General features: G+C 43.5%; 3 protein-coding genes across 3 annotated transcripts in view; 1 reads left to right on the top strand and 2 right to left on the bottom strand.

The window, feature by feature from the left end:
• LOC310856988 (NT-3 growth factor receptor-like) overlaps positions 1 to 540 on the top strand; it is a gene marked incomplete at its 3' end in the record, with an annotated part of 231,729 nt that extends 231,189 nt beyond the window's left edge. The window contains exon 18 of the mRNA XM_083762577.1: positions 355 to 540. Coding sequence (XP_083618703.1) covers positions 355 to 540 — 186 coding nt within the window. The remainder of the gene's footprint in view (positions 1 to 354) is intronic.
• Positions 541 to 47,206: 46,666 nt separating this feature from the next.
• On the bottom strand, positions 47,207 to 48,628 carry LOC310857554 (aminoacyl tRNA synthase complex-interacting multifunctional protein 1-like; the record flags this gene model as incomplete). The annotated part of the gene is made up of 2 exons (XM_083763268.1): positions 47,207 to 47,799; positions 48,319 to 48,628. The coding sequence occupies 2 exons, from the start codon at positions 48,626 to 48,628 to the stop codon at positions 47,207 to 47,209; spliced, it is 903 nt and encodes a 300-aa protein (XP_083619394.1).
• A 16,457-nt stretch (positions 48,629 to 65,085) lies between these two features.
• On the bottom strand, positions 65,086 to 67,473 carry LOC310857178 (protein EFR3 homolog B-like; the record flags this gene model as incomplete). The annotated part of the gene is made up of 1 exon (XM_083762789.1): positions 65,086 to 67,473. The coding sequence occupies exon 1, from the start codon at positions 67,402 to 67,404 to the stop codon at positions 65,086 to 65,088; it is 2,319 nt and encodes a 772-aa protein (XP_083618915.1). The 5' UTR covers positions 67,405 to 67,473.
• Positions 67,474 to 72,089: the final 4,616 nt, after the last annotated feature.

Below are 72,089 nucleotides of genomic sequence, written 5' to 3'. Positions count from 1 at the left end.
TGTATGCGTGTGCGTGTGCGTGCACGTGTGTGTGTGTGTGTGTGTGTGTGTGCACGCGTGCATGGTTGTTAGAGGGTTCCAACAACTAGGGATGCCCAAAGGAGCCAAAAAGGCTGGCAAAGTATTGCGCCGTCATGATTTTGCAGATGTAACTCTAATGCACCTATAATATGTGTGTCCTTGTATGCATATCCTTTGTGTGGACATAAATAAATGGTTAAAATGTGTGTGTGTGTGTGTGTGTGTGTGTGTGTGTGTGTGTGTGTGTGTGTGTGTGTGTGTGTGTGTGTGTGTGTGTGTGTGTGTGTGCGCGTGTGCGTGTGCGTGTGCGTGTGTCTGCGTGTGCGTGCGTAGGTCATAGAGTGTATCACCCAGGGCAGGGTGCTGGAGCGTCCCCGGGTCTGTCCCAAGGAGGTGTACGACATGATGCTGGGCTGCTGGCAGAGGGAGCCGCAGCAGCGTCTCAACATCAAGGACATTCAGAAGATGGTGTTTGCCCTGATGAAAGCCACGCCCGTATACCTGGACATACTGGGATAGACACGGAGACGAGTGGAGAGAGGAGCGTGATGTGAGTGAGACGGCTGTTAGACTGGACTAGATCCGGACGGGACTGGGACTGGGACGGAGATGGACCAGAATGGAACCGGACGGAGTAGATGATCTTCACTAGAGTTCAAAAAAAGATTGCATTGCAGTATAATAGACTCAATTGGACCTCGTTAAACTTCAGTGATCTGGTCTAGGCTGACCGTGACCCTGGTTCTCATCTCCCATTCATTTGAAAACTGGACATCAGTAGACTTTGAATGGACTGTGTATTGGATTGAGTCAAACGTGGAGATTCTGTTTATCTGGCCTGGTTTTGGTCTGGATGGCTTTATTTTGTTGCCCTGGTCATTGTACCAGCCTTAACATCTATAGCCTGTGTTCTATCAAAACCTGGATGTAATTTGACCTGATTTGAAGAGACAGATCTATTTCTGTATACCACTCTGGATGTATCCTGGGCTGGACCAGTACAGCTTGGTTTGAACCAGAGCCATCATCATTCAAATATCCCTCCCTGGATTATATTAATTTCACCTGGCCCAGAAATGACCCGGCTCTTATTTATCTAGCTTTCGACAGCCTTGGCAAGTCTGACGAATCTTGACATAGCCGTGTGACCGTGTCTAAAGATTTGTGTCACCAATCGTTTTTCCTGGATTATATTTGTTTAACTTGCTTACGGGCCTTACGGCCTTAGTTACTTGGCCCGGAATTGGCTGGTCTGTTCCAGGATGATCACTGGAAACATGTGTTGGCCAACAGAAACACTGGAAAATCCTCTTAGACTCCCACTGTGTGTAAATGAGCGATGGTTGTTGGGAAGCTCAGCATGAAACGTGTTATAAGTTACATTGACAAGAAACCACTCTGTGTGTGTTCCGGATGGTAAGACTACTACAGTATATAACATAGTTACTTAGTGGCTAAAATCTTATCCAAGCGACTGTTTGTCCAAGAGTTTAAGACATCTGCACGGCTTGTCAATTCTAGAGCCATCGACGGCGACTTGGCCAGGTCGTGCTACAAGGACGCCATGCTGCTGCTCCTTCTCTAGAACTGAACGCTGATTTATACTTAGTTGTGCGTCGGTGTCATGATGGCGAAACTGACCATCTGCTACTTTTGACGCGTGGCACCGACGCTATAACAGTATAACTGAAGCTTAAGACCTGTTGACTGGAAACATAAACCAACACTCTCCATAGTGTCATCACGGTGAGACAATATTCTAGATATGACAGAACAGGAACACATTACTTGCCATCCGACCTGAAGGCTGTATCTGCAACATTCAAATTCTATTCTATTTCCTGATCGTTTGCAGTATCTACTGGTCTGGTATCTACTCGTCGGGTCTGATCCATTTCTGGACAATCCTATTATCTTTTTGATGTTCCAAAACAAGTCTGGGATCTTACAAAGTTACTGTGTTACCACTTTCTTCGGACAAACTACCGTGTTGTACCATAGTGATGGCTTAACGCTTAACCATATGGACGGGCCTTACTGGAACCAGGAGGTTCAGGAGCAGGACTGGACAGCTGTTTGTCATCTGCACGTATAGGCAACTGGGGTGTCCATGGGACTCACATTGAAGATGTCCGTTTTGGCTGGTTGTTTTAATGCAAGCACAGAAGGAACCAAATCCAAACTGAAATATTGTGGAAATGTTGTCGTCGTAGCCTTGGACCAAGACTGTATTTCTGTATTTCTGTCATTCTTCGACACGAACCCCAGATAGACACTGGCAGTCCATGTTTAATGTTTAATAGCCATAGCTGTTACCCAATCGTACAGTCCGTTTGAGTTATGTATTATGTATGAAGAAGTATCTATACTTCTCCATACATAATACATAACATAAATACAGAATTCCAGTTATAGTGTCCAAGACTGACAGAGATAGATGCATGTCAGAATTGATGATAATAATAAAACTAAGACTAAATAAAGAAACAACATCTCTTTCTGTTTTGGTGCAAGGCTATGTCATCGTTACAATTAGGGCATTTGTATCTTTATATGGCAGCAAAGTCACAGTCACAGCATGAGAACAGGAACAGCGTCTCTGTGTCAACTACTGCAATCAGAAGAGCTGACATCTTTGGAACCATGTGCAAAAACAAAACGGTGTGTGATCCATTACAACTGCTGTGCCCCATAGTGCTGGTCCTGTGTCTAATTCTTACTTCTGTCAAACATACTTAACCGTTCTGTATGGAAACACCTGTCTTTGTTGATGGTCCCACGTTTGCCCGCTTAGTTGTCACGTGTGCAAGGACCTTGACCTTGACCTGACCTTCCAATCCTTGAGCCTAGAAGTGTGGCCTGACTCACTGTCTGTCGCCATAGAGATGGACCCAAGTGCCTCCTACTTCTTTCTAAACACTGGAAACAAAAGCAGTCTTTCAAAAATAAGAAAAAAAAGCACTTTTACATTTTGTTTACCTGCTAAAAATGTACATTTGCTGTAAACGTGTCTCTTTTTTCCTACAAACTACTTTCAGTATTGCAAAAAAATTATGAAAAACAAAAAACAAGGATAAAAGGAAAATAATATAGAAAAATGAAGAGGAACTGAAAACCCTGGACGAACAGTTTGCTTTTTTCGTAACCTTTGCAGCTCGACAAGATCAAACTACCCAAGGTGACACTTTCAGTTCTCTTTTTATAAATATATATTCTATATATTTTTTAATTTATTTTTATTTTGAATCAAAGTGTGGATGTCTGCCATGCTCCAAAGCCATTGGAACATTCTGTCGCCGGGGCAGAAATAAACTGATCACCACTTCGAAGAAATGCGATTGGCTGGGACGAGCCCTTGACATGATTGCTTGAAGGAAGCCTTAGTGCACTGGAATCTACTGGGATCTACTCTCTGACTAGAGATTATAAAAGGATTGGCAGTAACAGCTTTAGGAACTGAGATTTCTCAAGTCCAAGGACACAAAAGGAGAAATTACCAGTCAATGAACAAAAACGTGTTAATTTAAAATGGCTGTATATAATGTAAATTCCTATGTCTCAAGATATGTTAAATTATTTCATTTTTTCTCGTTTAGATTTTTTTTGCTTCTCAGTGTGTTGTTAAATAGTTAAGTAAAAGCCAATAGATATTTTGATAATGTTTTATTTTCATTTGCTATTACTGTTATTATTTACTTTGTCTGATCATAGAGTGTGTGTCAGTCGCCACTTTATCAAAATAATCTACCAATCATACGTTTTTCAATTCATGGTAATTTTTTTTGATGAGGTGCAGAAAGGGTAAGAGTCAGTAAGTGAAAAATGTGAAATATTATTATTAGAGAGACAGTATTTTATCAAGCTACTTGGAGTAAAAGTCCTGCTTCAGGATCAGTCATTTTAACCACCTATTTAACACTTTCAACATTTGGTTTTCTTTGCATAATGTTGTTTTGTTTGTCTCACCTCCTTTTTGTCATTTAATTATCTTATTTGTTCATGCTGTACATAGAAAATTGGGCATACATTTTGTTTCCCCTAACGCATCTTTGCTGCCTGACTTGATAAAACAACATCCAGGTTAAAAATGTACTTGTCATGCAAACTTTTCTGTTTATGTGCCTCCGCATACCAGGATTGGCCTCTAGAAAGCCTCTTAAAACAACTGACTACCTATCAACGTAACACCCTGATACCCTTTTGGCTACAGTCATGACAACATTAGTTATTATTAGTATTATTTATCATTTGAGGGTATGCACCACAACATCCGGAGTGTTAATTTAATATGAGCGTGTAAAAGGTCAGTCTGTTTACATTAAGACTCATGATCTTGTGGTGTAGCACTAGCATAGCAAGCATGGATAAACATATAAGCTACACTATTCATCATGACTTCGAAGGCACACCCGCTCTGAGAGGCATGATACAAAAAAAACAATCATGTTGCTGTATGCTCTGCCAGACTGAGTAAAATGCCTAATGTACAAAGTGATGATTATTATGTGATATCATAATGATGACCCCCACTCATGTAGTCGTCGTCCCCCCCCCCCACCCCACCCCATCCTCAACTCACCCTGCCTGTCCCCCAGTCATATCTACTTCTCTAATTGTACTACCATTACAGCTGCTTTTCCACTAAAAGGCACCAATTACAGAACTGGAAAAAGCATATACATAATTATTTATGTTTATTATTTATGCTGCAGCCTAAGTGATGATGCCGTCATTGTTGTTTAACCACTTGAACCTGAGCATCCCTTTTCTGGGATTGGGATCTTAACCTGGCCAAAATAGTTAAACCATTCGGGAAAGCACATTAAACTGTGCCTAATTTGATGGAAAAAGTCAACAAACCTTTGCTAACTAAATGCTAAAAGCATGGACCAGATGACCTACAGTAGCAATCTGTCATAATATGGTATCATTATGGCAAACATCTGTTTGCATCAATGCTTGTAATCTGGCGTAGGCCTACATGTTTAGAGGACACGCCGCAGTAGTGTTGCATCGTTTATAACGCTTTGGACAGTACCAAACTAACCAAAACATCCACACGTGTAACTGCAACCTACTGTACCTTAACGCTGAGCTTATCACTCATCAGCCACACTGCCGGTGTATGTTATATTATATTACTGCACTTCAACCTGTGTCCTAGCACTTGTGGCTCTGTGGTTATACTTTTCTGGTCCTGTGATTTTTCAAGCGTTTTATGAGGTATGCTTCCTCTGAACAAAGGCACAGCACTCAGAGTGCCGCAGCCCCATTACAGTGCGTGAAGGAACCATTCGTTATGAAAACAGAGCCACTCTATCTCAACAATAAAGGATCACATAACAATAGATGGCATTTTTACTTTAGATGAGAATATGCTTCTTGTTGCATTTTCTTCTTAACACATAACTGAAGCTTTGACCTGAGTTGTCTGTTGGAGTGGCTCATTATAAAGGCTGATTTATATCTTCAACACGTGTCGTTCGACAAAGATCATGTTTGTTCAGCTGGAAAATACACTTTTCCCTCAATTGAAAATTACATTTTTGAGTAAAATTGTTTTATAATGATGTATGTAGAGAACATCCAGACAAGGTTACCTTCAAAAATCTAACGCATGCACGCGCGCGCACACACACACACACACACACACACACACACACACACACACACACACACACACACACACACACACACACACACACACACACACACACACACACACACACACGAAGATTTTTGTTTCTCTACAATGTATGTATTATTGCTACTGCATCACACATTTTCTCTCCCTTCATCTGCCATTGTCCACCTTTATTTTGCTCTTTTCAGGGCTCTCATTCTTTCCCGCCTGTTTATTCCTCTCCCATCCTCCATCGCCCCATCCATCCATCCTGCCTGTGTTTGGCTGTGTCATGTTTTCCATACAAAGTATTTAAGCTCAATAACAGGTCAGTGTTAAATGTTAAAACTGTCATTACTCGATCTGCATAAAATCTCTCTCTCTCTCTCTCTCTCTCTTCCGGGTAATGTGAGAAACTGTCGTATAACCACCTCCATGCTATCGTTTATAACTCTATGTATTAGAATAATTTGACAACTTATACAATGTCTTTTTAAAAAGCTGAGATGTGGACTTTTAAGAGGTCTCTGTCTAGGATTCTGATACTTCAAATTAAAAGTTGCTTCATCTTTGAACGTCTTTATTTGTTTCTTCATTTTCAACAAGCTTCTGTTGAAATAAAGGACAAAATGTACTGCATTTCTTCTTACAGGCTGTTGAATATCCATTTTACTCACATCATTTATATACAGTGCAACATTACATAATGTGACTACAAATAAGATGTGTAGAGGACATAGTGTCAGCAAAGCATTAAGTACAACATCCATTGGAATCTAAGCAAACATACAGTAGGAGTCCAAAATGGTCTCCCAAAATGGCTGTACTTAGGAGCCATGATTAGATAGATACCTTTATTAATCCCGCAGGGGAATTTCAGTCGCCCAGAGGCAGCATAGCAGAGTTACAGGTACAGAGAACTACACTACAGCATACAATAGTGCATACTACCTATACTTGTAACTATCCTGCACTATGCAGGAAAACAACACAAGGTTACAGTGTCATTCGAAATGAAAGCCTGGGTATCGAGGCTACAGTGTCATTACCGTATGCATATCTATCTCATTGCCAACACAAAACAAAGTGTCCATTTCAATCAGTGCAATGCGAAAGCAAAGTACGTGTTTATCATTTCAATACGCGGAGGTTCTCAAACTTTTTTAATTTCAAGGACCACCACAACTCTGAGAGTATCTGAATGAAACCATTTGTGACACATTTGAGATGATATGAAGGTGATGATTTGCATATTTGCATATTTGCATATTTTATCTGACTGATGGTTTACATATTTAGGATTTAGGATTTTACTCTGTAACATCTGATTTGCTTACAAACAAATTAAATTATCCACATCATCCACGAGAATTGAATATGATACATAATAAATATGCTTAAATTTAATGAAGGATGAACCGATGAAGGTGTACTCTCGGAATCGCTACTGGGGTTTAATTTGGTCCTTTAGCGGGAACCCCTTTTGGTGTTTTAAACATTGTTATAATTTAGCTATTGAAAAATAGCAGATCTACAAGCTCATAGCGCGCCGTGCTACGAGCTTGTAGGTCTGCTATTTTTGAAAAATCGTGAAAATAATTTAAAATTTCGAGGTCAGGCCTAAATGGATTAAAGGACTGAATGAAACTAATTCCTGCGTACGTGCTGGCTGAGCTTTTCAGCCATTTTCCGTGCGCAACACAGCGTGCAACCAAGTTTGCGTCCCCCTTAATCCATGCATGCGTGAATGTATGCGCCTGCTTTCAGTGCAGTTTATATTCTTACAAAATCACATCTCTTTCCTCACTATTTTGTCCGTTAACGGTGCAGTTTCTGAGCACTGTTAAGTTGCCTGTGCAATTGTGCACGCTTTACTTCAAAATTGGCTTCTCTTCATGCCCGCCCTTTTCAAGTCACGCACGAACGCATTCCATCCGAGCGATCAGCGGCAGCTCCCCGTCTGCCGCAGGTTCTGTGTCACATTGCATTATGAAAGACGCCTTGACAGTGGTGGGAAAAGTACTCACATTTTGTACACATTACTTGAGTAAAAGTCATGACAGTATAGAAATACTGTAAGTAACAAGGTGGAAAGTACTCATGCAGAATGTCTCAAGAAATGTATACAAATATTCTTTTGAAAAATAGCAGATTTGAGCTTGTAGAGGCAATGTTCACATAGCCGGAATGTTTGTTCAGCTGAGAGTGTACAAAATACTTCTAGAGTTTAATTAACATTGAGGGATCACACAGCTGCACTTTGTGCCAAACAAAAACCACCATTGCAAACGGTTAGGAAAAACAGAGAGATGTGTTGTGTGAGTGGTTACCATTGCAGCGTGACATGTTGTAGTTTTCGGTGGTCACCTCTTCAGCGAAAACTGGACTATGCATAGGCCTTAAGGGGGGGGGGGGACATCCTAAAGTCGGCTCTTCGGTGCTACTGAAAATTTCTGACGAGCCAAAATCATTTCGGCACTACAGAGCCGAAACAGTGGTAAAATAGGAGTATGAATCGGCCCTAACGCAGACCAGGCTTTCCTCCGAGGTGGAAAGCCTGGTGACGCCGACGAAAGGTTAAGTTCCCCTCACCCTTCCTCGTGAAAGGACTGCCCATTGCTCTGCCCAGTTGTTTATGTCGTATAATTCCTTATAAATGAACCAATATTATTATCACTAAGTAAGTAAAATGTCTTGACTCATCATATGGAACTACTGTAAATATAGTCTGTAGGGTCTCTCACTCCTCAGAGGCAGAAAATGATTACATTTCACATATTTATTGTTCTAAAAACCTTTGAGGCTGCTCGGAGGTGTGAATGAAACCAGATCCTATTGTTTGCCACAAGAACATGTGTTCGCATAGTCCTGCGACCAAAATGAGTGGGGTTTTTACTCTGGATTAGATTGAAACTGTTCCACATTTTCTAAGAATGACTTTTACAATCGGTCACTATAGAAAGATATAGACGCTATAGCCTAACTGTTAATAGTGAGTGCAACTTGTACTGATTTAGAATGTGCTATATGATTATAGTGTTTGCTCCATTGGGTTAAACCGTGTTAATTCACTTCTTAAAATAGAATGTTCAGTTCTATTTGTAGTTCCGTTAAACATTGCCTAACTATAAGTCTGTTTCCGTTTCATATACTTTTAGTTATGATTAACTATGTTCATAAGAGTCTGTTCAGTTTACATTTAAGTCTTGTTAAGTTTTAACTATGTATTCATTATATCTGTTTATAGTCTAAAAATTAGGACTCCAGTTAAAACAGGATCAGGTTATTTTGTCCTCTCTGCTAGCAATGACTAGGTCCCGCCTCTCTCCAACCGGAAAGAGCTATCTCATTGGTCAAAAGTCAGGAAACGCCTGCCGTATGTCCGGGAGAGGAGGGACCTATAGTTACAATATAAGGACAGGGTGGAGGGTTGATCTAGGTTGCTCATGGAAATCCGGTGCTCATTTTCGGCTAAACGAAGTACTGTGTGTTTTGATCCAGAGACCCAGAGGACTGTTTTTCCTTTGTGCCTTTGTTCTGATTGTGGACTGTTATTTTGGCTGCAAATAAAGACGGCTGCTTTAAACTCACTTCATCTGTACCTGACCCGGTTTTTTCCTACATCTGCTGCACGCTGGTTTTTGTTCTTCAGAAAAGAAAAGACACCTCATTTACTTAATGGTCTAGCTCTGACGTAGCCCTGTAAACATGACCCTCGTATTCATACGAGGGTCATGACGTAACTTCACCCTGGTCTTTGCAGACGCTACATTTACAAATAATTAAAATATATAAACATTCAGATTTCAAATATAAAGTACTCACAAAGTGTCCCACGGGTGTTAGTTAGTAGCAGCGCCAGCGATTAGAATTTCTGCATCCCGCGTTGTTTAATAAAAAGCATTTTTATCCGAGGTGTTAGTTTTCCATTGGCTTTCAACTACGCGCCCCTATCGGTCGGGAGGAGGGTGGCACTCGGTGTGTTCGATATAGGTACGCTGACCGCCCTGCCAATACAGACTAATAGGCTAGTGCGCTCCCGGTGTGCAACTGTGGATTTCCCAAACGAACCCCGTTTGAAAAAAGTAGCCGGAGAGCTCGGACAAAAATGCTTTTTATTAAAGAACGCGGGACGCAGCAATTCTAATCGCTCGCGCTGCTACTAACTAACACCCGTGGGAAACTTTGTGAGTACTTTATATTTGAAATCTGAATGTTTAAATATACGGAAATCTTGTAAATGCAGCGGCTGCAAAAAACAGGGCAAAGTTACTGCATGACTGTCATGATAATTATCATGGCAGTCATGTTCCAGGGCTAGCTCTGACGCAATCAAAACTTTTCAGATTGTTTGATATGGAACTGCACTCAATCTACAACAGCAAAGCTTGATAATAGATAATATGCCTACAACATAATAGTTATTGGATTACATTTGTACATAGTTACAGATATGTAGGTTATGTAAGGGTACATTTGGTTCAATAATTTTGCTCTGTGTTGCACAAATGCATTAATTAATTAATTAACTTATTGAGAATGGATTCACCTCTGTGAAGTTTTTCCCCATATGATGAAAACATGAATACAAATGGTGTCATTGTACAAATTTCATAATTTGTACTGTTCTACTTTAGTTTATTCTTTGCCAACTGCAAATAGAGAAAGGAACTTGCCAGTATGAACTCCATAATAAAACCTAGATTGAGTAACTATGCTCTATTCGGATACTATTCAGTGAGTCTTATTTTGAAGAGCCATTACAGGAAGTGCGATAGTTTCTTCTTAGTTGTTGGTGCTAGGGAAATCAAAGCTGTGCTGAATGAATGGAACGTTTAGGATTATTTATTGTTTACGTTGGTTAACACCACGCAATATGGAAACTACTATCTTTCTTTCAAACATCTATTGCAGTAGTGGTGAGTCTCATGGATTGTTTGCTTCTCTCTCTCTCTCGCTTACTTTCCCTCACAATCTTCCCCCTCTCCCTCTGTTGCTAACTTGCTACGTTGCTACACTGCGCCTGCCTGGGTAGCCAAGCTCACACCTGTTGTGGTTTGATAATGAGTGGGAGGATATGATTTTGTAACGTCACTTTATGTTTGACTTTATGGCCGTTTTTAGCCCAAGGAGTGATTTTTGTGCAAAAGTTGCTTGGAATGGATTCAGAACGATGAAAAACCCCTAGTTTGACACGTCACATGATACTTAAAGCATTCTGAAATTTAGAAAATATTGCTTTATAATAGGTTGCCAATGGTGGCATCTTGGATTAAGGCAAATTTAGGGTATTAGTAGCCCTACAAGCAGAACCCAATGCTACTGAAGTTTCTGACATTTTTGAGACCCAGATAGCATGGGGTCCTATTCCACCTCCACCCTGCCACCTGGTATGCGGACATAAATAAAACATAAATACCTTCGGATACGTCCTTCTGCGCTCTTTGAGGGCTTTTGTTCGTTTGAGGGCTTCTGAATGTGTGAACTATAAGAACCTATAAATACCGCTGCGAATATCTCCTGTGGCGCGGAAGCCGTTAAGTATTTGTTTGACTGATTTGGTCGCTTTGATTATTCTCTTCCTTCCTTATTTATTGACACCTCATTGTACCGCCTATCTGGCTAGCTAGTGGCTATAGCTATGACAGAGCAGATCAGAGGCAGGAACGTAGCCATGCACAAGCCAACCGCACATCGGGAGGCGGTACAATAAACGGTAAATAAACAAGAATTAAAGCGACCAAATCGGTCAAACAAAGTTTAAAAATACTTAACGGCTTCCGCGGCACAGGAGAATTCGCAGCGGTATGTATAGGTACTTATAGTTGACACATTCAGAATAACTCAAACGAAAAGAAGCCGTCAAACGACGCAGACACGACGTATCCGACGATATTTATGTCCGCATTCTATCATTTCAATACGAAAACACAGATACGCACAGGGATCCTACATAAAGTGACATCCAAATTTCAGAAAAGCTTTACGGAGGGTTCCGAGAGGGGCTAGGGTATTAGCAGTGAGCAGATTACGGTAGATTGTTTATCCTGGATGGTAGACCTAATGTCCTATCAAAATCAGGTGAGAAACAAAAAAAATCCAAAATGTCCAACCTCTGCCATTTAATTATTGGACTGCACACCAGGTGGTCTAATTAAGTGTTATATGTATAGACACATGAAAACAGAAAACATACAAAAATCCTCTTTAAAATACATTACAATAAAAAACATGACAGTAATATTAGAATACATTAGAATTTAGAATAAATTATAACATTTTACTCACCACATTAAGTGTCATGACTAGCCCCCTTATATACCAGCCCACAGTCTGAGATCCTCCAATAAAGCACTCCTAGCCTTATCAAAGGGGCCCCTGAACTCAACAGGTCGCATAGCCTTTGCCTTTAGGGCCCCACCCAAGGGGCCAGTGAGGCACTCCAACGTTGAAGTGCTGGGCCCTAGTGGTAAGAGGAAGGACTGCAGGCGGACCCGTGGATTCATGACGAGGAAACCCCGTGCAGCTGGGCTTTAACATTGAGCGCTCGGTTGCACTTCCGCATTGGACCACCAAAATTTGGTGGTCCAATGCGGAAATGCGCCCAAAAAGGCGGAAATAGACTCGGTGCTCGGGTGCTTCAAAACGCCACTGAGCAACTTACACTGACATGAATAGCGGAGGGGGCGGAGCTTCGCGCCAGATCAGTCTCTATCCTTTTAACCCTTGGCCTACAATTCACGGAAAAAACGGAATTAATCGAAAAATCTAAACCTCCCGTTAACGGAAAAAACGGAATGACAATCAATATCAGTTATCGCGGGGTCAAAAGAGCAAAAATTAATATGTTTTCGCTAATATCACTAATGTTGGATGTAATTTACCAAAATCCGCGTGATCGTGCGCTATCGTGCACGCGCGCCGTCTCTATGTGCGTCGCTGTAAAAAAAATTATATTTTGCGATCTTTTGGGGTTGATTTGAGGTTAATTTGACTTAGTTATGAAAAATATAGCATTAGCTTAGCAATCCGGACCAGCCAAGCTATTGACTAGGGTCAAACTACTACAGGATGTTGTTGATCGTTCAACCGGAAGTGACTTAGGAAGATCCGTCTATTTTAGCCAAAATCAGCATAATGGTGCTTTCCCGCCATCTGGTGGCGAATCGAGAGAATACATTTGCAATGAATGAAGAAAACATCTCTTCAATCCACCAGATCTTTCTTGTATGTTAAAACGATGAATTAAAAATATGCCAATTTGTTACCCAAACAAAAAAATTGGGACTGGCATTCCAAGGGTTAATACTCTATGGCCCCACCCTCTGGAATGCATTGCCCCAGGAAATCAGGCTTGCTGAGTCGGTTCCACCACGTTTTAAATCGCTACTTAAAACTCTCTTTTATAGACTATCTTTTAATCCTAATTTCTCCTGATTGTGTTTACTGATTGTTCCTCTGCCTTAAGATTCTTACTATTGTCTACCAAATTGTTTGTTTGTTTGTATTTTAATTACTCTTTTGCATTGTTTTAAAATGTCCTGTTTTGTGTGATGTTTTACTGTTATTGTTTATTTTGTGAAGCACTTTGTAACGCTGTTTTAAAAGGTGCTATATAAAGCTTTATTATTATTATATACAGTAGATTCACAAAAAAGCGCTCTACTATCTTTCCCCAGACTAATGACACTCTGGGGGAACCTTTTCTAATATAACTTTTGTCTGCTACTTAAAAGACATCAGATTGATCGTCAGTTTGACACTGGTTTCGAGGCAGTTCCACTGGCTCCTATGTACAGTCATTGCAACTTCATTTTTTTAAAAGCAGGATGGCGAGATTTGCTACACTGGCTCTCGTGAAAAACTGTGTACCGTACTTATATCGGGACCTCGCCATATCTGATCTTGTGAACCAATCCAGCCATGGTGACCCTGGATTCTACTGGGAGCCAATTTAGCTCTCTAAACTGGTTGCTACCTATAGTAGGCCTATGACCCTTGATCCGTCCATTCTGACCTGACTTTATCTTTGAGGGATTTGATTAGGCCCTCAAACCATGTACGTATGCAAAATCAAAACATTTAGTTTCTAAGTAGGCTACCTTAATGTCCATGCCAAAAACTTTCAGAGTCCAGAGACCTTGCTGTACTTTACTGCAGGTATATTGCTTTGGCAATGTAAGCAAATGTTTTCTCATGCCAATTTGGATTGAATTGAAGTGCATTATGTAAGTAAGTAAATTAATAAAGTAAAGTAAATTTTTAGCACCTTTTGAATTTTTTAATCAATGTTACAAGATGCTGTACAATTTACACAATATAAACAATCAAGTTAAATGGAAATAACATAACAGTGTAAGCCCTCCACCCTGGCGTGTGTGTGTGTGTGTGTGTGTGTGTGTGTGTGTGTGTGTGTGTGTGTGTCTGCTGCTTAAAAAACTGCAGTTCTGGTGACTGTATTGCAGGTGTAGTGACTGCGCCTGCATGTACTGCAGGTATAGTGACTGTCACTTCACCAGAAGGCTTGTGAATATTAACAGCAGGCTGTGGACCTGATGTGTCCAAGGTGGAGCCTTATCTATTTAATTTCCTGTCTTGGCATAGTCTACCAGGTCTGGAAGATTAAGCTCTCAATCCATCAATCGCCTTCTTGTGTGTGTGTGTGTGTGTGTGTGTGTGTGTGTGTGTGTGTGTGTGTGTGTGTGTGTGTGTGTGTGTGTGTGTGTGTGTGTGTGTGTGTGTGTGTGTGTGTGTGTGTGTGTGTGTGTGTGTGTGTGTGTGTGTGTGTGTGTGTGTGTGTGTGTGTGTGTGTGTGTGCGCGTGTGCGTGCACACACGCATGCCCTTGCTCCCTATCCCCTCATTCCCATTTTTGCTCCATTCCTCTCTCCTCAAATTCCTTGCTCACTTCTTCGCTCCCTATTCCTTGCTGCCTTATCTCTCATTCTCTTCTCCATTCCATTCCCTTGCTTTGTTCCCATCATGCCTTGCTTCATCCCCATTCCTTGCTCTTCTGTTGCATGACTGAACAAATCCAACTATCAATATAATGTAGTAGTAGCATCATACTGTAAAGAGTTAGTTCACGGATTCTCTCTCTCTCTCTCTCTCTCTCTCTCTCTCTCTCTCTCTCTCTCGATCTCAAACGTGCATTTCTTGCTAATTCAGTAGAGCATCCTCAACTGTGTGGATGAAAATAGAATTGTGCACATCACTGTCAGGAGTCTTATGGCTCTGGGATATACCGGTTCGAGATCCCATGCTCTGGTACCATTTGCCACATGGCACCAAAGTGAACGGTCCATTACCAGGGTGACTAGGATCTTTGATGATCATCCGTGCTTTTAGCCTGCTCCTCTGGGAGTACTGTAGTGTAGTTGGTCCTACATGGCTAACAGCTCACCTCTTCTAGTGATTTGTAACACAAGGCAGCAGCCTTGTGTTAGCCTCCCCCTGTGAAGCCCTGCGGTCGTACAGTATACTGAGCATAGTTCTATAGCATACCAAGCAGCTAGACAGACATGCTCGCTATGGTGGAAATTGTGTGCGTTCTCGTGTAAAGGGTCAATAAAAAATAAGAACGCAACAGGACTTTGCCGTTTTATCTGGAGAAGGTCGCCGTCTAAAAGAGGCCTCAAATCCATGGCAAACAACCTCTTCAGTCTGAGGAAAAAAGATGAGCCATTGTCTCAGTGTCGTGATGACTGTGGCCACATGATGTCCTGACTGATGTCAACCCCATGCAGGCACTTGACTGAAGCTGATGTGATTGCTCGCTGTGTGTGTCTGCAGCTCTCTGCACTCCACTTTTGTGTTTGTGTGTGTGTGTGTGTGTGTGTGTGTGTGTGTGTGTGTGTGAGTGTGTGTGAGTGTGTGAGAGTGAGTGAATTGTATGAAAAGAAAAGACGAATAAACAATCCAAAAATGCATCTCAAGGATCAAACTATTCATTCATACAGGTTGATGCTATTATTTGGGACCTTGTTTAAAAAATAAAAATAATCATGGCATCTCTTATCACCACACAACATTCAGGTTCTCTGTGTGGATGCACTCACGGCACAAACAGCATCTTGAATTCATGCACTTTAATTGCACAAAATAAATCAGAATCGTACTAGTCCTTTCAAGAATTCATGCATATTGACAGAAGGAAAAGCAAGAAAATAATATTTCCTTCGTTTCTTTCCTTCCTTCATTCATTCATTAATTATGTCTTTTGTCAGTGTGCGTGCTCTACCATGTATGCATTTATGTACAGTATTTATTTCCTCAATCTCTTTCTGTATTTTAATCACTGTCTCTAATGCAAATCATCCGAATCAGAAGGCTTGATATGTTGTCGCATCAGAAAGTAGAGTAAACTGGGGGCACAGTTGGTAGCGCTGTCACCTCACAGCTAGAAGGTCCCGGGTTCGATTCCCGCCGTGGACGCTGTGGGCGCTGCGGGTGTGTTCTCTCCTCTGCGTCATCAGTGGCCATACCCTAGGGATTGGTGAAAGGGCCTTTCTTAAAATGTAATGTTTTTATCCCACAATTATCTAATGTGATCCCAGGCTCTACACACCCTCCGCTAACCTGGGGAGAGCAACGGACTTGAACTCATTCTTCCTTCATGCATGAGTGTCCAAGTCGCTTCTTTACACCTGACAGGGGGGAGTTTCCCTGATTTGACATAGCACGTGGAATGAACACATTATTCCAACCAGTTCCTTTTCCCTACATTAGGCGCCCGGCTGGCCAGGGGGAGGCAGTTTAGAGACCAGGATTACTGCATGTTCTTTGTGAGGGTACCTACCCTAGGGGACACGGGGAGAACATGCAAACTCCACACAGAAAGGCTCTTTCGCCAACCCCGCCTTCAGGTATGGGCACTGATGGAGGAGAGGACACGCCACCAGTGCCCACAGCGTCCCGAGCGGGAATCAAACCCACCTTCTAGCTGTGAGGCGACAGCACTACCGACTGTGCCACCGTGGAAAGAGCCTTTGTGTGTGGAGTTTCCATGTTCTCCCCAGGGTAGGTACCCTCACAAAAAACATACAGTAAACCTGGTCTCTATACTGCCTCCCCCTGGTCACTTGGGGCGCCTGATGGAGGGGAAAGGAACTGGTTGGAAGAACATGTAACTTCAACACGCAACGTCCAATCGGAGAAACTCTCACTGGCAGGTGATGAGAAGCGACCTGCTCATTCCTCATGCATTGAAGGAAGCATGAGCTCAGTTCAGGGCTCTCCCCTGGTTGGCAGAGGGAGGGTAGCACCCAGGATTACAATTTAGACATTTGGCAACGGTTGAAAAATGGGTTACAAAATCGTGTGATAAAAAAGAAAGTACAGTAAACTGTCGTGTTTGTGTATATATGTATGCTTGTGTGCCTGCGTGCACGACTGTGCGTGTGTGAGTGCGTGCATGCGGATAGGATTGGGATGGGGTCTGTGGAAGTGCAGAGCAATCGCCGTGCTGTCAGCAAGTGGTGACAACTAGATTAACCTCGCACACACACACAGACACACAGACACACAAACACACACACACACACACACACACACACACAATTTCTGGTCATGACGACGACTCACTGGAATGCAGAAGACTGGATACTATTTGTACAGCAAATCAAAACAGTCAGTTGATCTCATTTCACACAGCACTGGAATGCTGCACATTCCTGCACGAACAGAAACTTTCACTTGCTTTAATCCAAATGCTTTGGATTAAAGCAAAATAAAATATCGCAACTGAAAAGTCCCAGTCTGTGAATTGTGAAAATAACTTAAGGCATGAAAGGAGATATATCATATATATCCTCTTTTTCCTAAACAATTGGTAAAATATGGTAAATGGTGCATTTATATAGTGCCTTTATCCAAGGCGCTTTACATAGTTTGTGCATTACATTCACCCATTCACACACCGATGCCAGAGGAAACCATGCAAGGGACCAACCTGCACATCGGGAGCAATTACGGGTTCACAGTCTTACTCAAGGACACTTCGACACTAACTCTGGGGGAGCCCGGGTTCAAACTGGGAACCTTGCGGTTTCCATCCCGTCACTCTACCCCTGAGCCACTGCATAACATAAAACATAAAATTATGTTTTGTTAATATTGTCCCTACTGTTTTACATACAGCCTGAGCCAACCAATACTTAATGAAAGCAAAGGTTAAAGCCTCAATATGTTATTTCTTCACATAATGCCTGAGGCTTTGACCTTGCTTTCATTAATTATCCAAAACTAATAGGGTGTTATGGAAGATATGTTTCTGAACTATGTTATGTTGGTTAGTTTGACCAATATACAGTAAGCACTCTCCTATTCCATTACTAGTTTGACATCTTCAAACACTATTTCGTCTTAAAATATCTTATAACCGGATATAGCCGAGTTCCCACCGCGTACCGCTGCAATGCTTTATGAGCTTGTAGATTGTCTATTGTCGGTACACAACATGCTTCCATTGAAAACAGTCATGGTGAATGAGAAGTGTAATCCAGGGGTTCTCAAAGTGGGGTCCATGCACCGTCAGAGTTCCCCAGGGGGTTCCAAATGGACACTTGCAGGTCTGTAACTCTGAGAGTGTACAAATGTTTTGAGGACCACTCGTCAAATCTAATCAAATCTAATCTAATACTTGAAAATGTCTGAGAACTGGGCATTGACCCACATGGAGTCATGCCCTTGCACTATTCCACAATCTCTGAATGCTATATAGGGCTGTATTTTGTGTGTAAGTACCAGGTCTTATTCCCTAACTTGAGTAAACTAAAGACCTGGAGGCGTGATCAATGCTCTTTGGCCACTCAGAATTAGCCTGGTTAATAAACCAGACCGAATCAGCCGTTGGCAAAAAAAATTGCCTACCGGCGGATTTCGGTCTGGAGAGGCTCAATTTTACGCCCATTTCCTACACACGAGAATGTGTGCGCCCAATAGGGACACGGTATGCAATATGGGCGGGCTTTGGTACAGTGACGTTCAATGCTTGAGACCTTTGACTGACAGTAGCTCTGACCAATTGCGTCAAAGAGAAAATGTTTCCCTGGAAATGAAATCCAAGCTGAGCCTCCCCAGACTAATATCCCGCGGATCCGTGCGATATTAGTCTGGTTTATTAACCAGGCTAACTCAGAATAGCCAAATGGCATTGATCACGCCTCCAGGTCTTTAGTTTACTCAAGTTAGGGAATAAGACCTGGTACTTAAGACACGCAAAATACAGCCCACAGAGTCTGGAACTACACATCCCGAAATCCGATTAAGGAAGCTGCCATTTCCTTTCACGAAAATATATATATATATATTTCCATTTCTACTAGGCAACAAGCTATATATGCTTGGATGATTTCTATTTATATTAGGATAAATTGGACTGTAAAGACGAAACTGTAGTGGGGAGAAGGCTCCACTTCCGCTTTATCGCTTACTCCAGACTATATGACGGAAGCATTTGAAAATTGCGAAAGGCAACAGTCTGGCAATGTGAGACTGCCTTGTACATGACACGAGCCTGCAGTGTCAGTCCTCTGACCCAGCCTGCTTATCCTATGGCAACTGCGTCACCTCTGCGTCGCTCAGCTGCATGGCCTAGCCAATCGGATTATGATGGCCGCTTGAGAAAGACATCATAATCTCGGGGCGCCGCGTTGGATGTGTTGTCTGACACGACAAGAATGATCAATATTTCCACTTGATCTCTTCCTCAGTACAGCAGCCATCAAATAGGAAATTAAATTAAGGTATAGCAGCATTCAGATATTCTGAATTATGTCTGAATAATATTTCTGAATAGAATTCACATAATTCAGGATGACTGAAGCGCCCTACATCGTGATTCGTGAGTCCACTAATTAGCAGTGTTGGAAGTATTCATATTTCATATATATTCATAAAGGGTAAAATAAAATTAGTTGTGGAGTTTAAATATTTAAAAGTTAAGTTAAATGAATGTACCTCAAAATTGTACTTAGGTAACAGTCCTTGAGTATGTACTTGGTTACTTTCCACCATTGCTAATTAGGACGTTCAAGCAGAGTAGGAGGTGCTAATTAGTGGAAACACCTGGTGTTGTGTTGGGCTGTCGGCTCCCACCCTGCTCCCCATGGTACCTGCATGCTCACCTCGGTGCCCTGCAACTTCTGTGCTTGTTAAATGCTACTGGTGTTGGTGGTGAGTGCCCTCAGAATGTTATATCATGATTCAGAAGAGCTTTAGTAGTTCTGTGCCAGAGCCAGACCGATATATCACTAGATTTCTCGACCCTCCCATTTGTATAACTCTGGGAACTCCGATTACAGATAAATATTGTGAAAATAGCCGAACTATGAGCTCACAACAATGCAAGCTTGTAGATCGGCTATTTTCACTCTGTTGTCTCTTTCTCACTTAATATTTGACCATTTGGTCAATTTGGTATGAAAAAGGTCTTAAAAGTCATTCAATTGTCACTTTGGAAATGTGCATATGCTGGTTTGTTTACTGATGAGTGATAAAACAATGTTCCACATTAAGCTATAAATCATCTGGGGACCCCTCAAAATAATTTGGGGTCTAAGACGCTCCGGAATCGGGATCGGCATCAGACCCAGAAATCTGGCATGCATTGAGCTAATGACTGTAGTAAAACTGCAGTACAGAAGGGATTCTGTACTGCAGTTTTACTACAGTCATTTAACCTGCAGTGTAAACTAAAAATGGACAAACGTTGCACTGATCCCCTACTGTACACCTGCCTCTCTTGCCGCTGTATCTCTCTCATCACCTGTCACTGTGCCAACCACTCTTTCTTGGCCTCAATCAGCGATCTCTCCCTTTCTGTCTCCAACAGTGTGTCTTTCAGCCAGGCAGACAGACTGACACTGTTCACTTTTGTCTCATTTACAATCTGACCGGGCACTCACCAGTGGTGTCACGTCAAAACCCTTCCCACAGGGAATGAGTGGTGTCGCGTCAAAACCTTTCCCACCGTGTCTCACTTCTTAATTACTGACAGGGCAGATAGCAGTGGAGATCAGAATGCTGATTAGGCAGATCTATTACTCTGTGTGTGCGTGTGTGCGCGTGCGTGCGTGCGAGACCAAGCACTAATTATAGAGATCTATTACAGTGACTGAGTGAGTGTACGCATGCATGTGTTCTCTCTCTCTCTCTCTCTGTATGAGAATAGAGTGCACATACTGTGTGTTTGTGAATGTGTGAGTGAGAGTGCCTGTATACATAATATTGAACCTCCATGTCAAACATACTGCATCTTCCTCCTATTGCTGCTTTCATTATCTTCATTCCCTTCTCCCTGCCATTCATGGAATTAGACTACTAATGTTCGCAATGTGCCGCAAGACAACAGAGGTTGGGAAAGCTTACATGTCAATATACTGTTTAGAAAAACCTTTTGCACACCTTGAATACAAACTTTTAAGAGCAGGTGTGTAGGCAAACTGCACGGTACAGAGATTTATTCAAAGAAGAAGCAATGTTTCGTTCATGTGTTTACTGTGTAGTCAAAGCAGAATCCTACTACCTGAATCAGAATTTAGGGTTGATGTGGTGTCTGGTTGCTATAGGGCTGAGCTTACCAGCACTCCACTTGCCTCCACACTTACACACAGACTAGTACTCTGCCAAGCTTCTAGGCTTATTATCCCTAGTTACACTTATACACACACCAGTTTAATCTAGTGCATCAGATCTCAAAGTGTGGTCTCCCCGGGGACCTTTGCAGGTCTGTAACTGGAACCAAATGGAATTATTTAGCCAGAGATTCTCAAACATTTACATTTCAAGGACCCCAACATTAATATGTATTTGTCCATGGAACATATCTGAAAATATTTTGTGCCATACAAGATTTGTGTTGTTAACTCAATCACTAGTCTATTAGTCCGGCAGCCGGGCTTATGGGGTGGGACATTTGGTATATATAGTCATATATACATACATTCATGAATCCACTTGCTGACCGGCTGTCGATATTGAGCAATTTGTTTTATAGGGGTTTATATGTGATCCTACCATCATCCTATATGAGGCAAAAATGTCAACATTTTATTATGCTTTAAGTAGCATAATAAATCTGAATCCATTCCAAACATTAGTTTTGCACAAAAAACACTCATCACAAATGTGATGAAATGTGATGAGGTCAGCGCATTTTAGGCACATTTGGGCAAGTGGCTATGGCCGTTTTTAGCCAAGGAGTTTTTTACCTCCTACCTTTATATGTCTATGAGAGAGAGACACTGGGGAAAATATGAATTTATCTACAGGTGTACTGTAGCAGCAGTGTTGCCATGTCCGCTTATTTTAAGCGGCTTTGGGCTTGTTTTTCCAGGAAAGTCCCTTGTAAATATTGGTAGTTGTGGGTTGTGGTTTTTTGGGGTTGTTTCTAAAGTGCAGTTGCTTACCTGGTGCTGTGTCATTGTTCCGATGGCGTATAATTCCGGTGCATTGGTCCGACTCGCCGCTAAACCTTATCCCAACCCGCACGCAAAGTTCGTTAGTTTTCATCTATCTGGTTGCTTATTTCTCTCTGGCAACACTAAGCTGTTTTTACTTGACATCTGGCGGTGTTGCTGTCTTCTTTTATTTGGAATGGGGACCGATGACTAATACATTAATAAATTATAAAGTATAAAATGCAAGCATCTTCACAGGGGAGAGAAATGTTCAGTCAATGTTTTGTACAGTGATTCGAGCTTTGTTAAAGCACTGAACAGTCTTCCGGAGAGCTGATTCTGTATTCCATTTTAAGGCCCTTTTTAGTGTCTAGCTTTAAATTGAAAAAACGTTTTCTTATTGTTTTTTAATCGCTGCTGGTATAACACCCCCCCCCCCCCCCCCAACACTCACTTTTTAATTCCTTTGTTCTAAATTGTCATGTCACTTTGGGATGCTTAATTTATGTAAGAACATTGATTTTAGCATTATGAATTATGCAGCTGCAATTTTTTTATTTGACGAAGACATTTCTAAACTGGTGTTTTCTTATTGTCGGTCATTAAAACTCAGTTAAATGACTTGTGTACAAAATACACAACATCCACGACTCACTTATACACGTATTGTATGAGTTCAGTAACGTTTTAATGATTTTGGAGAAAATATAAGCATGTGTGAACTGTGAAGTCTAAAAAGAAACATATTTTTTTCTTATTATGTGAATGGGAGCATAAGTACATATATCTTCCCTCAGCCCTATGTTTTCCTCAAACAAACCCCATCCCAACGACCCTAAAGCTACCCTAAAACTGACCCCCAAGCCTAATCTTGTCCCCAACCTTGTCCTTGAAGAAGATCTCCCCAAAAACGACTTATTTTCTATCAATGTCACACCCCATGAATGATGATGAAGCCTTACATTCATGGAGATTTTTCAGTTTTTGTCGCAATCTTGAACTAATAATTTGATGGAATGTGACAAAAACTAATTACATTCAAGGCTTCATGGAGTGTGTACTGTAATTAGGGATGTACCGATCACATATTCTTTGCTCCCGATCCGATTCCGATCATTTAATTTTGAGACATATCGATTTTTCCCGATCCGACATCACATTTAGGCCTGACGTCGAAATAAATAAAAAAGTCTTCTGAAAGAATATACATTCAAAGATTTGTGCCACATTTTCACGATCTTTCAAAAATAGCAGACCTACAAGCTCATAGCGCACCACTCGGTGACGCACTATGAGCTTGTAGATCTGCTATTTTTCAATAGCTAAAGTAGAACATAATACTTAGTTAAAACACCAAAAGGGGTTCCCGCCCAGAATGGGTTAAACAAGACTTATGCCATGTGATAAATGTATGTCACTCTAGTCCAGTCTGTTGCCTTTCAATTATTCAAGACAAAAATATGTGACTACTTTTATTAGAACTATAAAAGGACTGTTACTGTTATTGTGGATTTTTTATGTTTTCATGTCATATGAAAGCAGGTAATCATATAAATAATGATGTATTGGTTAATTGAGTGAATCTTGCAACTACAGCTTATGGAACTGAAGTCAAAGTTAAAACTCTTGTAGAGAAAACACCATTTGCATGGCTTTGGCTATCAGATAGTAGGCCTACTAGTACAGGACATTATCATATCATGCATAGTGGGGTTTTCATTCCTTTGTTTTCATCATTGGTCTTTGTTGCACTGCTGGAACTAGTACACCAGGAGGACAAACATCAAGCATAAACATGACAGTTTTCACAAAATATGTTTATACATCTTTCTTTGAGATTTACATCAGACACAAGCCTATTTAGACATACTATTTTATTTAAATAAAAAAAGAAAATCAGATCCCGATCATTTGAAAATGACATCATCGACTCCGATTTCCGATCACCCGATCCGACCCTAACTGTAATTGATAGAAGATATGTCTTTTTTTAGGTGAACAACTCCTTTAATGCCACTCCCAACCCCAATGCTAAACCAAGGGAACATATAGCTGACCCCCTGTGAATAGACATACAGGTATCCAGTATGCTCCATTAAGGTGCTTTAAAAGTTTAATACATTCAGTGCATTTAAAGACATATAGTTATTTTGTTATTAAATGTTAAGAGCATAGGTGACATAAAGAGACATTGCATTGTAGCCTTGTAGCCACACAAATGTGCGCGCTTTTGTGTGTGCGTGTCTGTCTCTCTGTCCATGGTTGGGCTATAGACTCAGTTTGTGTTTGCGTGCAAATGTTTGTGTGTTGAAAGAGTGAGTCAATGACACTTTCTAGGTACTCTGTGTGCTGTCTGGCTAGATTGTCTGATCGATACACGCACGCACACATACACACAAAGCCCTATGTAACTCAGAATTCATCCAGGAATTGTATAGATATAATTTTTTTCTATGAAATATTATCCCCCTTTTTAGGGGGTGGTTCCTAGCAGTAGGTCATGGATGGAGTGGGGGATGTGGTGGAGTGGAACTGCTGTGAAATTCATGGATTCAATGTCCAGCTCGAAAGCTCGAAACATGGTGCGAATCGACTTTTGCTGTTTTTGAATTTGAATTTGAGTGATTGTTTTTTGTTAAATGGTTAAAGCTCTATATTCTGATAGTAATCCTTACTATAATAATAGTGTTTGTTGGGTAACAGCAGTCTCATTGTCTCTCTAGTTCTTTCATGAACAGAACATTTTCAGGTAGTTTCAGCTAGGAAAGAGTACAGGAAAGAGTTATCAGTTTAACCAGCTTATTCCAAGTCAGCTCTATCTTGGAAATTATTGGTATCCTGACCAGATACTGCATTTTCTGTTTAATACAGACCTGGAGAGACATGGAGACTCCTGTTACTGAACAAACAGTAATATTTAGCAATTAATCAGAATACCGAATATTTAACACGTCATTGTTATCAAAGACAAGCACTTACCCAGGGGCACCACTGACTATTTGGTTGCCTCAAGCATTATATGTTTGTGCTTCCCCCCCGACGAGAATGCCACGTTTCCTCATGCAGAACAGGTACTTTCACCACTAGATAACTTTGATTGGTCCATGATGTTAGTGCTAAATAACACTTAAACTCACTGCTAGACCAGGCAGGGAAGAGGGGCTGCTTCAGTGATCCAGCTCTCAGCAGATCCACGCATGCAACTCGACGCAGGGGCAAACGCAGGGGGCGCTCGTTATTAAGCGGTGGAGCAGCGTAGAAAATTATTATGAGGATCGGCTTGGCGCCTTTTGTTGCTCCCCTCGGCGCTTTTCTCCGCACAGTGCGTACACCTTTAATCACTTGCCGTATGAAAATGGCGTCAATATTAGGGATGAGCCGATCCGATACTCGTATCGGAGATCGGCGCCGATCCAGGCTAAAATTCTAGATTGGGAATCGGTGGCAATGGGCCGATCCATTATCCGATCCAGTCAGATGCCGCTCCGTTCTCCCGTTGGAACGTGAGACATGCTCCTTCCCGTGCGCACACACAGTCAAACAGCCCCCTCGCTCCCTCAGCCCTCTCCCTCCTGATCCTCGAGGGAGAGGAGGGGCTCGGGCTGCGCTCAGTCACTGTGCACTACACTAGTCTGTCTCGTTCTGTCACCGGGTGTCCCCCCGCTGTGTTCTTAACTTTTTTAGCAGGTCGCTCGTATTTCTTTATGTAAGATAAAGAATCCGAAGAACACGGAGAGCCAAAGAGGACAGTTGCCAAAGCCCCCATTCAATTACATCCTACTTGTTGTTGCTGTTCCTCATGTTAGCGATAGCTGCTAAAGCTATCAACAGTAGCCTACCTACACAACATTGCTAGGCTAGCAAGCTAACGTTGCAGCAAAGGGATCGTTGGTGTGTGTGTGTGTGTGTGTGTGTGTGTGTGTGTGCGCGTGCGTGCGTGCGGGGATTCCGAATATTAAAATAATAATAGTAGTTTGAGTATGCTGGCCCACAGTAGCTACAGAATGTGCATATGGAGAGGGAACATATGGGGCTAATGCTGGCAATGATGCATTGAATAATATCTGAATAGAACATTAACTAGAGTTATAAAAGGAATAGAAACCAAAATGATGTGGTTGACTATCGTCAGAAATAAATTAAATTGTGGTTGTGCTTTACAACTTTCCTTTTATGTGTAGGCCTAGCTGGTTTATAATCCATAGTTACTATGTATAATAATAATAATAATATTATACATAGTAACTATGGATTATAAACCTAAAATAATAATTATTATAATAATTATAGGCATAATATTATTATGCATAGTAACTATGGATTATAAACCAAAAATAATAATTATAGGCATAATAATAATAAAACCCCCTAGTGGCCAAAGACGTAATCTGCGTATTAAATCAATAAAAACTATGAAAGTGCATAATACTGCACAGCTTTTATTTGTACTTAGAATGTTAAACCCTCAGAAATCGCCGTGGTTGACCAATATTATTAATCCACGTGTTAATAATATATTATATTATTATATATAATATAATATATATAATAATGTATTAAATACATTACATTATACATTAGACATAGGGTATCGGATCGGTACTCTGTATCGGCAGATACTGGACCCCCATGTATCGAAATCGGTATCGAATGCCAAAAAGCCGGATCGGTGCATCCCTAGTAAGGTTGGGCGATATGCCAAATTTTTTCAACCGCCCATCGTCTGACAAATATTCGCCGATTAACGATGTATTCGTGTCATAAAAGTAAAGTGAGAACAGCTCACTGCAGGTCGCAAAAAAGACAGATCTACAAGCTCTCAAGGCGCCGCGTCCTGCCTGTTTTTGCAGCTCCGTTCGCTAGGCGTTGAGAGCTTGTAGATCAGTCTGTTTCTGCAGACTGCAGCGCAGCCAGGGTAACTTGCTCCCTTGCCTCCCCGCACCGGCGGTCCGTCGGAGGCTCGGAGCGGAGCAGCGGAGCCCACAAGCTGCTGCGGCCGGGCTGCTGCTGATCTACAAGCTCTCAAGGCTCTCTTTTTGCAGCGCTGGTGTCGGCGTTCGTTCACGTTGTCAATAAAAATAACTTAGATTACAGGCGGATATGAAGTTCAATCAGTGGGTTGCAGCACAAGTAGGGGCTACACGCTAAGCTAACGCTAAGCTAACGAACGATCCCCGAGCCTATACACTAACACTAGTAGACAGTTTTTTTATTTCCCCCCCCCCCCCGACTTCACGGGTGAGGCATTGGGATTGTGATGAGACACGAGACAGCAGTGTGCATTCTGTTGTGACTGTATATTATATTAAACTGCATGGGTCTGGACTCCGGAGCTTAAACAACATGTAGGCTACAGCCTCCCTCAGCTCCCAGGCTGAGGGCTCCCAGCCTTTACTCTGGCTGGCGGCTGCCGTAAGTGCCGTGCCCCGGTGCCCGATGCTGCTGAGTGCGGGGACTGTGGGAGCATACATTATAACGGGAGGAGGTGATTTCCACCCGGCCGCTGTTACTACTTTGCCTGGGCCAAATTGATTCACATGTTGCTCACACTTTACAGGTTAATTGGGCTAAATCGTCCCGAGAAATCGCCTAATAAAAATATTCGGCGATTGGATTCGTATATTCGCGATTGACGATGTATTCGTATCGTCACCCAACCCTAATCCCTAGTCAATATCCAATCTACAAGACCATACATCACGTCACATACAGCGTAGATCTGCAATTCGTTTTTTTTTATATTGAGCATTTAGAATATGTTAGACCATTTTCCCAGATTGTTTGAGTATTTTTGCCTATCATGCCCACACTGGGGACACCTGGTTGAAAGAGATGAATAATTTAGTAGAGTAATACACATGAATTGCCGTGAAAGTGGATTCAGTGTCTAGACTGTTCCATATATTCAGTGAATTTAGTGATGTGTGTGCGTGCGTGCGTGCGTGCGTGCGTGCATGCGTGCTCTACATCCTCCCGGTGGGCACTCCTCACTGCTAGCAACACACCACAACGGAAATGTGTCTGGGGAGGAATTCATTGGCATGACGACTAAACTGGGGGGGGAACAAATCACACTTGTGTCAAGTAAAGGGCACCAGTGTGGCGCCACATGACGTCACCGGGGGAGCATGTTGATTTTTGCGAGAAAAAAAATAATCCACAAAGTCTCCATGCGGGGGTGAGTATTCAATAGAAAAAAACCCATTTTGGACTATGCCTTTAGTGTGTGTGTGTGTGTGTGTGTGTGTGTGTGTGTGTGCGTGTGTGCACACTATAGCTAAAAGCTTTGTCTGTCTGTCATCTAGAATTCCAGGAATGGAATGGGTGTACACATAAAACACGTGGAACATACACCGCGCGCCTGAGCACCTCTGAGGCAGGAACAAAAGCCTGTGGGTACTGTGAATAATGACAAATTGCCTGATATGACTATATGCCTTCTAAACAGTACAGTTTAAGTTACTTCTGAGAGATACAAATGCACAGTCCCTTTGACGTGGCTGCTCTGGACATCACATCTAGAGATACAATTAGTGCATAAGAGGAAGAAAAGTAACTCAAAGGCTGGGACAAACGGACAGGTCTTGGTTGTGTTTTAAAATAAATAAGAGTGGCAGTTTTCTGGGAGTTTGTTCCAGGTGGTGCATAGAAAAACGACATTCTGCTTCCCCGCGTTTATTTTCAGGGACAGAAAGCAGACCTTTCCCAATAATCACGCGGCACACCCCTTTACTTTCAGGACGTGAGCCACACCTAGACCCCTTCCCGCACGCATACTGTAGATCAGCTAACACACACAGATCGTTTGTCCCTCCTTTCTATGTCACCCGGCCTGGGCAATGCTTCAAGCATCCTAGACCCTTCTCCCTCCCAGCTCCAATGCTGTAGAACACTGGTTCTCAGGTAGTGGTCCGGGAACCACTATAGTGGTCCTTGAGGGGGGTTCCAGGTGGTCCCCAGCTAAATCATGGAGAGTTGACAACCAAATGGGCACCCTTATAAATTGTTAACTCTTCCATTATGATTTCATTTGATGTTCTCAAGAGTTAATTCATTGATAAACATCTGCATTACTTAATTTACAAAATGTCTACACAATTAGAGAATGTAGAAGAATTACTATGGTGTTTTTTTGATTAACTTTTGCCTGTCATGGAATTGTGGACAAAATCTTATCGATGATAAAGATAACCAAATAATATGAAAAGGTTGAAAACCACTGCAGACTCACTCCATTCTTTTCAGTCTGAAATCTGAATGTGATACATGCATAGTGTATACACTATACACTGATACACTATACACTATGCATGTGCAGTATTTTGTAAGATACTTGTTAACCTATGCTGTGTCATTTAGATTTGATGTTTTCCTGGTTCATTGGTATCCTAGTTACTTTGTAGCACGTGCATTGTTTTGTTCTATTTACCTTGTTGTTTGTTGACTAGGAGGGTTCCGATCTTGTACTTTGTAAATCATTCTGGATAAGAGTGTCTGCAAAACAATTTAATTGCCACTTAACACTTCAATTCACTTTCATTTTAATTTCAACTTTTGGATGCCTCTGTTAATATACATCAATGTGTTGTCGCAGCACAGGTTGCTACAATAAAATACTATCTTCATTTCCATCTCGACATATTATGGTGTGTACGGTTAAATAATCAAAACATCAAGCTAGACTGCGTCGCAATTAACATTTCATAATTCATATCATTTGAAATAGCAAGCCGTGTCTATAGCTTTGTTCAGCGCTTTCAGTGCTTGAAGCCAGTGGTGACCGTGTGAGAGGCTGATAAATGTTCTTCCAGGCAAAACATATCCAGTAGTCCTGATATTAAAGAGCCACTCCCTGGCTCCACTCACAACAAACTCTCTATGGTAGGCTATGTTCTGAATGTTTGATGAGTATGAGTCGGGTTTCAGCTTGCTGTCATGATGTCATTACAGTATGTCATATATAGCCAGCCATTCCTGAGCCACCACCAGATCTCACAAGAGATCGCCTGATAAATCTGGCAGTCACCACTCATACTACAGTATACTGTATGTATGCAGTCAAATATTGTAAATTGTAAATATGGGTAGTTGCGGCTTGTATTTTTTGGGCTTGTTTCTAGTGTAGTTGCTAATTCATGACGAGGACACCCAAATTAAAATGTATTTGTCCACGGACCCCAATAGAAACATATTTAGTCCAGGGGCAGGGGGTCCCAGTAACATATTTGTGTTGTTGAAAATGGCAGATCTACAAGCTAATTGAGCTTATATAGGTTGGCTTCTTTTGGGCTTGTTTTTATAGACCTGGTTGCTAATTTCTCTCACAGAATCTGGAAACACTGACTATAATATATTCAATCATATGATCATGATGTGATCACATATCTTGCTGAAAATGACCAAGTCACTTCCTTATATAGGGCAGTGTTGCCAAGTTGCATGTAAATATTGGTAGTTGCGGTGGTTTTCCCCCTAAAATGTAAGGTGCTTATTTGGGCTTCCTTCCTTAGATTTTTAAACCATGCAGTTCTCAAACTTTTTCACCATTCTTAGGACCCTCACATTGATATGTAATTTGTCCACAGACCCCAATATCTGTAAATAGTTTGCGGCAGAGACCCTCATAGGCCTACACGATTTGTGTTTTTTTTTTCCCCTCCACATTTTCTTTCTTTCAAGATTTATTTTGTAAATTGCAGATCTACATCTGTGTATGTTTGTTTCACAGTTTGTTGTATCCTATTTGAACCCATGAATGCTGGGAAAGCCTGTGTCATTTTAGCACTTTGGGCAGCTTTGGGCTGGACATTGTAAATGTGCTATAGAAATAAAGTTTAATTTGATTTGATTTTAGATTTTTAAACAATTTAACCATTATTTTATACTTTGGATATTCAAAAATAGCAAATTATACAAAATTGTGCATCACTTCATGCTGCGCAGCTTGTAGCTTCCTTTTTTGATTGAGAATTTCTGCAAATGCTTGAATGTATAATTTTTTAACCAAACCTTTTTAACTCAAATCTTTGCTTCTGGGGGTCTTGACGTGAAAGAGTTTGAGAACCACTGATAACATAAGTTTATTCTGAAAATGAGATTAAAGGGCCTTGCAAACGGGGAGCGATAAAACGCGCCTATAGTTCATTTTCAACGAGACCTGCATTTTTGCTCTGAGAAGTTGCGGTGCGACAACGCAAGTGTATTTACGTGAGCGCTAACCCGTGAATTTGTTGCGCGCGTGCTCGTTTCGTGCACATGCTCGCGTCTCACCAGACCTAGATTCGGTTTAGCTTTTTTTTTTACGCTTGCGTTGTCGCACCCCTCTTGAGCAGACCTGTAGCAGACCTGTCGTCATCCAGGCAACGACGTGTGCGTTCCTCGCCCCCCGTTTGCAAGGCCCTGTAAAGACATTTTTCAGAATCGACTACTGGTCCAGACTACTGGTCCAGACTACTGGACTAATACAGATGGCAAAGACAGACATGGGTAATTGGGAGCACAGCCATGACTTTAATTAAAATGAGTGGAGTATTCCCCTATTCGGGGCGGGCACATGCAGGCAAGCTGGTAGACGGTTGATTTAACCATCCAATAAGCTGTTGAATATTGGCTACCCAGTAATACTGTACAACATTGGTCAGGGTGCCGCCACCTAATTTCTAGTAAACTACACACTACACCATTATACACTTGTCTGTGGAGCAACTTTACAGCCACCACAATTACACAATATTTGTTTTAACCAAAACCAGATTAGACATCGTATTAGCTCACATTAGTGATGGGAATTGGGAACTATCGTTCATTTCTGTGAACAGGATCATTGTTCGGTCGTAAAAAGACCCGTTCATTTCGTTCATTTCGGTTGTTCTTTCGGTACTCCCGGAAGCTATAGGATATCCTCCTCCCGCACAGACCCAGTCAGCAGTCACTCGGTCAGTCGTTCAATCGCTCACGTTCCATACTAAACAGCGGAACACCACGTGACGTCCCTTGAATGAAATCTATTGGCCTATCAGGCTATGGGATTGTCCCTGGGAGGGATGGGATTGTCGATCTCTATTTGTAGGCTAGCACAGTTAGTTTCAGATATTTGTGCCTGTAATGGCTAAATACGGCATAAAAAAAAGTTAGTTACAATGAAACTGAGTTGATGTTTCTTTTAAGGGTAACTGTTGCATTGTGGCAGAGTAAGACGTCACGACACGCAATGTCCCCCAGTCATCGAGCCCCCTAGTGTCCCATGATGTCTTCCACACCCACATCAACACCACCATCCGATCCGCCTACTTCCACCTCAGAAACATCAACCGCCTCCGCCTCTCCCTAACTCCCCACAGTGCCGCAATACTGGTTCACTCTCTTGTCACTTCTCGCCTGGACTACTGTAATTCCCTTCTCTTTGGTCTCCCCCACAAACTCCTCCATAAATTCCAACTAGTCCAGAACACTGCTGCCCGTATCGTCACCAGAACCCCTGTCATCAGTCACATCACCCCTGTTTTACACCAACTCCACTGGCTCCCCATCAAATACCGTATTGACTTCAAGATCCTTCTCCACACATTCAAGGCCATTCATAACCTCGCCCCCCATACCTGTCTGACCTTGTCCATGTCAACATCCCCACCCGGTCTCTCAGGTCTGCCTCCTCCCTCACCCTGAAAGTCCTTCCAGCCCGTCTCTCCACCATGGGCTCAAGAGCCTTCAGCCGCTCTGCCCCTCACCTCTGGAACTCCCTCCCCCCTGACCCGAACCTTGAGACCCCCAAAGACGCCCCCAGGGGGGCGACACGATTCAAATGAGCCCACCCCCGTCCAAAACGGTAGAGAAATGACAGTTACCATTTGGGGGTCCCTGGGGGTCCCCGAACCTTGAGACCCCCAAATACGCCCCCAGGGGGGCGACACGATTCAAATGAGCCCACCCCCGTCCAAAACGGTAGAGAAATGACAGAGTTACCATTTGGGCGTCCCGGGGGGTCCCCAGGGGTCCCCGAACCTTGAGACCCCCAAAGAAACCTCCAGGGGGGCGACACGATTCCAAAGAGCCCACCCCCGTCCAAAACGGTTGAGAAATGACAGAGTTACCATTTGGGGGTCCCCGAACCTTGAGACCCCCAAAGACGCCCCCAGGGGGGCGACACGATTCAAATGAGACCACCCACGTTCAAAACGGTACAGAAATTACAGAGTTACCGGCCAGCCGACGCAGCTACGGACCGGCCGACGTAAACACGGACCGGAACTGGACCAGTTCTGCAAAACATGGCGCCTAATACCGAGCCCAGCAAAAACTGTTTCATCTCCACAACGCTAAAGCTGCCAGAGAACTAGACATCTACCTGAGCGCACTCAAACTGAAGCATGCACCCTATCCAACCTACCTTGGTGTGACCCTCGACAGAACTCTGTCCTTCAAGGAACACCTAAAAGGGACGGCAGCTAAGGTGAAGTCCAGAAACAATCTGCTCTGCAAACTTGCTGATGCAAAATGGGGGGCGGCAGCCTCCACACTGCACACCTCAGCACTGGCCCTGTCATACTCTGCAGCAGAATATTGTGCCCCTGTCTGGTCTATCTGTCTGGTCAATCTTCCGCCGTAGCCTGAAAACCCACCTTTTCAGACTCCATCATGGCCCATAGCACTTACCCTAACCCCTTAGATAGCATTTCTGTTGGCTTAGATAGCATTTGACACAGACTTATAGCATGTTATGTAGACAGCACTATAATTGTATTGTATATAGTCATAGCACGCCATAGTACATATGTATAGCATAGTAGTAAATATGTATAGTTTATATGTATAGTGTATGTATAGTTTCACTATATAGATATTCCACTGTTACTTTCTTAGCTTACGCATGTTTCATGATAAATGCTTTTATGTGATGTATTCCCATGCTTTTGTTCTTGCTTAATTGTAAGTCGCTCTGGATTAAGAGCGTCTGCTAAATGCCTAAATTGTAAATTGTAAATTGTCTAGGTCATCACACACACACCAAGTGGACACCCAGCTCAATACCACCATGAGAACCATAACCGGGACTATTCGCTCCACACCACTCCCCTGGCTCACAGTATTATCAAACATAGCACCCCCACACATCCGGCGAGCAGCAGTCTCTCAAAGGATGCTTCAAAAGGTCAAAGACTCTCCCCATCTACCAATCCATGCAGACATTTTCAACCCACCCACTGCTCGACTCCCATCGAGACGACCAATTTGGAGGAACCCCCCATCAGCTGACTTCACCATCAAATCAGCTTGGAAAAGGGAATGGGAGTCCAATGAGGTCCCAAACAAACACCTGGTGTCAGACCCCAACCAACAGGTCCCTGGTACCACCCTCCCAAGGAGACGCTCAATAGATTCAGGACTGGACATGGCCCCTGCTTGCCCAGCCTCCACAAATGGGGCAGTAGTCCAAGCCCACTGTGTGCGTGTGGTGAGGAGCAAACTATGAAGCACATCATAGAAGTTTGTCCTCTCCAAAGACTGGAAGGAGGATTAATTACCCTCCACACAGCAGACCAGGAGGCAACCGTTTGGCTTAAGGACTTTGCATTCGCTAAATAAAAACTCCCCAAAATTAATATTGTGACTTCTTGGGACAAATGTGATCAAACATTTGACTCACCTCCACTCACCTCCTTTCCTCTGCTCCTGTCATCTCCTCATCTCTTCTCTCCTCCTCCCTGCCTTGTCTATCTCCCCCTCCTCTCTCCTGTTCTCATCATCCTCCCTTCTCCTCTCCTCCCCTCCCTTCCCCACACCTCCTGTCACACTTACATGCTGTCTGCTCTCCTCTCCCAACCTTCTCATCACCCCCCCCCCACACACACACACACACACACACACACCCACTACTTTCTTGAACAAATTTACCAAACTGTCCTGACAGAGGCTCATTTTCCAGAGGTCATCTGGCTATAGAGCATGCACACACACGCACAGACATGCACTGCGCGCGCGCGTGCGCATGCATGCATGCATGCACACACACACACACACACACACACACACACACACACACACACACACACACACACACACACACACACACACACACACACACACACACACACACACACACATTTTAATCATTTATTTATGTCCACATAAGAGATACAATACAAGGACACAAATATTTACAAGGTGCTGTACAGAGTGCAATCAGCAAATCCCGGACAAATACCCACACACCCTTCAGGCTGCTTTTTTGGCATCCCAAGTTGTTGGAAGCCTTTTACAACCAAACTGTGTACATGTCCTAGGCTGCCGAAGATAAACACAAGTAGATTGCACCTGTAGCCTAGCTCTATGATGGTCTGGAGGAGCGGCTGGTACTTAATGACTTTGGTCATAAAGGCTTCCTCTGAGCTAGAATCAAAGGTGCAGGCCACTTCAAGAATGAAAACTGATCTGTTCTCTGCATTGCTCACAACAACATCTGGTGTGTTAGCAGATTTCAGTATTTTCAGTACAGAGTTGAAACATGGAAGTTTTGACACAGGAATGTTTGTACATTGTCACAGACAGTGCAAAATATTTAGATATGTCCTTTGTTATGAGATCAACTATTCTGTCGTGGCGTGCTATGTAAATCCCGTTATAGACATAACAGCCATTCAGAATGTGTGACATGGTTTCTGTAACGAGCCCTGTGATGTGATGCAAGCAGTGAGGTGCATGGGTGGAGGGAAACCAGAGGGAAAGGTTGAGTTTGTTGGGAAGGATCTGTAACCTGGCTTTTACTGTAAAGGTGATAATGTCCTCATTGAGAGCAGTGTTCCTTAAAAATGAATGGGAAACAGAGTGGTCAGCATGGGGAAGGCAAGCCAGTTTCCCCTGGAGTTTGAGTCCAGTCCAGTGTTGTTGTTGCCGATGTTGGAACATATCCAACAGGGTCCACCGGGCACACACACACACACACACACACACACACACACACACACACACACACACACACACACACACACACACACACACACACACACACACCCCATCTTAGCTGTCCATCGTGTACGATGATGACACTTGCTTCAGGGAAGGGGAAGGGTTTCAGCGTTGTTGCCGCTGGTGCCACTTGGTGTGGCTGTCGAGGCCGATGCGTGAGCTGTGGATCTTTTCACAGGCGGGGCAGGGGATCCCGTCCGTTGGAGGAATGCCGGCTTCCCTCTGATGTCGCTGGGCACGTCTCTCGAACCTTCTTTGCTGGTTGCTGTCGTGTATTTGTGTTACTGCCCTGGCACAGGTGACCCGCCAGGCTGAGCGGTCAAGTGCCAGGGTTTCAAGCTGCGTGGGGTTGATGGCAGTGCGCTTTAGAGCGTCTTTAATATAGTCCTTGTAAAGCCTCTTTTGTCCGCCGGCGGCACGCTTTGAGTTGTGCAGTTGGCCGTAGAGGACTTGGTGGGGCAGGCGGTGGTCAGGCATGCGGATGGTGTGTCCTATCCACCGTAGGTGTGTTTTGGCCATGGCTGCTTCCTTACAGATGCAATTCTTGGGCATTCTGAACCGTAAGCCTAAAGCCGGAAAACTCCAATGCATTTCCGGCTATTTTTCTGTGCGTGACCCCAGCACAAAACAAAGTATAATCAAGCATGCCTCTAACCGGAACCCCTTTTAACCTAACCTCTGAATATCTAATCCTAATCCTGACCTCAATCTTTTTATTGTCTGTAGAGTGGCTGCTTGGGAATGTTCCCAGTCCGATGCCTGGCTGCCCCTGGGTTAGTGTTGGAAGTGTTCTTGAGTAAGACACTGAACCTGTAACTGCTCCTGATGAGCACGTTTGGGCCTACAGTGCCTTGTATGGTTTCCTCCACCGTCTGTGTGAATGGGCGAATGTAATGCCATAGGCGTTAAGATGAGATTGTCCTTACGTTGTCCCCGGTGTCAGAGCCGTAAAGGCGAGGTTTGTTGGCGTTCCCACCAGATACGATTTTTGAGATATAATCCCTCCATCTCATCCTTGGACTTCCCCGGGGTCTCCTTCCAGCAGGACGTGCGTCGAGGACCTCCCTAGGGAGACGCTCGAGAGGCATCCTTACCAAATGCCTCTCTCACGTGACTGAATTTGTCACTGTTACTAAGGGAGATGCCAGCAACCTGTCTGAGAAAACTCAGATTGGCCGCTTGTATCCGCAACCTTGAACTTGGAAAAAAAAATCCACGTTTAAATATTGTGGAAAATAGTTGATCTACAAGCTCACAACGCCACACTTTGCGAGGCGTTGTGAGCTGCACTATTAAAAAAAATGTTGACTCTTTCTTATACTATTTGACAATTTGGCCAATGTTTGATCTATGACATAACTTCAGTATGTCTAAGTTTCAGCCCGGTGAGAGCACTATTGACTTTCATTATTAAATGAAAGTTAAATAATATTTCAAAACAAATAAAACGTAAAAACGGTACATGGAATGTGGCACTGATGAAAAACATATTTGTGAATAAAGCTGGCAAGCTTAAATGTCGTTTATTGACTTTAACAACAGGTCTATACGTAGGACTCACTTAATCCAAAGAAAATATTGAAAACACTCGATTTAATTTGAGGTGCAAACAAAGAAAGGGCCATCATTTCACACAATGTATTCTTCACTGTGCGTCAAATCATCTGACTTCAGTTCAATATCACAGACAGGACAATACAGTTGGAGAAAACAAACACGCATTTATTCAATAGGTTATTGTGTTGATGTTCTTCGTTTTCTTCATTCATAACTTGGTTATCCCATTTTGGGCGGGAAGCCGGGAACCCCTTTTGGTGTTAGCATTATGTTATGCTTTAGCTATTGAAAAATAGCAGATCTACAAGCTCATAGCGCGCCACCGAGTGGCGCGCTACGAGCTTGTAGGTCTGCTATTTTTGAAAAATCAAAGAACGACTGGCATAATAATAATAATAATAATAAAACTTTATTTGTATAGCACCTTTCATGACATGAGATGCAGCTCAAAGTGCTTTACAGAACAATGGAGAATAAAAGAAAAGCAAGGCAACGACATTAAAAAACAAGCAGTAATGCAGTACAGTGAGGACATGAAAAATAAAAAGTACAAGATCAATTAAAGGCAATGTTGTAGAAGTGGGTCTTGAGCTGAGCTTTAAAAATGTCTACAGAGGCTGCCTGACGAAGGTACAGTGGGAGCTTGTTCCATGCCCACGGCCCGTAGAAGCAAAAAGCTGCTTCCCCGTATTTTTTAGTTGCCATTTTTTTGGGCAAAGCGAGCAGGCCGGCGGTGGAAGACCTTAGGGGGCGGTTTGGGACATATTTAGGCAGGCAGTCATGTAGGTAGGAAGGTGCGAGACCATTGAGAGCTTTATAGACAAGTAAAATAATTTTAAAATCAATCCTAAAATCTAGAAAAAGTGCCCTTCTGGGCACAGGTCTCCACCAGGTTATCCACAGATCCGTGCAGTTAGAGGTAAAAACACTTTTTGGCCAGTTATAGCGCCACCTTGAGGCTGAGTTGAAATTGTTCATGTGGCATTTTGTCCTCGGCCTAGTGGGAATGTGGGTGCACAATTTCACGGAAATCACGCGATGTGTTCATGATTTGCAGCATTTTGTTTGAAACTGAGCACTCCTGTGAACTTTGGAAGCCAATCTTAACCAATCAGGATGGAGTGTGAGAAATATGAAAGACCGGTTTGGTTGAATGGCTCTAGAGAGACTGTGTACCAATTTGCGTGATGTTTGGACAAAATCTGTAGGTGTGCTGTGCAAAAACCTGTTTTGCACAAAGCGGCCTCCTGGTGGCGCTATAACAGGCCGTTCTGGAAAGTTTGGGGCAGAGGTTCATGGTTGGCATCCAGGGAGTGTGTGTGCAAAATTTGGCATCGACCGGGTTAACGGTGGCTGAGATTAGCTGGTCACGGACGGACACACGGACGGACGGACGGAGTGCAAAACATACTCTCCCCATGCCTTCGGCTGGTGGAGACAACAACCGGAAGCCAGTGCAGTGATGCCAAAACTGGAGTAATATGTTCTCTCATCTTAGTTCTAGTTAAAACTCTGGCTGCGACTCTGACATAGAAACATAGCTTTTTCAGAAAACTGTCAGGATTTAGAAGACATTTATAGAATCGTTCCCAGGTCAAAATGGGTTATTTGACGAATCAAAAAAGTAATCGATGACTTTTAATTAAGCGAAAACATAATCTATGCATGCCTCCTGGCCTTGTGGAGATAATGATTCATAGTTGCAGCATTATATGGGCAGACAATAGTCTATCAACACTCACAATATGAATACATCTGTATGAGGTCTGTCAATAGACTTTCAACAGCGAGTATCTGGATGATTATGTACAAACTATAAAACATATGAGTGAATATGAGTACAGTACTAAGCATAATCATTCTTAGTACAGTTTTACTTTATTATATAAACTTCATCAATAATACTGCTGGTATAATACTTAAAGTGGTCAGGAGGTGCACGCACATCCCAGGCTAATTCAACGGGTGCTCCAACAAAAAGAACAAACTGCAAAAGAAAGAATAAGTCTGCACACCGTTTTGAAAGCTCCTCAAGACTTATTTCTTTTGCAACCATAATATTTACACATTTACCATTTGAGGATGCATAACCACAAATTTTTCCCTAAAGTTATATCCTGTAACCTCCATAACCTTTTAAACGACTGTTTTATTCAACACCATAAATTCTGTAACATATACAGTACACTCTCAGCAGCAATGAATTTAAAAATAATATCGATATATAACAATGTTCCAGACAATTTGTGACATGGCTAACTCTTCATTGCCTCCACTCTTACATGTCTAAATTGAGATTCACGGTTTCCATGAATAGCTCAGCCTTCACCCCCACTTATATTGCATGTGGAATCCCCCAGGGCTCAATTCTAGGTCCTCTCCTGTTCTCCATTGTGCTTCTACTGTATGGTGTAATAATATTCAACAAAAATGTTTTATTTCATTGTAATCTAGATGACATGCATCCCACTAAAACCTTTAGATGCTGCAGCCAAACGTATGTGTGGATCGAAGCAAAAAAACCAAACTCAGAACAGCTGGCTCCCTGTTTTGTTAGGATTTACATTCAAATGATTTGGTTTGTTTATAAAGCTCTGCACGGTCTAGCCCCGAGCTACATCTTAGATATTTAAGCCCACTCTTGTCCTCCTAACATGGGTTGCTAGCTGCAGTGTATCAAAAGAAATGCTTTGTTGATATCGCTTTCTCTGTAGCAGCCCCGGAATTAATAGTCCATTGAAACTTAAAGACAATTTTAAAACCACCTCTCTTCCATATCCCAGCTGACCTATTTAATTTTTTTTGTTTTATCACTTGCTTCCTGTTTCACTTTGGACTTGTAGGACAGAGATTATGTTTTCACCACTGTCTGTCTATGTGCTGTGTGTTTCAGTCCGGAGCAAATCTAGCAAACTACTAGTAGACCAATCAGCATCATATTTCTCGTGCAGGCTGCCAGTGGGCGAAGAAAATCTGTGCACCCCAATTTCTTCAAATTGGCCTCATGGTTGCACTTATCTTGCTTCACAGATTCGTTCTATTTGTCTACTCTTGAACCATACTATAATATTATCTTAAAATAAGCAGTGCCTGCATGGCATCGAGTCGGTCAGATATAGGCGGTTGTCTAAAACTGCCAGAAAAGGCTCTGGCCATGGCCCAAATGAGCCAATTGATTGCCATGGTAACCCCATAGCCCCCCCCCCCCCCCACACCTCCCATTTGATTAGTTAATCACTCCACTTTTCAGTCAGTTTGCACTCTTAAGGCATTCTCCACAGACGTTTACCACTGCACAACAGCACAAGGACTTTACACGACTGCCGATACCATGCCCATTATGGCCAAGCCCATATATGCCCAATTGCCCATATACTGATAAGGGACAAGGGCAGACATAGACATCTATCTCATAATGGCCATAACAGGCAGACAGACAGATGGAGATCTCCATATATGGGCACGCACAGGGGTGGGGGGATGTTCCAGACCCACACCAAAGCACCCAGGGTGCCGGCCCGGTTCCGGCAAGCCACCCCGCGTCCGAAACGGTACATAAATGACATAGTTACCACGTGGGGGTCCCCAGGGGTGGGGGTGTGTGTGTTTGGGGGGGGGGGGGGGGGGGGTTCCAGTTGTGTACACGTATGTTAGGTTGCGCACAGGTGGTGAAAAACAACCATGCTGTTTTCGTGCTCATACCCAGACACCCAGCCAGCCACCCACCCAGCCGCAGTACACATAGCTCCGTAAGGACGTGGTTGCACCACTCAATAATGGGTATTGCATACTAGGGTGGGCTATGTATCTATTTTTCTTCTTTGTCCAAACAATGCTGAAAATAAACTGAACTGAACAATCAAAAAGCCCCACTTACACAGCCCAGGGAAGTCACCCTACCTGGTGAAGATACAGTATGCACTCTGCAGAACACATCTTCCTAGACGTTCCCGTTTTTAAGTAAAACCGTTTCAGTTGCTGTTTGTCTCTATCCTCCCACTGGTTCACCATCCACACATTGCCATATTTAGCCCACAACATATCCAGTTAAACCTGTTATGGATTTTACTCAAAATAAGGACACAAAACCATGTAATCCATTTTAATTATTAGCTAGGCGTGTGTAGAATCCAAATCCTGAGAATAAATATTCTATATTCGTAGCAGTGTAATTGACTATACAGGATATTTGCTATACATAACAAAGGTCAACATCAGTCACATGCACCGTTGCTGTGCATTGTCTGTGACACTACGGAAACGTGTCCAAACATCTGTCAGATAAATGGCCCATTGTTTGGCAGCTTGCTCCCAGGTTCAATCATTTATTGGACCTTGGTTGCAGGGAACTTGCTTTTAGTATTGGCAGAAGGGCTGTGAAGCGTGTGCATAATGTGTACTATGCAAGTATGCATGCTGCATATACATCTACTAGAGCTGTCACGATTACAAATGTAAGTTGATGAACACTTCCCCTCCCATTCATTAAAGGACCACTTCACCACTTTTCAACCTATCTTCATATAATAGGTCCTCACTAATAATCATGATAAAATGGCACGATTTTTTTCTACTCAGTCTGTGTCTCATAGGAGGGCTATGGGCAGTTCAGAAACCGTCTTCCAGTGACATCATCATTAGGCAGATTGTTTTTAAACAATTTATTTTTACAAAGATATTTAGATTTTCATTATCGTGAGAACGATGGCTTCCATTTTCGCATTGCAACTTTTCAGGACTAGAAAGCCTGCAGTTTTTATTAGCTTGTATTCCCCATCGATGATGTCACTGGAAGACTGTTTCTGAACTGCCCACAGCCCTCCTATGAGACACAGACCGAGTAGGAATAAATTGCGCCATTATTTCATGATTATTAGTGAGGACCTATTATATGAAGATAGGTTGAAAAGTGGTGAAGTGGTCCTTTAACACGAGTTAATTGATTGTAGAACAGCTTCCCTCACAATAACGAGTTACACGAGTTATGTTTTCATTGTTTAATTAGCGTTTGTAATACATTTTTAAGACTTACAGGGTCAGAGTGGGATTGTGAAGCGTGGGATTGTGACGCGTTCAGATGACCGCCTCATCGAAAAAACATCCTTTGCATGGCATGCAAAGGGTTCTGGGAAATTGAGGCTCAATGCATTCCAATTCCAGTGGCGCTACAGCTATAGTATAATAATATTAATATAACCAATCCATTTTCAACCATACCTTATAGTTTGTCCTCACTAATGTTCATTATAATGTTCTACTTGCTCTTAGGTGGGCTGTGGACAGTTCGGAAAACTTGGGTTGGGAAGCAGGGACATTTCCTTTTAAAAATAATGATGCATATCTTTCAAAGACCCCCTAAGGATGACCAGTTTAAAAAAAAAACGATTTTAGAAAAAATAAAACGGTATCCACAAAAAACAGAGCCTGTCGTGTCACCCACTTCCTCCACTTCCAAAATTGCACTACACTACACTGATCGATTCACTTTAGACGCGCTGATCAACACACAACCGGCCCCGGGGGTGACAGTACTTCACACAATCCTCCTCGCTTTCATGTCACGTCAATAAAACGGTAACAGTTTGCGATAGTAATGTTCTGTATTTTATTCTGCTTTTCGTCAAGCAGCAGACACAAAAGAAAAATCATCATCATCATCAGTCCCCATTGTTTCCAAGGTCAGCCATTTTATTTATATATAATTAACAAAAAATCTTTCTTCTGGGGGTCCCTGGAACAGAACAGTTTGGGGGTCTGTGGCCAAATACATTGTGGTGGTCGTTGACATGACATGTTTGAGCACCACTGAAATAGCAACATACATTTTTGCTGGATATATATACAGTATGCATGAGGGACAATACATATTACCAGAAGAAAGTGCCTGAGCCTTACATGTTTGCCAGGGCTAAAACTGACAGGAACACAGTGTCCACATTACTCACTCAGGTGTAGAATGATTCTTTGTTATTTTTGGCCAGGCAAGCAGGCAAGCCTCTCTACTCCAATAATACCATGGTTACTGTTGCACTTATCTCCTGAACAAATCGTGTGCGTGTGCGTGTGTGTGCGATATCAGGAATATATTGTACATATGCAGCATGCATGCAGCATGGACTTGCAAGTTGCTTGCATTTTAACATGTGAACAGAGATGGTGTTTCCGTGTACTGTATGGATGTGAAGTCATATATTTCACTGCAATGTTGACATAATCCTGCATGATTGTGCATGCTTTACTGGTGTGCATCTGTACATGAATGTTCTAGTTCATATGAGAGGATTTATTTAGCACTGTGTCTCAGAGAAAGAGAGGTGGGAGAGTTGAGATACTGTTTTCTTTTCAGTATAAAAACAGTGAGAGGAATTATTGTGCAAGTGACAGAGGAGTCCATTAGAAGTAGAGATACTGGTCCTAATTCATTAAAAAGAAATACGCCACCGTTACACTGTGGCGGAAACAGATATCGTATTTATCCGTCCGATCAAGCTACGTTGAGATGACGTGTTATTCAGAGAGTGGTGTGTACCACAGGTACGCAGGCGTATCGCAGGTGTATGTCATACTGAATGCAACGGGTGCAAAGTGATCGGAAAAGCACCCGGCGACAACCTCATCTGCATAGATCCACGCCCCATAGCGCACCATAAAAGGCTTCAAGCATGACTCAGCAGACAGCAGTTTGAGATCCGTCTGTCAAAAAAAGAAAAAAGGCTTTGCAGCCGCAGACTATAATAGCGGCTTCACAAATTACATTAAAAATTATTGCTGGAAAGAAATCACAGCCGCGGTCACTGCTATGAATATAGCCCGCACTCTATTAATTTAATAATTCTACACATGTAGCAGGACAATTAGGGCTTTTATGTTATGTCGTTTTTGCACAATTGTATATTACCACTGTAGGCTACTATATATGTAAAAACTGACATCAATCCATCAAAGGACACCAAAGGAAATTAAAAGATTTCCAAGCTTACAACGGTGCGTGCTCCGCTGAAGCAATATAATTATAATTGATTTAATTAAGTTCGGAACCAAGGCGGGTGCTCACTCACACCTTTGCAGAGGTAAAACATATCCGATATTTAAAATATTGGAATCTTCTTCACTGAAAGTGAAGAAGATTCGCCAAAAGGAGAAGAAATCTCGCCACTGGAGCGCGCATCTAGCTACTGCATGATGATCATGCACGCTGACAGACACTGTCCCAACTCCTAACACTTGTTTGATTAAACATAATGTGCCACGAAAAATAGCTTCCAATAGCTTAGTTGGTTATCATCACGTCGAGGAGGTACGTGTCCATAATATCGCCACGAACGGCCAACAAAAGACATCTTTATTCTTCGCCGTACAATGTGTTCCGTGCTGAAAATAGCTGATATACAAGCTCACAACGCGTCGCATCCGGACACGTTGTGAGCTTGTAGATGAGCCACCCCCAGCATGCGGGAGATGCAGGCTCTGAGAACATTCAGAAACGTTTCTTCACGTTTCGGCGAGTTCTCAAGATAACTCGCCAAAAAGGGTAAATGTGGCGAGTCTTCTTGTTACCATATAGCCTACAAGCCCTACATTATTATAAATTCTGTCTGTCCGTCATGTTTGTGAACAAGCGCGAGTGGTGGTGAGCTGGCTTAAAACTATGATATGACTGGCCGACTTTCAAACACGCTGATGCCATTCATTAGGCTAATGTGGTCTTCTATTTTTTATATAGGGCTAATTAGCCCTATTAATTTTCCAATGTGAATCGGATCGGCAGCACGCTGCTGTCTGCCCCCCCCCCCCCTTCCCACACACACACACACACACACACACACACCGACAGTGAACTCAAGGAGCTCCGTAACAAAACAATTTCAATAGGCCTGCCGCCTACTGCAGGCATTACTACACTAAACAATGTTGGATTCGTATACAGTGCAGAATGCAGATAAGCCTATGTTCTTATTATATTTGTGAGTTTGTTTTTTAACATGCAGCGCGAGTCCGCGGTTGTGAGTCCGCTCACAACCGTTGCACTTCGAGTAGCCTAGAAGGCTGCCGAGTGAGCAGCCCCAATCGCGCATGATAGAAATATCCTAATGCATGCATTTAGGCATACAAGTGCACTCGGCTTTTATATATATATATATATAGGCTATCATTTTTTTAATGTGCTGATCGACCAATATGTTGGGGACACATGCCTACATATTTTATCTGAGATTTGGGAACCTAAATAAAACTATTCATTCATTCCAATTAATGGATCCAAATGGATCGTTATTAGTTAGTCTTACAAGCTATTTTTATTAACACATGATGGTGGTTGGATTGGATAGTGTGGGTCATACAAATCAAATCATACAATTATATAATTGGGAGACCTCAACCATAATTATTGCCGAATTTCGTGGAAAATGACGGAACAGAACTGCCAGAACAGCAAAAAGTGGCGGAAGAAAAGACAGTAGAAAATCAATAGGGGCTAATACATACTTATCATTGATTAAATATTTATAAAACACATACAGTAAGTACCTTCAACCTGGCATCCTATTTTGGGCAAGTCATTATAGGTGAAAACTTTCAAAAATAGCTATATAACTCACAACTTGTTTCCATGCATTGTAAGCTTGTAGATTATATATTTTTATACTTGTGTATAACATTGCCATATAACAAAGCATAAATGTACATCTATGAGGGTGTAAAAAAAATCACACCCAGTGAGTGTTTGATGAGTGTGTGCTGGTGTTCAGGCAGTATTACTGTCTAATGATTGTGTGCTGGTATGTTGGTACTACTCTATTTGAAGTGTGGGCGCTTGTATTCCGGCGGTACTACTAAATTTTGGCGTGTGTGTGTCCTTTAGTGCTGCATATGTTGCATAGACCCACAGAGAGGCTGGCCACCCTACTGGCCAAAGTTGGAACTACACTAAATACATGGACGTTCGTGGAGATATTCCGTGATGGGACGCAAAACAGATCTACCAACGGGAGCCAACCAATTATATTGAGCCAACAGAGGTACTTACGGCAGACATTCGGGTGCTTCAAATGCCACTGAACTACTTCCATTGAAATGAATAGCTGGGGGTGTGGCTGTCCGCTCTCTCGTTCATAACTTTATGATGTTGCACTGTTTTCTGTTTGTGCTTAATCAGTGTAATTCATTGCATCTTTGTGTTGCAATCAGCTGCAGCTGTTTATGCTGTGCTCAGACAGACAGACTCATGGACAAACGCGGTCAAATGTAGATTAATAAAAGGGTAAAAAGATGAAATACGGAGGTGCAAGGTGATTGTGAATGCACTGATGCAGTGTTACAATAGGAGGAGATATGAAGGCATCTCATTTGACATGTATTTTGTCGGCGAGGTAAGACTGTCTTGGCTCACCACCACATTCAATCAATCTGTGCAGATCGCTGTGTAAAATACAGCCTGAGTATCATAGGCCTGAATTTCCTTTGGAATAAATGTGGCTCTGGTTCTTAACTCAATAATATGTTCTGTGATTATATAAACAACACAGCTGATTAATTTTCACAGAATTTCGCAGCATTTCCTTCCAGACAGGATCATCCTCTTCCTCAGTCACTGAACATTCAGGAAGTTTGATAGCGCGACGGCTCTCAATCAGTCGTTCTATTCATTTAATTCCACTGTTGCTCATGGTTTGTGCTTTGCACACTCCCTTGCCGGCGATCTCAAAGGCGGCACCTTTGTAGGTGGCGACACACTCTTCGTCTGTACACAGGTCTGGCTGCACCTGCTCCCACACCTTTTTCTTGGGGTTCAGCTCTTTGTCTGGTTCACCCGGGAAGCCCTGGAACGTGACCCTTTCCCCGGGCACCGCCCCGCTGGGGGGGTCCAGGATCTCCACTCTGTCCCGGGAGCTGGCACACATGACCATGGCCTGGGACACCACGCCTCTCATCTTGGCCGGCTTCAGGTTGCACAGCAGCACTACCATGCGATCCTGCATCTGGTCCAGAGGTATGTGATTCACCAGCCCACTGACCACCGTCCTGGGCGTGGACTCGCCCACGTCCACTCGCTCCACATAAAGTGTGTGGGCGTCCAGGTGCTTCTCGACCGCGATGATGCGTCCGATGCGCATGTCCAGCTGCGACACGTCCACCGTGGCGCTGTCTTGAGGAGCGGCCTGTTTCTTCTCCTGTTTCTCTGCTACCTTTTTCTCTGCTGACTTCTTCTTCTTTCCCTCGTCTTTAGGCTGTGGGCCTGTTGGTGCAGCATCAGGCTCCATCTTTCCCTCGTCTTTAGGCTGTGGGCCTGTTGGTGCAGCATCAGGCTTCATCTTTTCCTCGTCTTTAGGCTGTGGGCCTGTTGGTGCAGCATCAGGCTTCTTCTTCTTTCCCTCGTCTTTAGGCTGTGGGCCTGTTGGTGCAGCATCAGGCTTCTTCTTCTTCTTTCCCTTGTCTTTAGGCTGTGGTCCTGTTGGTGCAGCATCAGGCTTCATCTTTCCCTCGTCTTTAGGCTGTGGGCCTGTTGGTGCAGCATCAGGCTTCATCTTTCCCTCGTCTTTAGACTGTGGGCCTGTTGGTGCAGCATCAGGCTTCATCTTTCCCTCGTCTTTAGACTGTGGGCCTGTTGGTGCAGCATCAGGGTTCATCTTTCCCTCGTCTTTAGACTGTGGGCCTGTTGGTGCAGCATCAGGCTTCATCTTTCCCTCGTCTTTAGACTGTGGGCCTGTTGGTGCAGCATCAGGCTTCATCTTTCCCTCGTCTTTAGACTGTGGGCCTGTTAGTGTGGCATCAGAGGGGGCCGAGGGTTCAGTAGGAGTGATGGTCTTAGACACGCACTCAACACTGGCCTCCGCCGAGGGCATGACCACGCCCCTTCTCCTCTCTATCCCCAGCAGCTGTTGTTTCAGCTCCTCGATATCTTTCTTCAGATTTCTATTTTCCGACATCAGCTTCTCCTCTTTGGTAGAGGCCTCGGCAATGGCCTTTTCCTTGTGTTGCTGGATCTGTTGTTTGACGTAATCGATAATCTTGTCTGCCTCAGCTGCCCTTTGCTCTATTAACAGCAAGGGACTGTGATCTGACATCCTGAATGAGGAGCTAGATAGAAATATGAACAGTGCAAGTTTATCATCTGTCTGCCAGGCGCAGGCATATATGTATATGTCGAAGATGTTATATCGATGACATCAGTGTTGCCTAAATATGGATAGTAGAATGGTCTGAGATTATAAATTCAAAATCTGAAAATTCAGTCTTAGTGGGGGACGGCAGAGGTTGGGAAAGAGGTTGGGAATAGATATAGCCTACCAGTATCCACTGCACCTGTTCTCAGGTGGTACCCACTAACATACGATGGGCACAGATGTCATGTATAATGGAGTTCTGCTGTACACTCTGCCACTTATATTGGTGAAGCTACACAGCATGCCAGAGTTATGCAGGGGATGGACGGACAGACGGGCAGACAAACAGACAGTGGTTTGAGAGATTAGCCAATACTCTTTCACATGCACGCACTCTTCTGGATCAACAACAGCCCCAAAACTCTTGGTGCTGAAAGACTCACACTTATTTCTAGGCTCATGGATTACTGGAGTACGTAACTGCATGATAACTTCTATTGATGAACTCCATTCATACGGGCGGCGGTGGCTTAGGGGTAGAGTGCCTGGATGGTAACCGTAAGGTTGCCAGTTCGAACCCGGGCTCCCCCAGAGTTACTGTCGAAGTGTCCTTGAGCAAGACACTGAACCCCTAATTGCTCCCGATGTGCTAGTTGGTGCCTTGCATGGTTTCCGCTGCCATCGGTGTATGAATGGGTGAATGTAATGCACAATCTCTGTAAAGCGCCTTGGATAAAGGCGCTATATAAATGCACCATTTACCATTTACCATTTCAGGTTATCCAAAAGGTACGACTAGAATGTGAACAAAAACTAACCATATACCCGTCCATGCTGCTCTACACCTGCTTCCGATTTGTGTGATTTGAGTTGAAATTGCATCTTTTTATATCAACGAGAGTCTCACCTTACTCCATCACTTAGCTCATCCACATGAGCAAAGTGGTGAGAGGGCTTTCTGCCATTATGCACCAACACTCGGGATGTATGCTCCCTGAACATTAGAGAAGAAGACTAAAAGCTCAATACAGCTTTCATGTATTTTTATTCTGCCCATACATGAAAAAAAAACATTTTAATGTTTTTGTTGTTTTATAGCTTAGGCTCTACAGTTAAAGTAATTTTACTTTACTTTTACTCATGTGTAAATGTGTCAAGTCATGTGACCACTGGCTTTCTTTTGATAATAAATCTATAGCTACTTTATAAAAGTTCCTGCGTTATGTGGAAGTGCCGTTCATGGCTGTGATTTGTCCTCATGTCTGCGACTACTGGACAATCACAGTGCAGCTTTCCTGCATTGTGAGGGGTTTTGTTTTTTGTCAATAACTTTATACACAGATCTGCAGCTAACTTGCACTTCTGTGTGTTGACCTTTCAAACAGGCTTAGTTTGAACACCACATACAGTACATGCATGGGAAATAGCTTCCCTGCTTCCCTGGGATGTGTTGTCTGCATGAACAACATCTCTAGCCTTTCTGTTCTGTTCATACAGTAGGAGTTCAGTATACAGTCTGGAGGTGTCAATGGTGTGTGCTGTATGTTTGTTTCTGTGGACAGTGTGTGTATACTGTATAGTAAGTATGCTGTATAGAGGGTATGCGCATGCATAAAGTGAACGACAGATCGAGTGGAAAGGTGAGTGACAAAGTGAAATTAATGTTGTTTAAAGTCATTTAATGCAATCAAATAGGACATTTTTGTTTGGATGTATGGGCTGTCAAGGCCAGAAAGTAGTTTCTTTACACAAGGCGTTCCCGATTAACTTCCGGGTATGATGATGATGTTATACTCATAGTCGCATACGCTATATAGGGCAGTGTAGGCCGATATGCTTGCTTACTTGTTTGTGCATTTGTCCCGGAGGTCATTGTGTTTGTATTTGCTTGCAGTGTGTGCATCCACTAGACGTGTGTGTGTGTGTGTGCATGCGTGTGTGCGTGCGTGCAAAGCGTGGCCTTATATCCCTCCAACTTAGTGGTTAAGATGTTGGCAATCTACGTATGAGTACGTAGGACGATGTGTGTGCATGTGTTTTGTTAGTGCGTATCGCAGGGCTGATGGCTTGTTGTCTACATATGCAACATATCCACGCTGCTGGTGCTACATTATGTACAGCAGGTACTTTGCTGTAATAATTGGACAGGTATAATAATAATGTGGGAGACAGGGACATCAGGATATGACTTGAGAAAGACGGATGAACAACTGCGAAAATAGGCAAAGACAAACTAAAGCTTGTTTTGGAAAAACACAGTGGTATTGTGAGTGAGGGATTGAGGGAAAAAGAGATAGTTTCTATCCACAGTAACTTAATGACCGTGTTGTGTACAATAACGGCACTGAGGTAGTGTGTGTTGTATTGATAGCTGTTGCTGCTTCCCTCCCGGGTTGTCTGATGTGGCTGTTGTATCCTCAAATCAAACTAATGGCTTGCACAGCGCCCACATACATCAGCATCAACGAAACGGAAAAACACGGGGTAAACCATTAAGATCTGAGGCCGATTCTTCAAATGCCTTCTAAATCCGTGTGGGGAAATTAGCAGACAACACTCTCTCTGGTATTCTCCCTCCCTCCCTGTCTCTCGCATGCATGCACGCTCCACATTGTAATTAGCAGGCAACAGTGCAACACAATCTCTCTCTGTACCTGTTGGTACCCTAATTAAACAGACAGTTATACATAGGGACAGACATTGCTGTTCCTTGAAGTGGTTGCACCACAAATAACAATCTGGTGTACAAAATGTACAAGCTCGCAGCACGTCACTTTGTACACTATTTTTGAGGGGCGCCCCTCAAAAATGAAACTCCATTAACAATGAAGGGAAATGTACATCATGTAACTCATTACGTCATATTGTAACTAATTACGTCATATTGTCTCTTTATTGTTAATGGTGTTTAATGTTTGTGTTGGCACCGTTTGTTTTACATCACCAGTACATCACCTAATCAACATGAGTTAGACTTTAATAAATCAGCGCCCCTCACTTCACATGGGTGTGATTTTTGAATAACCAACGCTACAAAATGACACGGATGGAAGTGCATTCTTGCCAGCGAATAAAAATAAAAAAGGTTAAAAATAGGTTATAAAAAGGTTAAGATATTGTTGGAATTTTCTTGCAATTCTGACTTTATATCTCCATTTATTTCCCTTTGCAACTGTATTTATTGGAATATTTTTTTTCCTTTGGAAGTGATCCAGCGTGACACTTAGTTGGAGTAGGGCATTCATACCAAAATACAAAAACAAAAAAGGAAATATGGAGTTACAAGGTTTCTCCCTGACAGCAACTCCAGTCACAACAAACTTGAAATCCAGAGTTAGAGAATCAGAACTGTAAGAACTATATGTCAACATAATAAAGAGCAGTCCTCTAAATCCAACCACATCTAGCCCTCTCTCTCTCTCTCTCTCTCTCACTCTCACTCTCACTCTCACTCTCACACACACACATCACACACACACACACACACACACACACACACACACACACACACACACACACACACACACACACACACACACACACACCCTCACACACACACACACACACACACACACACACACACACACACACACACACACACACACACACACACACACACACACACACACACACACACACACACACACACATTAATTGTGTATTGGATATCCATTCTGGCTGATATCACTGACTCCTGTAGTGTAGAGTTACCTGGTAAGAGTCTGTCAGTCACACACTCATAATAACACACACACACACACACACACACACACACACACACACACACACACACACACACACACACACACACACACACGCTATCTCTGAACCCTTTAGTGTAGAGTTGCACAGTAAAGTCTGTCTGTAGAATCCATCATTGGCTTGAATCCACCAGCAGCAATAAGGGAGCAGACCTCAGGGTTCATTCCATTAATACTTAATGGGAGATTATGTCTTCCTCCTTCCCTCCTATCTCTCCTACTCTCTCTCTCGTGTGTGTGTGTGTATGTGTATACTTCTGAATTTCAGAAATAGATGTTGCGAAGACAGTTTTCTTGGTCCTCACAAGATACATTTGGGGTGTTAATTGGGCTTACAATTCATTCTTTCATTGCCGTTGATTAATGGCAATTGCGCTTTTATAGTGCATTCGATCGATCGAGCCATAATGCTACTTACGTTAGCCGGTTAGCTAGCTATGTTGTTGTCACTGGATCGTCCATCTTAGATCGTCGTCGCCATAATGATCCATTCTATGTGTTTCTTTCAGTTGCCTGTATCTCCTATTCCTTGTCCCAGATGGCAAAACAATGTTTCTTTGACGGCACAGAGCCGACGATGTGGAGCTCTCCAGTGCCCCGGTTTGGATTCATCTTGTAAACAAGGCCTGCCCAGGCTCCGTTGAACTTACTAGGATAATACTACTTCCGGTAGACTGGAAATGTGGCTTTTCAAAATAAGAGCTCAAATGGGAAAAATGCTGGCGTGAATTAGTGTTAGAAAATATTCAGGTTTGCGGTTATTAGGCACCAAATATATATCATATAAAACACTTACAGTATGTACAAAAAGGGGAAATGGGGTTTATGGCTGGAGTTGGGGTTAAAAATGGCAAAAGGTGCGAAATTGTGGTCCCTAAAATGTTGATGTCCTCATAAGTATATTGAAATGAGGACACTCCCCCCGCCCCTCCTGCCCTACCAATCAAATAGGTCTAATTGTGGCGCTGTAAGAACATCAGACAGTTATGATGACCCATATAGACTTTTAGTTGTAGCAGGATCTCTTTCAGCACAACAGTCCATCCAGCAACTCCTCGTGTTTCATTGACTCTTCAGCCGTATCATTTTCAGAGCAACAATCACTTGTCTCTGAGTCTGGGACATTCAGTTATATCAGGTTGTCCCCCATAGTAGTTGAAACCACTACTATGATAGACTGCACGGAGCTATGCAGTAGGTGATGCCATGATTCGATTCGTGTAAAAGAAAGGAAATTTAAAAAGAATAGTGGAGGGGGATATTTTTTAACCACTCCTTAAACCCTCTATACTTCCTTGTAGCTGTGCTGTGCTGTGCTGTGCTGTGCTGTGCTGTGCTGTGCGTGCGTGCGTGTCTGCCGCTCAATTTGGAGGAGCCATTGTTTCCTTTATCCATGATTTCATTCTGTCTGCTGTGTCTGACAAGTATGTCAACTATACTGTATGTAACGACATTTTGCCATGTATGCACTGGCAGTGTTTGTCCTTTGTACAAGGTTGTACTTCTGATTACATTACATGGACATAAACAAACATTTCAAATGTTGACAATCTTTGAACATGTTTGCCAAAGAAATATTGCCAAAAAGAGACGCATACGCCAGAGTTAATGTTAACTTATTTATATCAAATAGTTGAATTGTAATAATATCATATCTCCAACATATCATACAGTCTACATTTCCTCAAAGTATGCATATATTCATCTTGACCAGAAGCAGGGAAAAATCATATATATCACAATGGAGTTCTTCTCCACGAGAGAAGAACAAACGTGAGAGATACATCATACAGAAAAATACATGATGTTTTCTGTAGCCTTCATTATTCTGCAAGCTCAATATGATTCCTTGTATAGCACTCGCACTAGCCTCGACGACCTTACAGGTGTATGCAAACGCAAAGGCTAAACTAATTATTAATTGAGACATAGCACTCTATATAGTGTATAGTTACTCATCATAGTTTCATTGTACAGATATTCTACTGTTAGACGGATGTTCTTAGCTTGATTATGATCCCTGAAAACTATTTATGTATTTGATGTATCACCATGTATTGTTCTTGCTTACTGTAAATCACTCTGGAATAAGAGCGTCTTCTAAATGCCTGAATGCCTGAAGTGTAATTGTTATATAATTGAACACTGATTGGTTTGCTTATATAAACGCTTGAAAATGTTTTTCCTTAATTGGTTGAGAAAATAATAAATAACGTGCATAATAAATCAAACTAGGTCTATTTAGAGAAAGAAAATACTCAGATATAGAATAAAAACACAAACTAGAAATAAGCGCTCCTCAGTGTGCCGACCTCCGCCAGGCTGGGTTGCTTACTGTGTCAGTCTGCTGTGTCAGTCGTGGGGTGCAGCCATCGGGACATGCTGTGTCAGTCGTGGGGTGCAGCCATCGGGACATGCTGTGTCAGTCGTGGGGTGCAGCCATCGGGACATGCTGTGTCAGTCGTGGGGTGCAGCCATCGGGACATGCTGTGTCAGTCTGCTGTGTCAGTCGTGGGGTGCAGCCATCGGGACATGCTGTGTCAGTCGTGGGGTGCAGCCATCGGGACATGCTGTGTCAGTCGTGGGGTGCAGCCATCGGGACATGCTGTGTCAGTCGTGGGGTGCAGCCATCGGGACATGCTGTGTCAGTCGTGGGGTGCAGCCATCGGGACATGCTGTGTCAGTCTGCTGTGTCAGTCGTGGGGTGCAGCCATCGGGACATGCTGTGTCAGTCGTGGGGTGCAGCCATCGGGACATGCTGTGTCAGTCGTGGGGTGCAGCCATCGGGACATGCTGTGTCAGTCGTGGGGTGCAGCCATCGGGACATGCTGTGTCAGTCGTGGGGTGCAGCCATCGGGACATGCTGCAGGGGAAGATTGTGTGTTTGTACGACAGGCGGTTGCGGTGCCCCTTTATATAGGCAGAAGTGAAAGCGCTTTCCCACACACATGTTCAGTTTTTTCCCCCTCATTAATACCAATTTTCAATTTAGACACTTAATCCAGAACGACTTGTAGTAAGCAAGGTGTATACACGAGGTAATACATTGAATGCATATGAATAGTTATAGGATCATGGGTAAACAAGGATCCTATCCGATCAGTCTATAAATCGTATACAAAACATCACACCCAAGTGAAGTGAGGGGCGCTCTCATCATTATACATCATCTCATGAACAACTGAATGTATGTGGTTGGTTGGTTAAATGTACGTCATATTTGGCGAAAAGTTGACCTAATTTCTCCTTTCATTGTCAATGGCAAATATGAGACGTGTGGGGACAAAAGCTGTATAGCTGTAAAGCCCCTTTGAGTGCCCCTCAAAAATAATAATCTGTGCATTGAATCTATACAAATTATAGCCTAGCCCAGTCTAGTCTAAATTGTCGAATATAAATGGCAAAAACACATCGCATCTCGCTATGGAAAGTGCAAGTGGTTATGTCTGTCTGTGGGTTCTATTATTATTATTTATTTATTTTGGCTTATTATTTGGCTTATTATTATTATTATTACATATATTATTATTATTATCATCATCATCTAACTTATTTACATAAATTACTAAAATGAGGTTGTGTAAAAATAATTATGGAGGCGTGGGTCGTCCCCCGTCCCCCCCCCCGTCCCCCCCATTTTCTGAAAAGTATAATGTTTTCGGACATACAAGGTTTCCACCCAACGACAACCTGTCACTGAACGTGAACGTGTTGCACCGGTGCTGACATGGACATGGCGCCGGCCTTCAGTGAGAACACCCAAAGCCCTGCGGCACATGCCCACCACCTGCCTGGCGCTGGGAGATTAGTACATATTGAATGAAGGCTGAGGTATGTGTCTGTGGACTGTGACAGAGGCCAGTTTGCTTGCGATTCATCTGTCTTGTAAAGATTATGTCCCTCTGATCATTCACCCATCTATGCGGGATGGCAACATTCAAGTGTCAATTTGTATAAAGAGATGGGGAGGCAGCCCTAAATCATATACTGCCTGGCAGTGCCGGCCCGGGGGCTGGCCCATACCTTCAGCTGTTACAATTCCAAACATGACCCGCTTTAATTACTTAATTACTGTCATTCTATTGGCCGAGCCAGGTCACTTCAGGCTATGGGATTGTTGTTGCTGCTGGGAGCATAATTGCAATATCACACGACTGACACGACGAGTCCCGCAAATGAGGAACTAGGAAGTAGCGGAGGAGACTCACTGGCTCTCAATTCAATAATTGTATTGGTAATCGGGGTTGAATGCGTGGTTGAATGTATGCTTCAAGCCGGCCCGGACCACCCAACCATGCGCTATACATAGCGATTCTCATAATTTCAATAGGCTTACATATTAAATCATAAACATACTATTTCACATGAACAATGATGAAACTAAAATATGGGGATAATATTATGCATTGCAATGAAATTGCATTGCGTTTTCATTATAATACTGCTGGGTTGAACACACCGTCACAGCCTCGCGCTGCAATTGGCTAAAAGTTTAAATCCCCTCCGACGCCCGATTAGTAAACTGTAGTGGATATAAACAGTGCATTCAGCCAGAGGGGGCCAAAGGGAGAGTGTGCTGTTGCAGGAGAACACCTCAGCATCATAATATAGGGAAAGGAGAAAAAATATATTTATTTATTTGTCTATATCACCTTTAAGTATATATAACTACCGTAATTGTATTTTAAATTAAATCCAATTTGAACTTGTAGATCTGCTATTTTTGCTGTGACATAGAATTACAAAGTAGGGAATTAATTACAAAAACATAGTTAAAATACAGAGATAAGAGGTTTCTGCCTGGCAGTATACATTATGTAATGTGGCCCTCTGGAGTGAGTGTGGAGATATAGTGGCCCTCTCCATCATTAAAGTTGAATGAATACAACCTAGAGTCTACTCTAAAGTCTTTGGAGGGGGGTAGGGATGACAGTCTACATAGGAAGTCCCAATAGGAAATCTCATGCAAATCTCTGTGTGTTTGTGTGACTTAACTTGACTTAATCCTCTTTACCCCGTCGAGGGGCATAGGGCGTCCACCAGAGCTCTCCATCTCACTCTCTTCTGGGCCTGTGCTTTTGCTTTTGGGCGTTTGTGTACCTCTCCTTAACGTATCTCGAGAACTGTCCAACCGATCGACTTTGAACTTAGCATGCACAATTGCGTATTGTTGAGGACATTGAGGTCATTACAGATCGGTGATTGTCCAGAACCGGCCATCTGACTGATATGCCCATTATGGGCATACTGTATATGGAGAACAGTTTTTTCAGAATCGTTGTGACATTATTTGGAGATCTCTGTATCAACCTGTCCATATGGAGATTTCTGGTGTTAACAATGACGTCATAGTACTGACACCCGCCTAGACTGGCCTCCAAATACTATGATAATGGTAACTGCACATTGCTCTGTTTTCAGCCGCTTATTTTAGGAGCAGTTGGATAGGTCAGTGATTTAGCTACCAGAGAGTTTCATCTTGTCCGTTCGAAACAAAGAAAATCCTGTTCGTTCAATGGACACATTTGTCGCTTGTTAAGACAGCCAGAAAGATACTCTCAAATGATCTTGCTAAGTTTGTTTTCCAGAGATCTTACATGGTCAGCAGTATGGAACGCATGACTGGACTGTGGCAACGGCGTCTCACACACTGCAACCCCCACCTGCCCCTGCGGCCTGGTCTCTTCCACCACACTTTTCATCTGCGCAATGTAGGGCTAACGCCCCTCAATAATACATGTTACAGAGCGCCCACGGACGAAGTCTTCCACTTCCATTAAACATGTGTTACAAAGACGTTCACCACAGTATGTGAGACTGAACGTGGACATGGGAATGGAGGTGTGAAATCACTTCACTCAAAGGGGATGGAGGGCCAGGCAGTGAGCCCACAGATCTGTGGGCTTAGGAAGTGAGTGGAGGAATGGTAGCTTGGGTGGTGGATGTTATGACCTTCTCATAACTCCTATGTGTACTGTCTAATATCATCAATCAATTATGGCCTGACCTCCTGTCAACCTGTCAAATGTGTGAACTCATGTGCATGTAGGCCTTGCAGGGCAAGTGTTTTATACTTACTGCTATGGTACTTTGCCGCGTGCACTGCCTCAACTCCATTTTTATTTTTGAGTGGTGCAACCACTCCTATAGAGCGTCGCAGTCCCGCCCCCTCGAGAGACCCGGAAAAGAAATCGCTGTTCATTTTCCTTATAGACTTTTCAAAAAGTATTTATTTAAAGACGTTTATTCCGCGGACAAAGCCAACTCTTGTCGTGACAAATCATGACAATAAACACAATGTTTTGGGCCAAACAAAGAATTAGAAAGAATAGTTGTTTTTCTTCTTTGTCATTATTTGTTTGGTCCAAAATATTGTGTTTGTTGTCATGATTTGTCACGACAGGAGTTGGCTTTGTACGACGCTTAAAATAATAATAATAATAAAATAAATACGTTTCAAAATGTCTTTGGGAAAAATGCATTGGGAATTATTTCCTGGGCCTGGCGTCGTCATGAAAGGGGGCGGGACTGCGACGCTCTATTGACAGCTATGTGTGTGGCTGTGTCCCTGGGTCTGTACCTGTGTCCCTTGCTGTGTCCGAGCACGAAAATAGCGTTATAGCATTTGTTCACCACCAATTGTCTCTGTTGCACAGCCTAACACACAGACAGACACACAACCAGCAGTGTTGTTTTTTTTTTTTGGCTTTCGCCTTTATTTCATATTTTTATGGAGGGACAGACAGTAGGCTGACAGGAAATGGGGAGAGAGATGGGGAGGGGGGGGAGACATGCAGTAAAGGCCGTCTGGATCAGGAGTCGAACCCGCGGCACACTGCCAGACTGGATTACCAGCCAAGGTGCCTGGACCACTGAGTACAGTACAGGACTACAGTACAGTACAGTACAGTACAGTACAGTACAGTACAGTACAGTACAGTACAGTACAGTACAGTACATTTAGGACTTGGTCATGCAAACATTTTCAGTCTCAAGAATTTATTTAGCTTTTATACATGCAGACAGCAATAATTTAGGCTAGACCTATAGGATCAGGTTAGTGTTTCAGCAACATGAATGGCTGTGTTACTTGTGTGATGATTATGATGGTTTAGAATCAGCAGCACAACTGTGTACCATGCAAGGCAAGTCAGGACGGGCTGATTTGAATGAAAACACTGGCGTGCAATTCTACTTTATATCATGGATCCCGACAACAGTGTTGACCTCAACGAGGTGAAAGCAAAGCTCAAAGCTAATTAATAATCAGGTTAAAGCAAGAGCATGGCAACTCTTGTGCGTGGCCCCACTTTTTGCAAATTGTGGATAAAGAAGAGAGCAAAGTAGGAGCTGTTATAAGTGCAGCAAATGTGGCCTTGTTAATATTCCATTCAGCCAAGACAGGCACATGCATCTACTAAAACTGTGATGATTTTGTAAAAAGAAAAAAGATCTGTTTGGTTAATTTTAAATGCACCCTCCGCTGCAGAGGTTCCAAACTCTCTCTCTCTCTCTCTCTCTCTCTCTCTCTCTCTCTCTCTCTCTCTCTCTCTCTCTCTCTCTCTCTCTCTCTCTCTCTCTCTCTCTCTCTCTTGCTTTAATCATAAAATGGTAATTGGTCAATACGTCCGCTAATTATTTAATCATTTTCACATTTATGTCTGCCTGGCTGGGTCGGGTCTCTCAGAATGTCAGAAAGATCTCGTTCGGGCGCGGTGCCGCCATTTGAAAGCAATCTCGGAACAGGTTGGAATCGGACGAGATTGTCACGGATCCATTCGTGCTTGGTTTTCCTATTTGAAAATGTTTTCGGAACGGGTCGGAATCGACGGTAAAAACGGGACATAAAACAGCATAGAACCGATACTTGGTTCTATGCTGTTTTATGTCCCGTTTTTACTTTTTTTTTCAAGCTGTCATTATGTGTGATGTCTTTTTGGTGTATTTGGACTGGAGTACAGACTCTTACACCTGTAATTTACTAGGTCTAATACATTTATTGGATAGTATGCCCTCCAGGGACATGCTTCTTTCCCATTTGTATAATTGTCCAATATTCATTTGTTGCCTCAGTCAGTACACCCTAAAGGCATTTTATTGTTTATATTGCCTTTCTCTACTGATTGATTTATTCTGTTGTAGCTGTAGCTGGAGAAGAGCCAGGCAGAGAAAGTCCTGGATGGACAACATCAAGGAGTGGAATGGCTGCAGCTTCCAGACCCTACTGCGCACAGCTGAAGACCGAGAGCGCTGGAGATCCCTGACTGCCCAACCATCCACCATGACACCCCTACGGCCCCCTAGGCCATGGGATGAGTAAGAGTAAGTAAGTAAGCTGTATTTATTGTACTTGGTATAAAAAAATATTTTTATCATGGAGAAAATATACCACCTATATTCACCTGTGGGCAGTCCCTCTCCATGGTAACGGATTGGCACGGGGCATCTGATTGGCCCCCACTGATCCCAGAGTTGTACTTATACTGACTGTTTGTCCGTTCTTCTCATAGAGCTATAAAGTATAGAGACCGAACCGGAGTGTTAGCCCCCCCCCCCCCCCCCCCCCCGCTATTCATTTCAGTGGAAGTTGCCCAGTGGCGTTTTGAAGCACCCAGAAGACTGCCGGAAGTATAATTATAACTCAATGGCTCGAGCGAGCAGAAGTTTAGCCTAACTGCGTAGGGCTTACGCACGTGACGTCATGAACGTCCGTCCACCTCCATGAAAGTGCTGCAATTCCACATTTCACCAGTAGGTAGTGGCATCTTCAATGTTGGATAGCCTTACTGGGGGCTTGGTTCTTCTGTATGCCTGATGAAGGTCTGAATGACCGAAACGTTGCTCAATAGATCTAGTTCTGTAGATGAAGACAGTGTGCAGGTTTCCTTTTTTTATCTACTTCTCCAGTTCCAGTTATCCGACACACCTGTCCACTGCAGGTCTGCAAAAGGACTTTTTTCTTCTAGAAAAGTAAATGTTAAAACACTCCGGAAATATAAATTTTTCATAGGAGGGTATCTTTTTGCAGTGGTGCCAGCTGGTTCAGATTCAGTGGTAATCATCGGGCATTGATGTGTTTCAAAATGTCTGTGTTCTCATTAAGCTGTGGGATATGTTGTTTAATCTCGAGTCTCACACAGGCTTCCCTCTGGGAGGCTCATGGTTCATCATCTTCTAATATAATTACTGGCTCTCTTGCCATCAGATGGTACAGTAACCCTGCCGCCGGTTTACACTGATGTAGTCGGTTAGCGGACTGTCCTTTAGCTGTACCGGACATGGCACTGTGACGGTCACATTAGCTCTTGCCCAATGGATTTTTATTAATCCTAACCCTAACCCTATGGATTAAAGTTCTCAGTCGCCAGGACCCATTTCAATCATTTGGATTCCATAGAGGCCAGCGTGTCGTCTGTGAAAGCACCGGAAAACACCGGAAATAGCAGATCTACAACACGTCACAGCGCAACGTGCTGAGAGCTTGTAGATTGGCTATTTTCGGTCATTAGTTATTATAAGATGAAAGAGTATTTGAAGTGATCAAACTATCAATAGAATACAAGTTTAGAAGCATCTTCCAGAAACATGAATGTTCTCAGAAATATCATGATTTCTTCAGCTAGTCAGCCTAAACTTACATTTTCAGTCTTTTCAATTTTTATTTTGCTCTATTCCATGTTTCCCTCAATATATCAAAGTATGTGACATTGTTATTGTTATGCTATTTGAGAGATCTCCTCCGATTCTATGCCGATATGAATCACCGGTGAAGCATCTTCTAACTTCAAATCTCACGCAGCTTCTCTGTTTGAAGTACTTTGTGTCACAGATGTTTCCAATATTATGGTTTCCTCCCATAAAGGATGGAGTTTCTAAGAGGCAAATGCCATTCTTGTTTCTATTGGCTGACAGCTGCACGATGTTGCAGGTCAAAATGATCCAAAGTTAAGTCAATGCAATGGCAAAGATATTTGATTGGTCCTTTTAAAAGATGTATAGGGACTGCACGTTTAAACCTATACCATAGGTTTATATACCATATACCATAGGCTATGACTATCAGAAGAAAACTTTGTTTGCTCAGGATCCAGAGATCCACTTTCACCTCACATATCTTTGCTGTCAGGTGGAAACCTTGTATGTCCAAAACCATTCCTTTCAAAATAGCGAAAATAACAGATCTACGTTCTATCTATTTAAGTTCACAGAAAAATAAATAAATAAATCACACTTGTGTGAAGTGAGTGGTGCCTTTCATCATAATGATGTCTGATGATGTCAACAACATGACGTCACAGACATTTTGTCCTCAAACGGACTGACAGACATACACACAAAGCTGTGCATTGTTGGAGTAGCTGCACCGCTCAAAGACAATGTTGAAAAGAAGCTTTCTGCCTGAGAGCAATTATGAATTCCATTTGTGATGAAACAATAACATACACATGATTACTGATCAGTACCAGGGCCATGAGTTGTCTATAAGCTGAAGTCAAGTGATTGTACTCTAAACAGCTGTGCACGTTTCAGTAAAAAAATAACATCTCAAAATATGTGCATTTGTTTATGGAAAAACATGTTTTCTATTAAAGGTTTTTCAGCCTGTGAGTCTATGTTGGTATACATTGATTTATAGTAGCCTAGTAGTAAGGGAAGTGGACAGTGAAGTCGCAGATTACGTAATAGAAATTAAAAAAATCACACTTGTGTGAAGTGAAGGGCGCCTCACTCTTTAACACACATTGTACTTAAACAAACATTACCAGTAAGACGCCTAAGGGCAAGGTGAGGTTGCGTGCACGCATCTGCCTCGTTGACGGCAGACTGCTGGATGAGCCCTGGTACTTTGGCATGGGGGGTCAGATCAACATGGAATGAATTCTGTACTGGCCATATAAGGAGCATGTCTTGAGTGTACAGGGTTTGATGAGGTCAGATCGGCATATGAAATGTCTGAACAGGTCAGCTCCATATGGAGATATAAGGGTGGTAGCGGGGACATTCTCTTGAGTGTAGAGGGTTTGATGAGGGCCGGGCCTTAATTTTGGACCTGTTGAGAACTCTAGTTTAGCTGGCTGCCGGGCGTGGCTGCACTAATAACTTTGTTGTAGGCCCGTCTAGAGTTTAAATGGACAGGTATCAGTCAAAAGGGAGACATAGAAGAGGAAGGATGGTTGAGGAAGGATCAACATTATGGAATGTCAGAACCTGTTCTGACATCTCATATGGGCTTAATTGCGACAGCAGACCACATTTACTATGACATCAGATGTCATAGTGATGTCACGAGACCTGGGCACCATATATGAGGGAACCCAAGTGGGGGCTTTCCCACTTGGCTGCCACATGACGTCACATTTAGTGCTCTAAACAAACATTACAAGTCCATTGACGTGGTTGCCGTATGACGTAATGTCTGAAAGACCCTCAAAAATCCGGAAGAAATGCCAACTGTTGAGGTGAACTTGAGCAACGAGCTCAGTGTAAACTTGCACAGCACTGGATATACTATAGCCTGATAAAGTAATAGGTCTTGCTCGTCCATTCCAAAGGGAATGATGTTGTGTGATCAGTTCATTTGGAATGGATACTCAAAGTCAATACTTGAAGCTTCATCATCGCGCATCACTTTGTATTAAACTGTGGGAAATGTTAATCTCCACTCTCACACCCACACTCCCTCTGGGAGTCTCATGATTTACCATGTTACAGTATAATTACTGGCTGCTCAAACCACAGGGTACGGCACGGCGCCTAGACGAGAGTAATCAAAGTCGTACCATTAAAAATATTATAAATATATGTATCTGCTCCAATGTTGCAGCAACCCTGTGAAGTTTCAAGATTAGTTGATGTTTGATGGACTTGTTTTTGTGTCATCAATTCAGTTAACAGGATGGATTACTGTGGTTATATGGCAAATTAATGAACATCCATCTCAGCCTGAATAACCAACATTGGGAAGAACACTGATTACTTCTCTTAGTGTATTTTAAAATAAATACATACATCTATTTCAGGTTAATTCATTTGTTGTGTCTAAAATGTTTTAATTCAAGTTTGTTGTAGAAAAAAGAGCAAAATAAAATACAAATGGCTGATAATCCAAAGCAGTTCTCTCAACTTTCTTCTCCTCAATCTTTTAGTTTTCAATCTTACACCTTGTCCTCCACCTTCTCTCCCACTTTATTTAAACTGTCTCAAACTTTGCCCACAACTGTTTTCTGCATTGAAGAAAGATATTGTCAGAGGCCAATATATGTCCTCAATCAGAGTACGATCTCTCCTCATTGGTAGGCGGAGTGCGCCCTTTGTGTTTCAGCAGCTTTATCAATACTATGCTCTGGAAGGTCATTCTCAGAAGCTAAGCGAGAGAGCTTGGGCCATCTTTTGAAAAGCTCATTCTTGTCTTCTCTTGGCACCTCCTGGGATCTAACCTACTCCATTACATCAACCTGGCTTTGACCTCCCATCACAGGAAATCCGAAGCCGCGCCACAGACCAAATGTAACACCCAGTATTGGAGCCCCAAAATCAACCGTCTGCTTCTTCATGAGGTTATTCCCCCCTTGCGTATTTTACACAAAAAGCTGACTATATGGATACATTTCACTTTCAAGCAGTGCGGTCACCTCACTGTTAACTGAACTCTTTGGACTAGTACACAAATCCACTAGGGAACTTCAGCTCATAGAGCGGTACCGATTGGGCAGATGGGCTGGGTGGAGGTGTCATTGTAGTCTCGAAGATCTGATTCACTTTGTTTTGGAATCTCTCCACCACCTGTTTCCCATGCTCCCTCTCCTGCTCCACCATACCTACCGTGTCCACGAGGAAATGTTTTAGGCTTTCAAATGTAATCTCCTCTGCTGGTGTCCTCTCTTCCTCTTCTGGGTTGTTCTTGAACTCCACCTCCTCTGGCAGAGAGACGATGTCTCCGATGCTCTTTTTTCTGTTGGACGGTCCATCCTCCTCTGTGTGGTGTGAGAAATAGGGCACGGCCAGTCTCTCCGTGTTGTAGCCGCTGCCACTCAACACCTCAGCGATCTTTGACTTCAGGAACAGCACCTCCCCTTCTACCTTCTCCAGAGAGGACGGAAGCCTGGGCCTCTCTATGAAAATGTCCTCCGGGAGGAGGTAGGGCATCTCTTTCTGTCTGACGTCGATCACCTCCTGTATGTGCTGGCAGAAGGCAGGGACAGTGGTGAGCTGGGAGATGAGGTTGAAGTAGGCGGCCACGAGGGCATGCACAGCACAACGGTTGTACACCGGCAGGGACTCCTCAGTGGATACGGCCAAATCCTGCAGGGTGAGTGCCAGGTTGATGAGGTCCACCACCACCTCCCCATTGGCCAGCTCCATGCTGAGCAGAGCCAGCAGAGTGAAGAGTGTCTCGTAGTGTTTCTGGTCACTGCTGGGATCCTTGCATACCAGGCTGATGTGTCGGTACAGCTCTTCGCCATGCTTCTTCATGAACACGATGTCTTGCTTGGAACACTTGTCACCTTTGAGCTTGAGCACCGAGATGTCAGAGATGATGCTTATGGCGGAGACCTTGGGCCTGTTGTCGTGTCGATCTATGAAACCGAGGAGGATGGTGAGCACCAGGAGACGGACTTCTGGGTCTTCGGACAGAGAGAAGGAGAGCAGAGGCCCCAGGATGGAGCTGGGTAAAGCTGTTAACATGTTGGTGGTCTGGAAGCCTGCCGTTACCATATGCTCCTTGTGAGCCCGAGTTCGAATCTGACTCCTTCGTGCTGTCTCTCTACACTCTCCTATCTGGACCAAGGACTTGAGCAGCATTACTTGGATCATCCTGGTGCCTTCCGGCCCAGAGCCTGTGGAGGCCAGTACAGGGTGGACCCCAGAGTCAAGGATTTTGCGCATGATAGACAGCATAACATCGGAACGCTGGTGCTTTGGCAAGGTGTTGGCAAATGAACCAATGGTTGTGATTACAGCCTCCTGCAGCTGTCTCTCCTCGTGTATTGTGTTCATCTTGGTGCCACTGTTGCTGCTGTCACCGTAGCAAGCCAAATCATTGTGCACACTTAGATGCAGCTGACCCAGCAGTGTGTTAAATACCTCCAACACTATGCCCACGGAGCCACTGACTGCAATGGCAGCTGCCTCCAGTAGGACTGCCACAATCCCAGATCTCACTGTGGCCGAGTTCTTGCTGTTGGCATCCAGGTGACCGAGCAACTGTTGAATCACTAGATGAGAGTGTTGAGACTGGACAGAGTGCATGACGATCTCAAAGCAGCGCAGTGCGAAGTTCTTACCATTCCATAGAGAGTGGTTGTCCAAGTGAATGAGGACGGGCGTGATGGCATTCTTGATATTGCCGTAGGTGGCACGGCCCAGCAGCTCTCTAAAGCAGTGTTCCGTCAGCTCCAGAAGACTATCCTCCTCGGGTGCCTGTGGGGAGGGAGAGCGACGCTCTGTGGCTGTGGCCTTTCCGGCGCTCTGTAAGTTGAAGAGCAGCGAGGGAACAATCTTGTCCATGTGCTGGGGGTCCCAGATGTTTGCCTGTAGCTCGTCATTCGCTGTCTTCTTCAAGACGCCCTGCAGACCCTTGATGCCTGCTGTGCGAATCTTGGTGTGGACGTCAGGGTCCTCGTAGCTGGAATGGCACATCTCACTGAATCGCGAGACAAAGAAATCATAGCTGCGGTGGTACGAGGGTGTGTCCTCCTCTATGTTGGCAAACTTCACAAAGGACTTAGTTCCCAATATCTGCAGGTGAGGTTTATCCGACTCTAACAGCTTGAGGACCATCTTTAAGAAGCTATCCACAAACAGGTTGATGTAAGAGTGACAAGCCATAAGTAGCTGGTCCATGGCCTCCATGGCAATGCACACATACCCGTGTCTGTGTCGGGCAACATCCCATGACAGCCACTCATCTAGGTAGGCTCCGATTCGATCCAGCTTCTGTGGCGCAGACTGTGCGTAGAATGTCAGCTTCTGCATGTTGGTCTTCACCAGCCCATTCTCTGGGTTCTCTGGAAATATGTTGTCCACCTGCCTCTTGTACCGAGGCCTGCAGCAGAAGAAACATGACATGGTGTCTGGTGGCCTTATCCAGAAGGCACCATTGCTGTTTGCACAGGCATCTTCGCACCTTATATGCAGACCAGATTCTTGATCTGACGTCATACACAACACAAATAAGTGCCAGTTTGCGCATACACATTTGCTGTGGATCAAGAGTGTCCTGAAATTGGTATTTGGACTTAAACAGTTTTTCGTCTATAGTAATACAATTAATAAAACTGAAATGTTATGGAGCATATCTTTTTCAGAGTTCCTTGACAACCAAGCTTCACAGGGGTGTCGAAAATTGCCAGTTGTTGCATGCAGGATATTATTTGGGAAAAGTGTTGAATTGGCACATACTGTGTAAGGTATACTGTCATTGGCAAAGCACAAAGCAAATCTATTTTAGCCGGGGAGCCAACCATCCAAAATTTGAGAGGACCTGTGATGTCATGACATACTTTTTATTTGTAGTTTTCTCTATATATTTGGTCATTAAGGTCCACAGAATGAGAGGTCTGCTCTGCCGGAAATATTGTGAAGAAAAGAAGGAAATATATATATATATATATATATATTAGTGATGGGAGATGAATCGGCAAACACATCGGTATCGGCCGATTTGAGTTGCTTTTAGATTAATTGGCATCGGTTTGATTAATCAATCGGACTGATTAATTAATCAGTCCGATTAATCGGTCTGTCTTTACAGATAAACAAGCCCAAAGTAACAGGTTGAACAGATCTACAAGCTCACAATATTAAATATAAGGTATTAAAGTTAAATCTGACTTGCCTAAGCCTGCAGTGCAGATACCCTGTTACATGTATTTTTCAGAATGGACAGAATGAACCAGCAGCAGTCAATGTGTTAAGTGAGCCTTAGTTGTCTCCCTACTCTTGCATTGCTAAATTGTGAGTAGGGGTACCTATACTACCTACTAGTTGACAACATCAGCCTCTTTCCTCCTTTGCCTCTCCATACTGTATGTACACGTTCATGTCCCATCGATGCATGTTATTAAGAAGGGATGGTTTATGTATATGGTTTCAAGTACAAATTGAGAAAGATGTTTGACTGCACTATAGGCTGTCAGGTACTGAATGCTTGTACAAAGTAACTAGTAGGTAAAGTTTTCAAGTAATTGTAGTATACCAATTGCCTCTGAGATGTAGTCGAGTAGAAGTAAAAGTATATCACTATTCAGTAAAGTAAAACTTCCTATAGTACAGTGCTTGAGTAAATGAGTTACTTAACACCACTGATTACTGGAGTCTGTTCCTCAGAACAAACTTGTTTGTTACTTTTATTCCATTGTTTTCATAGTCTTTGTGGTCCCGCCGGTGAAACTAATTCACATCGGTCCTGAACGTATTTGCCTTAATCTCGTCTTTCACTTTTTCCAATAATGCGTTTAGCTTTTAAATTAAGTTAATATTCATCGCTTGTGGATAATCACATCTAGGGCTGAACCGGAGTTCAGACTTCAGACCTCATCAAATCAAATTCTCTTCAATTTGTTCAGTTTCACTGGCAAAACCGTTGTAGTCAGATGAAAGAACAACAATTGCTTTTTGAATACATAATCCTCTCGGGATCCATTTGTTCCGACAATGTTCTGACAGTGCAGCTGCAAGTAATTCCCGGCACACCGTTTTCTGCTGGATAAAGTTTTAGCCTCGTACCAGTCATTGTTGTAGACAAGTAGACAAGACATATTTTTCAGCCAATATGTGCAGCCATAGAGCGAAGTGAATAACCTGTTGAACTCTCTCAGCTTGCTGAATTTACAAACACACTCACTCTCAACCACAACACCTGCTCATTCTTATCTTTCAGACATTATCAGAAATTTTAGTTTCATTTTTTCCTTCTTCTTTTTAAGCCATGTTTCAATAGGGGGATGCAGTGGGTTATCTCTGGGTTCCCAATCGACACTGTAAAATCCACTGTGTGAATGTAATAACATTTATACACTCTCAGTTAAATTAACACTGCCATTGGTACATTAACTGCTCCATTGGTACACTTATACAGAGTCTAATTGAGATTAATTTGTATTATTGCTCTTGTATTGCTATTGGAGACACTGGGGGGACACTGGGCAGGCACTGGGGAGGCACTGGGAAGACACTGGGGAGGCACTGGGGAGACACTGGGGAGGCACTCAGGGGAACACTGGGGAGGCACTGGGGGGACACTGGGGAGGCACTGGGGGGACACTGGGGAGGCACTGAGGGGACACTGGGGAGGCACTGGGAAGGCACTGAGGGGACACTGGGGAGGCACTGGGGAGACACTGGGGAGGCACTTAGGGGGACACTGGGGAGGCACTGGGGAGACACTGGGGAGGCACTGGGGAGACACTGGGGAGGCACTCAGGGGGACACTGGGGAGGCACTCGGGGGACACTGGGGAGGCACTGGGCAGACACTGGGGAGGCACTGGGGAGAAACTGCAGCCACTGCGGAGACATTGGGGAGGCATGGGGAGACACTGGGGAGGCACTCAGGGGGACACTGGGGAGACACTCAGGGGGACACTGGGGAGGCACTGGGCAGACACTGCAGGGCAGACACTGGGGTGGCACTTGGGGAGGCACTGGGGAGTTACTGGACATTTTATATCACACACACCCCATGATTCACTAGCCCCCCCTTTTCTCTTTTTCTTTTTGCAGCTTGGCATGGCGCGATTCATTTCAAGCATGGCGCAGCGCCATGCTAACAACATTGTGCAGGAAACCCTGGTCTAAATGTATACAGACGTCTAAATGTAGACGTTGAAACAACGTTGTTTCAACATCTATATATAGACGTCTACATTTAGCCAGGCTAATCAAGGTCTAAATGTAGACGTCTAAATGTACACAGACGTCTAAATGTAGACGTTGTAACAATATTGTTTCAACGTCTATATATAGACGTTTTCATTTAGGCCTTGATTAGCCAGGCTAATCCTTGATTAGCCAGGCTAATCCTTGATTAGCCAGGCCAGTCTAAATGTAGACGTCTAAATGTATACAGACGTCTAAATGTGGACGTTGAAACAACGTTGTTTCAACGTCTATATATAGATGTCTACATTTAGACCTTGATTAGCCAGGCTAATCAAGGTCTAAATGTAGACGTCTAAATGTATACAGACGTCTAAATGTGGACGTTGAAACAACGTTGTTTCAACGTCTATATAGACGTCTACATTTAGACCTTGATTAGCCAGGCTAATCAAGGTCTAAATGTAGACGTCTAAATGTATACAGACGTCTACATGTGGACGTTGAAACAACGTTGTTTCAACGTCTATATATAGCAGGGTTTCCTGCACAATGTTGTTGGCATGGCACTGCGCCATGCTTGAAATAAATCGCGCCATGCCAAGCTGCCAAAAAAAAGAAAAAAAGGAGGGGGCTAGTGAATCATGGGGTGTGTGTGATATGAAATGTCCAGTACCTCCCCAGTGCCTCCCCAAGTGCCACCCCAGTGTCTGCCCTGCAGTGTCTGCCCAGTGGCTCCCCAGTGTCCCCCTGAGTGCTTCCCCAGTGTCCCCCTGAGTGCCTCCCCAGTGTCCCCCTGAGTGCCTCCCCAGTGTCTCCCCATGCCTCCCCAATGTCTCCCCAGTGGCTGCAGTTTCTCCCCAGTGCCTCCCCAGTGTCTGCCCAGTGCCTCCCCAGTGTCCCCCCAAGTGCCTCCCCAGTGTCCCCCTGAGTGCCTCCCCAGTGTCTCCCCAGTGCCTCCCCAGTGTCTCCCCAGTGCCTCCCCAGTGCCAGTGTCCCCCTGAGTGCCTCCCCAGTGCCTCCCAGTGCCTCCCCAGTACCTCCCCAGTGCCTCCCCAGTGTCTCCCCAGTGCCTCCCTGAGTGTCTCCCCAGTGTCTCCCCAGTGCCTCCCCAGTGTCTCCCCTGTGCCTCCCAGTATCCCCCTGAGTGCCTCCCCAGTGTCTCCCCAGTGTCTCCCCAATCTCTCCCCAGTGGCTGCAGTTTCTCCCCAGTGCCTCCCCAGTGTCTGCCCAGCGCCTCCCCAGTGTCCCCCCGAGTGCCTCCCCAGTGTCCCTCTGAGTGCCTCCCCAGTGTCTCCCCAGTGTCTCCCCAGTGCCTCCCCAGTGTCTCCCCTGTGTCTGCCCAGCGCCTCCCCAGTGTCCCCCCGAGTGCCTCCCCAGTGTCCCTCTGAGTGCCTCCCCAGTGTCTCCCCAGTGTCTCCCCAGTGCCTCCCCAGTGTCTCCCCTGTGCCTCCCAGAGCCTCCCCAGTGCCTCCCCAGTGCCTCCCCAGTGTCTCCCCAGTGCCTCCCTGAGTGTCTCCCCAGTGTCTCCCCAGTGTCTCCCCTGTGCCTCCCAGTATCCCCCTGAGTGCCTCCCCAGTGTCTCCCCAGTGTCTCCCCAGTGCCTCCCCAGTGTCTCCCCTGTGCCTCCCAGTGTCCCCCTGAGTGCCTCCCCAGTGCCTCCCCAGTGTCCCCCTGAGTGCCTCCCCAGTGTCCCCCTGAGTGCCTCCCCAGTGTCCCCCTGAGTGCCTCCCCAGTGTCTCCCCAGTGCCTCCCCAATGTCTCCCCAGTGGCTGCAGTTTCTCCCCAGTGCCTCCCCAGTGTCTGCCCAGTGCCTCCCCAGTGTCCCCCCGAGTGCCTCCC

This window comes from Protomyctophum parallelum, assembly GCF_964188405.1.
Source record: "Protomyctophum parallelum genome assembly, chromosome: 4".
Lineage (NCBI taxonomy): Eukaryota > Metazoa > Chordata > Actinopteri > Myctophiformes > Myctophidae > Protomyctophum > Protomyctophum parallelum.
Note: the sequence above shows the minus strand (reverse complement) of the source record. Positions and strands in the feature narration are given on the sequence as shown.